This window comes from Monomorium pharaonis, chromosome 4 (assembly GCF_013373865.1).
Source record: "Monomorium pharaonis isolate MP-MQ-018 chromosome 4, ASM1337386v2, whole genome shotgun sequence".
In the NCBI taxonomy this organism is placed as follows: Eukaryota; Metazoa; Arthropoda; class Insecta; order Hymenoptera; family Formicidae; genus Monomorium; species Monomorium pharaonis.
The window spans coordinates 14,488,347-14,558,243 of NC_050470.1; the positions used below are offsets into that span (position 1 = coordinate 14,488,347).

Below are 69,897 nucleotides of genomic sequence, written 5' to 3' on the forward strand. Positions count from 1 at the left end.
AAGTGTCCGTTGTGCGTTTCATAATCTCCATAAATACCTTCTTCTTAAGTTTTCCATTCAGGTAGGCCGTGGCGATATCGAAGTGATTTAAGGTCATTCCGTTCTCTGCGGCGAGGGCAACAATCGTTCTCACTGATTCAAGTTGAGCAACGGGAGCAAATGATTCGTTGAAGTCGATTCCTAGGCGTATCCTTTCGCTACTATGCAAGCTTTTCTTCGATCAATAGATCCGTTGGGCTTGTAATTGTTACGAAGTACAACGCGACTGCCGATAACCTTGTGATTCATCGGTTTGTCCACAATCTCCCATGTTCTGTTTTTGAGGATTGATACCATTTTTGAGGTTAATGCTTGCAACCACTCGTCAGCCTGTGGTCCGCGAAATGGTATTTCGGCCTTGTATGCTAATTTCTTCAACACAGTTTACGGTGTGATACTGTTTCTTGGGTCTTCCCCTATTTCCGGTTCTTGCTATCTTAGGTCTGCCTCAACCTCTTGATTGAATTTCATCGCGCGACCTTTCTCGATCTATGTCTTCTGGATCGTCGTCGTTCCAGCTCCTCGCTTGATAGTTCATCGGGCTGTTGATCGTCGTTTCCCGGTTGATTGTTGTCTGGCGAAAGCTGGGGGCTAGGATAATATTCCTTTGCAAAGAGTCGTCTTCCTCGTGGAGCTGTATGTCATCGTAGTTTTTGATCTGAGATGAGAAGTTCGGTATTCCGATGAACTTCACTTCCCTCGCTGTCTGTTCGTCTTTCGTCATTTAACCATACTCGGTACCCTTTCGTCGGAATAGTCGACAAAAATTCCCTTTTTTGATCGCGAGTCCAGCTTTCCTTGGGAAGGTTCCGTGACGTGCCACGAACAGACACGTGAGACCCAAATTCTTCGAAGTAATTTACGTTGGGGATTTTGCCCGTCCATTTTTCATTCGCGACCGAACAGGCTTCTGGATGGACAACGATTTCGTGATTCGCGGTATTTACCGCTTTGCCTAGGATGAAGGTAACGATGACTGTGTCAATAGGCACCTGGTCATCTCCATCAGCGTACGATTACGCCTTTCCGCAACTCCATTTTGTTCCGGGGTGTAAGTTATCGTGGTTCTTCTGGCTATTCCGTTTTGCTTTAGAAAATCGTTGAATGCTTCGTTCCGGTATTCCTTTCCGTTATCAGATTGCAGATACTTTATTTTTCTTTCGTGGAGGTTTTCGACTCGAGCCTTAAATTTTTTAAAGGCCTATAGAGCCTCGCCTTTGTGCTTGAGTAGGCGTATCTCACACCATCGAGAGTAATCGTCAATGAAGGTAATAAAATATCTCACTCCTCCGTTCGAGTTAACGCGCATCAGACCACAAATGTCGCTATGTATTATTTCTAGTAGCGTCGAATCTCTCCCTGAATTTGTAGGTAATGGTTTTTTTTGTCATTTTGCTACGAAGACAAATTTCGTCACTTTCTTGGCACGACCTTCGTCTCTGATCCCTGCGTTGGCGCTGTACTTATCGTTCGACTCTTGTAGAAAGTATAGTCCATCATGTGGTTTTGCTGTCAAGACCGTGTTTCCGTTCCTGTCGACGATTTAAATCACCATATTGCCTCGATCTGTAATCTTTCCCACAGATAGCAAGTTCGTTCATAGCTTGAGAACGCATAGTACATCATGTATGTTAACGTACCTCGATTGACCTTTAATGTCTGTTGTTGATAGATACGTATCCTCTTCCTTTGATGGCTGTCGCCGTTTCTTCGCTAGCGAGCTTCACGTTTTCGGCGCAGGGTTTCAAAGCATTTGCAAATTTTGTGCTTGTGTATGCCATGTGCGCGGTGCATCCGCTGTCCAAGCACCATTTTTCATCCACCGCCGTCGTTTCCGCCTTGCTCTTCCGTGTTATAAGTGAGTTCTGTGATTGCGAACAAGCTCACATCTTCGGCTGTATTGGCGTCGTTCTCATTTTTTCCTGATTTGGTACAATCTGCTGTTTTATGTCCAGCTTGTCGACATCGACATTTGTATTTGAATGGTTGGTCATTCGGCTCGCTTTCGTTTTTGGTGAGTTTCTTTGGCGTGTTTTCCGTCTTCCGATATTTATCTAGACGTTTGGCCGGTTTCTTCCTTGCGAACATTGCATCCGGTGTGTATCCACGCGTTTCGTTTCTTCGCGCATCGTATTACTCGATTATTTTTATGCGTAGGGTTTCAGGATTTGGCAACTTGTCTCGCGATTCGATGGCACATCTGAAATTCTCAAAACATGGTGGGAGACTATAAAGCAGCATGATGATCAATAGGTCGGTATTTATATCTTCCATCTCGCTTAATTTGTCAATTGTATCGAAAAACTTACGTAGATGATCGCGTACATCCGTGCCCTCTTCCATTTTTTGCAACGTTAATTGTTTCAAAAGCGTCGCCTTTCTTGCCGGCCCGCTCGACTAATAGATGGATTTCAATTTGAGCCATACGTCCCTGGAGGTCTCGCATCCTTTAATTTGCTTCAGTTCGGATGACTTGATCGACAATATAATATCCAATTTTACCTTTTTGTCCTCCATTTCTCACGTTCTCGCCGCTTGTAATGACGCTGCGTTTTCTTCTACGATTTCCGGTTTAATCTTGCTGCCACAGACGTTTTCCCATGCATCGTTTTTTGTGAGAATTGCTTCCATCTGGATGGCCCAGGTATCATAGTTGTCTTTGCTCAAAAGATCAATTCGTGCGACGTTCGACGAAGCCATGGTTGCGTCGTGTACGAAAACTTCTTGTTCGTTTTCGATGTTGACATCACAGTCGATCACTCAATGCTCGTTTCTTGTGTGTTTTGTGCCTGTATTCTTTACGTTCCCTGGGCCTATAACCTATTAGATTGTAGGTACGGCGGGGATAGACACAGTGAGTCGAGAGATTCTAATAAGTTATTTATTTGAATAATGCACAAGGCACACCCTTGCGATACAGCGAGACGTGTGGTGTGTGAACAGACCGCTAACTAAAAGTAATGAGAGCCACACACAGCGTAGAAGGGGGAGGGGGACGCTATGGTATCACTGGAAGAAAGCGCACGTAACAGAGAGAGGAAACCGTAATGGTATCCATGAGTCGCCATAAGGAGCGTGATAGAGAACCTCCAATAAAATGTAAAGTAAAAATAAATAAATTACACAAAAACTAAGTCAAATTTATTATTTTGTCATACCCAATCAGCAGACAATGATTTAAAAATATTTTTTAAATATTTTTCTTCATTAAATATTGATTTCCTAAACTTATTTCGGAAAAAAATGTTTATTCAATATTTGTTTAATATTTCTTTTTTATTAAATATTTATTAAAAATAATAATTTCTAAAAAAACATTTTTTTAATGTTTAAAAATTTTTTTTAATATTTGTTTTTTATTAATTATTAATTTGAAAAAATGATTTCAATAAACATTTTCTAAATGTTTTTTTAATATTTTTTAAATATCTATTTGCCATTATTTATTCATTTGAGAAAATAATTTCACTAGATATTTTTTTAAACATTTCTTTAATATTTCATAAACATTAATTTTTTTTAAGTTATTTATTTGACAATATAATTTCAGTAAACGTTTTTTAAACGTTTATTTAATATTTTGTAAATATTTATTTTCTATTAGTTCTTTATTTGAGAAGATTGTTTCAGTATAAACATTTGTGCAACATTCATACAACGTTTTTTCAATATTTATTTTTTATTAATTATTTATTTAAGAAAATGATTTTTTTTAATATTTTTTTAAATGTTTCTTTAATGTTTTATAAATATTCATTTTTTATTAACTATTTATTTCACAGAATAATTTCAGTAAACATTTTTTTAACGTTTATTTAATATTTTGTAAATATTCTTTTTTATTAGTTCTTTATTTTAAAAGATTGTTTTAGTATAAACATTTGTGTAACGTTTATATAACATTTTTTCAATATTTATTTTTTATTAATTATTCACTTTGAAAAATAATTTTAGTAAACATTTTGAAAACGTTCCTTTAATATTTTTTATTAATTATTTATTTCATATAAGATATTCTATTAATATCTTATGATATCCTGTTACATCCAAATAATATTCCATCATATATTTTACCTCTACAATTAATAGAGCGTAAATCAAGTGTAAAGGGAAAGTAAATTATAATGTAATAAAAGAGGGACAAAAACGTAAATTAAATCTCTAAAAACCGTAGATTAAAACAGAACATAAAGAATTTAAAGTACACTCATCGAAACAATGTGGCATATTAATAATACTAAAAAATTATAAAAAATGACAAAAAACTTTTTTAATTTTATACGATGTGACGTGGTAGCTTAGCTGCCACGGGTTGCAGCGTCCCTCCCCCGTCACAGGCTGCGGATTCGCGCCGTACGGGGAAAATAGGCGAGAGGCGAGAAGGGATCTCCAGGGGGAACCGCGACGGACATGGCGAGCGTATTATTAATTTTGCATATTTTCGGTTTCTCTGCGTGGCGGCCGCCTCACGATGGAATTCGACGAGAGAGCGAGAGGGGAGGAGAGAGCGACGACGATGCGGGGAAGGAGGAAGGACTCCACCGGTGCCCGGGAGAGACGAGCACGCGGCCTGCACGGGGACTCGACGTGACCCGGGAAAGCCACGGCCAGAGGCTAAAGCGGCGGTGCCCATCAGCACCACGACACATCTCGGAGGGCTGCGGAGAAGCCCTGAAGGGACCGAACGCATCGGGGGAGGCGTCGAGTCCTCTCGCGAGGAGCGGAGGTCACCGTGTGCGCTGCCCCGGCTCGGGCGGTGGCCCAGCGGAAGAAGGAAAATTTCGCGGGGCCTGCGAGGCCCCCGGAAGGATTACGGCGCGCACGTCCCTGCGGTCGCAGGACTGCGTGCCTTGCAGCCATTGGGTCGCGGCGCGGAAACAATGCGCATGACCGAACGGGGGGTCGCGGCGTCGATCCGGGATCGACCGCGATCCACCCCGCTTTTGCGTGCGAGCGGTCTAGGCGTTAGGTCGCGAGTCGTGCCTCGAAAGGCAAATTATCGGTGTGGCTGGTGCGAGGCCTCAGCGTAAGCGAGCGGGACGAGCCTGGAGACAAGAGAGGACATCGCCCTGGACTTTATCGGTGAGGTGGCCTGCCAGGATAATTTTGTGTAAGCGGTTGCCGGCTGGCGGGGGTCCCCGGATCCGTTCTGCATCCGTTTTCGTGTTGGTGCGTGATTCGCGTGGGCCGCAGGGCGGTCATACGTTCGCGTGATTAATTGGGGATTTGTCGGATGCGAGTGGGCGGGACGCCAACGCGCCGAGCCACGGGGAAAACGGTAGTAGAGACGCTCGGGTTCCGTCGGAGATTCCCCTCGACCGTGTGCACCGCAAAGCCCTCGCGCGAGCGAGTAGCGGGTGGACGGGACTTCCGGTTTCGCGACGGGGTAGAGTGCGGCGGCGGCCGGCGATTGCTTTGTGACCCTCGTGAGCCACGCGGTCGTGTTCTATCGTTGCCGGGAGTGTCGGCACGCTCGAACGTCCGAAATTCATAGTGTGTGTAAAATTCCATCGTTCGTCCTTGTCGGCCGCGCGCATACCGCGGGAGCTTTCTGCGTGTCGTTCGCGTTTATTTTTGTATGGTTCGCGCCGTAGTGCCGCCTTGTCGGAACGGCGAATGTTGCGTCCCGTGATATCATTGTCTACGCTTCCAATTTATTCTTAATAAAGTACGTACCTTGTTAAGCACGGAGTCGATTTTTCTGGTGTGTCGTCCGCCCCTTCGTGTTTCAGTCGTCGCCTGTTCCCTTACAATTCACCCCGCCCCTCTACCGTTAGGCTGGTCGAGATTGTCGCGCGAGGATCAAGGACACCTTGGCGTAACGATTTTCGCGAATTGACGCGTCGTCGAGCGCGTCTGGCGCTCAACAATTTCTCGCGATAGCGTGTGGCCGAGATTCGAGCGCGACAAACACGGCATCGGGGGTATCGGTTACCCATCGGTCTTGCTGCTTTTTGCCCGCGGCTTTTCCGGTCAGGAATAGTCGTGACAACGAACAGAGCAAAAACAGACTTTATAATAAGTTATTCTACATGCTATTTTGCGCGCATATGTAAAAATGAGTAAAAAAACTGTAAAACTTCATATTTATTTATAAAAATATAAGTTAACTATACATGTTTCATTCTTCTGACAACATCCATTGTTATGATCTATAACAAATATTTATGCATAAAAAAAGTGTTCATGGATCATCACGGGCGTTAAGATGCGTACGGTCTTCGAAGTCAAGCAACGTCGGCGATGGTTGACATTTGGATGGGTGACCGTTTTTTCAGATAAAAAGATTAAACATGCTTTAACAGGTACGACTTTAGCTTGGCTGAAACATGTTGTATAGTCTTCTTCCTTTTACAAAATTACCGTAGAAATAATTAGAATTTTTTATTTTTTGTTCAAGTTTTTTTCAATTCTTAGAAACTCTTAAAAATACTTAGAAATATTCAAAAATTTTTAAAGCAAATTTTAATAAAACATTTCTTTAACGTTTAAAAACATTATTTTAAGTCTTTAAAAAAACGTCTTTAAAAAATATTAATTTTAATGTTAAAATAAATGTTTTTTTTTTTACAAAAAAAGGGAGACTTATCCCATTATTTTTAATGTTTTTGAAAACGTTTTTAAAAATGTTTTTCAAAATATTTTAAAATATTTTAAAAACATTTTATTACTGGTTGGGTAAAGGCAATTCAAAGTTTCAGTCTCTTTTTGTAAGTTAATCGAAGTATTACGCTTTTTAATAAATATCATTTCAGCTATCTCGTGCTTACTTAAATGTTTTTCATTGTGTAAGATTTTTGGTGACGTCCAATTAAAATCATGATCAAAATCTAGACGATGTTGACTTACAACAGATAAATTGCTTTCATGTTTCTTAATATCATAACGATGTTCATTGATTCATGTTATTAAATGACGTTTTGTTTGACCAATATAGCAGGCATTACAATTATTGCAGTTTAGTTTGTACACTACTTCAGTTTTTTTGTGGTGTGTCTAATTTATCTTTGTCTTTTTTTATTATCAAGTTTAGTTTGTTCATAATTGTATAAATGACTTTTAAGCCACACTTATAAAATGCACTTTGAATATTGTAATTTATGTCATTGATATATGGAAGAACTACACAATGTCGTGGGTCAAAAGTATTAAGCGACTCTTCTTTGCGTCCCGTTGAAAATTTTAAATTTTTCAATCTTTTGTTAATGTTTTTTTAATAAAATCCAACGAATAGCAATTATTGATTAAAATATTTTTGACATGTAAATTAGCAGAATGAAAAGAATCATCATCCAAAAGAATGGCTCAATTCACTAAGTTTCTAATGGTGTTAATCTTATGTTGTACCGGATGATTAGAAAGGTAATTTATGTATCGTCCGGAGGTTTTTTATATCAATTTATGATTTATAATCTTCTATTCTTTCTAATAATGTCGATATCCAAAAAACTGAGAGATTTATCATTCTCAAACTCATGCCTAAATTTTAGACGTCAGTGGTAGTTATTGAAAACAGATAGAATTTCATCAATTTTGTTATTCGGGACTATTGCGATAATATCATCAACGTATCTGTAAAATAATGGTATTGTTACGTGCGAGCTCGCGTGTGTGAACGCGAGCTTTATTCAGAAAAATCAATATATCGATTTCCCTCGTCAGCTGACAGATGTCACTTCGTTTTGAAGTTGTTTGTTTTGTTTTGGTTTTTGGTTTTGAGCTGTCAAGCCGAGAGTTACCGTTTTCTTGTACTTTTAATAAACCGCTTTCTTAAACGAAACGAGTTGCCTTATTTCGTGCGCGCGCGAGTGCTCGGGAGTGCGCGAGCGTGTGCGCGGCGCGGAAAAATGCTACATTTTTGGGGGCTCGTCCGGGATCAGACGAGTGAGCGAGCCTCGCGTTAAGAAGGAACGAAATTCTCATGTCGATAACGCACTCTCCGAGAAGGACCCGTTCTCAGCTACTTATGTCGGTTTCCGCGGAGGGGAATGTTGAGACGAGTTCCGCATCGGATGTCACGGGAATAGGATCGGCGGCGGCGGAGACGGGGCGTTCTCTTTAACGCACGCCAGCGAAGAGGAGGCGCGTTGAGATTCAGGGGCTTCCTGCGGGTGCAGCCGCGCCGGAGTTCCAGGCTGTTTCGGAAGTACTTCGGCAAATGCGCGAGGAGCAGACAGAAATTCTGCAGGCGCTGCGTCGTCGAGATGAGGAGGTACAGCGGCTACGCGTGACCGTGCAGCATCTCCAAGGTGTAGGCATAGTGCAGGAGCGGCTACAGGAAACCCAGCTAAGTCCCTCTAATAATTTTCCTTCTCGCGAAGACGGGAGGGCGGAAAGCCTTTCGGGGGGAAAAACACACGCAGGGCTCGGGTACAAACTAAAACCGGATACGTACGATGGAACGATTTCGTTGCGTGAATTCGTGGAGTGACTCGGAGAAGATGTTAGCTTTCGTTTCGAGTCTTAGAGGGAAGGCCCGTTCAGTTTTGGAATTCTTAGAAAATTTCGATGGACTAGAATTCGGGGAGCTCGTTTCGAAATTGGAATTACGTTTCGGAGAAGGGTTGAATTCTTTAAATTCGTATTCCTTTTTTACAAATCGGAAGCAAAAGTTTGGTGAAGGTTTTGCGACTTTCGGGGCAGAGTTAGAAAGACTTGCGCGCTTAGCTTACCCTGAATGTTCGTTTGCATTGCGGGATAAAATCGCGTGTGCGCAATTTGTTTCTGCACTCGCGGATAGGTTTGTAAGAAGAACTCTCCAGTTAGAGGGAGTTAATTCTTTAAAGCTCGCGATTGAAAGGGCGAAAGCAGTTAAAGTTATACAAGAGAATTTTGGTAGGCAAAATGGTTTTAAGGGGGAACGGAGAGGAAATTCTGAAAAACTGAGCGCAAGCGGGGAAGAGAAAAGAGGGGATGAGGGAAAACGAGAAAATTCGTTGGGAAAGAAAAACGGGCGTTTCGGGGAGAACTTCAAGGGAAAAACGAGTGGGAAGGAGTGTTCGTCATGCGGGAAAAAGGGTCATTTTCGTTTTGAGTGTCCGGGAACTCAGGGAAATGCGGAGTAGTCGATCTCGCCGGAGTGAGGTCGACTCGTGTAAATCATACTTCGGAAAATTTAGGAGAAAAAAAATTGTTAATAAAGTTAAAGAAAATTCTCGAGATTTTTGTTTTAAAGAGAAAGTAGATGGTAAGGATTGTTTATTTAGAATTGACACAGGCTCCGACGTTTCCTTTATAAATAGTAAATTTGTAGAAAAGGGAAAGAAGAAAATTCTTGAGGAAAGTAGTTGTTTGTGTTATCCTACTGGGGAGAAGGTTCCGATTCTACTTAAGGTCTCTATGGAAGTTCAGTTAGGAAAAATTTCGGAAAAAATTGTATTGTTTGCGGTCAAAATGAATGACGATTGTTTGTTAGGTGTAGATTTCTTGAAAATGATGAATTTAGGATGAATTCTTGAGGAAATTTTTGGTTTAGAAAAATCCAAAGAAGAGAAAATTTTAAATTGTGGTCGGATAGGAAATTGTTCAGGGGAAATTTCTGAAATTTTGAAAGGTATCCATAATAGTAATTCGGAAAATTTGGACGACGGGCAAAAGAAAATTTTTATTGATTTCTTAAAGGAATTTGAAAATGTTTTTACGGAAAACATTGTAGCTGGACATTGCGATGTTGTTGGTCATGAAATTAATGTAGGTGACTCTCTTCCTATTAAGCAGGTTCCTCGTCGTGTCCCACTCCTTTGAAGGAAAGAAGTAAATGAAATTTTAGAAGAAATGAAAAAGCAAGGAGTTATAGAAGAGTCACATAGTCCGTGGGTTTCTCCAGCAGTTTTGGTTAGAAAGAAAGATGGATCTATAAGGTTCTGCGTTGATTATCGTAAATTGAATTCCATTACAGTATAGGATTGTTTTCCTCTTCCTAGGATTGACGATATTTTAGATCAATTGTCTGGAAATAGTTGGTTTACGACGCTCGATCTTAAAAGTGGATATTGGCAAATTAAAATTCGTGAAGAAGATAAGGAGATGACGGCGTTTTCTATAGAAAGAGGTCTTTGGTAGTTTACTGTGATGCCCTTCGGGTTATGTAACGCTCCTGCAACCTTTGAGCGAATGATGGAGAAGGTTCTTGAGGGAATTTTAAATAAAATCTGTTTAGTTTATTTAAATGATATTATTTTCGGAAAAGATTTTAATGGAATGTTAAAGAATCTACGTTTGGTGTTTCAGAGGCTGAAATTGTCGAATTTTAAGGTTAATCCGAAGAAATGTGTTTTCTTTGGTAGAAAGATAAAATATTTAGGCCACGTTATTTCAGCGGAGGGAATTTCTACTGATCCTGAGAAAATTTCGGCAATCACAGATTGGCCAGTACCCCATAATAAGAAACAATTGCGAAGCTTTTTAGGTTTTTGTTCCTATTATCGGAGATACGAAAAGGATTTTCTTCTTTAGCTAAACCTCTTTTTGTTCTGACGGAAAAGCAAGTCAAATTTACTTGGGATGAAAAATATCAAGCTGCTTTTGAGAAATTAAAACAAGTTTTGTCTTTTTCACCTATTCTCTCTTTTCCTAGAGAGGAGGGGGAATTTATTTTAAACACCGACGCGTCTAAAATTGGTATAGGTTCAATTCTTTCCCAGAGACAGGATGGTAAGGAAAAGGTTATAGCTTATTTCAGCCGTGTTCTGCAAAGAGAAGAATTATTGCATCACCCGTCGGGAACTTTTGGCTATAGTGGACTCTTTAAAATCTTTTCGTCATTATTTGTTAGGTCGGAAATTTATTATCCGAAGGGATCATATTTCCCTTAGATGGTTGATGTCGTTTAAAGATCTTGAGGGATAATTAGCTTGTTGGCTTGAAAAACTTCAAGAGTATGATTTCGAGGTAATGCATCGCAGGGGGATAGTTCATAAAAATGCTGATGGTCTCTCAAGACGAGAGTGTGAGGCCGAGGGCTGTGTTTATTGTGGGAAGGTTGAGGAAAAATTGAAGAAAATACTGTAGCTAGGATTATTTTAACCGAGAAAACTCTTGAGGAATGGCGTAGGGATCAAATGGAGGATTCTAGTATTTCTTTGTTCTTGCAGGGCAAGGAAATGGGAGTACGTCTTTCTCGTACGGAATTAGCCCCAGAGAACGTTTCGACTCAGCTTTACTAGTCTTATTGGGAAGCCTTAGTCCTTAAAGATGGGGTGTTATATTAAAGATGGGATTCTCCTAATTTGAAGTCGAGAATATTTCAATTAATTGTCCCACGTAAACGAATTAAGGAAATTCTTAAGGAGGCTCATGATAGAGCTTCTGGTGGACATTTTGGAGTTAATAGAACTTTGGAGAAAATCCGCAGGCGTTTTTATTGGGCTACTTGCAAGCAAGATGTTGAGAACTGGTGTAAAACTTAAGAGTTTTGCATTTCGAAAAAAGGTTCTTCAGGTAAAGAAAAATCCCCTCTACAAATTTATAATGTGGGTTCACCTTTTCAAAAATTACAGATAGACATTCTGGGTCCACTTCCTAAATCTTCTTTTGGTAATAGATTCCTTTTAGTTGTGGTGGATTGTTTTACGAAATGGGTAGAGGCTTTTCCTCTTAGAAACATGAGAGCTAAAACAGTAGCTAAAGTTTTTGTTAATAAGATAATTTCTCGTCATGGGGTTTCTCAGGAAATCCATACGGATCAAGGAAGAAATTTTGAGTCAAAGTTATTCAGGGAGTTGATGATTCTTCTTGGGATTAGAAAAATAAGGACCACGGCTTTACATCCTCGGTCCGATGGTCAGGTTGAACGTCAACATCGCACGATCATCAATTATCTTGCCAAGTATATTTCGGAAAGTCAAAGGGATTGGGGTCGTTGAATTCCTATGTTCCTTTTGGCGTATAAGTCTTCGAGGCATGAGTCTATCGGAGTAACTCCGGCGGAACTTTATTTGGGGAAAGATCTTAGATTGCCGCTGGATTTATCAATAGGAAATCCTCCGAATACGGAACTTAGGACTGTGGATGAGTACATAGATCATTTAAAAAAAAATTTACAAAAAATTCGTGCAAGAGCTAGGAATCATATGGAGATTAAAGACCTATAATCAAAGATTCGCCAATGGCGAACACAATTTTGATTGGTCACTTGAATCACATGGTTTATCCGCCATTGCATACCCACGCTGGGCGAGGAAGAGGGGAGAGTGCTCTGTGTTAAGCAGTATAGGTTAAAGGAATATGTGTCAGAAATTATAAGGTAATTCAATCTCTGCACTCTCGAGGGTCACTATATTTTGACGGTACACTCAGGAAAAACAAGAAAAATTAAATTTGCATCTGTTATATGGCTGCGTACAACTTGGAGCAGGCTCGCATTGTTTACTATCTGTACTACTCCAGACCCCAGCCCCAGATCCCAGCCCCAGACCCCAGCCCCCGGCCCCAGCCCCCATCCAGTCTCCGTATGGGTACAAGATGGTGGATAGCAGTCATGGTGGGAGGCCATTGGCGCATCTTTGATTATAGGTCTTTAATGGAGATTAGATCTTCTCGGATAAAAACCTGGTATGATCGGAAGGCTAGGGATCTTCTTTTCCAGGAAGGGCAAAAAGTTTGGTTATATAACCTCGAAGAAAGCTCGGAAGAGCTCCTAAGTTTCAAAGTGATTGGGAAGGACCCTATTTGATTGTTAGGAAAATGAGTGATGTTGTTTTCTGTATCCGTAGAACGCCGAAGCGTAGGAAGAAAGTTGTTCAGCCTAAACACTTACACATTCTTACATCCGCACACATTCACACACTTACAAAAAGGAGAACTACTAGTTTAATGTTAATGTTTTTATACTGCTTTTACGTTTTGTTTTTAGAATTAATTAATTTTGTTTGCGAAGTTGAACATCCTTTCGGATGGCGACACAGAACGTTTGATTTCCTGGAAATTTTTAATTGAAGTCCGTCTCGCTCACGGTTTTTGAGCGTAGTTTTTCCGTGAGACAAAGGGCAAATGCCGAGACGAGGACTTGGGAGTCCTTTGGGACTGAAGGGGTCCACGTAGTCTATTCCCCCCTCCTTTGTCCGAAGAGCAAGAGAAAAGGGCGCAAAACTCTTCAAGAGGAAGATACACGCGTTCAATTTCGGCAGCAAGAAGATCTCAGCGACAGACTCTACGAAATGAAAGTCTCCGGTCAGAAAGCTTTCTACTTCCTGAAAGAGGATGACGGGATATTCGGGAGTTGAAAAGAGTTTGGGTTGGATGCAGCTCGGAAACCCTTGGCACCAGCTGGGAAGAGCAGGAAGCATCAAGAAACCTGGAACTACGAGCTGAGTTTTCTTTAGGGGGAACCCCTCAATTGTCGGGACGACAATTTTGAAGAGGGGGGAAGTGTTACGAGCTCGCGTGTGTGAACGCGAGCTTTATTAAATCAATATATTGATTGACGTCGTCAGCTGACGGATGTCGCTTCGTTTTGAAGTTGTTTTGTTTTGTTTGTTTTGGTTTTGGTTTTGAGCTGTCTAGCCAAGAGTTGTCACCTACGTGTGCTTTTAATAAATTGCTAAAGCTAACGAGTTGCTTTATTTCGAGCGCGAGCAAGCGTTCGGAAGTGCGCGAGCGAGTGCTGTGTTAGCGTGTGCGAGTGCGCGGCGTGGAAAACGCTAGGCGTGAAAAACGCTACAATATAATACTGTGAAAGTAATGAATAATATCTAGTATAAAGTCACTATATTCATAAAATTCTTATCATTTAAATTCCATATTGATCCAATAGACTATTACACTCATGTAATATTATTCATTTCTATTTATTATTTATTTATTATGCATCTTTTCCACCATTTATAAAATTTTAGGAAAAATATGTTCTTATTAAAATAATTGAAAATCTGATACGTTTAACCAAATTCTAGTTAAATTTACCAGATTTTACAATTAATTTAACAAAACTTTTTCAGTGAGTTATTAGTAAATGTAGTTGTGTAGGATTGTCTGGATAAATTCTTAGACTTAGATACTGATTGAATCTATCAGATTTCAAATCAATTTAACAAGACTTTTTTTTAATGTACATAATAAAAATTATCCAATCATATTTTTATTAAAAAAAGACACGTAAATTATGATGGGAAAATACATACTCCTACTTTATTATAAATTAATAACATATGTATATACACATATTTATTACTACCTATTTTAAATTGCATTTACTGCAATAAGAATTTAAATTAAATTTATTTTTAAAAAGTCAAAAATATATAGGCTTTTCAAAGAAAAAACTGTTGTCCCAAAAAATTAAAGAGTAGTAATACGAATAATTTTTTAAAAATCAAACTAATAATAAAGTATATTTGGATTTATTGATGTACAAATTTTGAACACTAATTTAACTTTTCATTAATGTGTTGTAATAAAACTTGTTTTACAAATATATAGCTTGCATTAATAATTAGTTATATATGTAATATAATACATATATCGTTATTAGTTACGTCTTCGAGATAAATTGATAGAAATGCATGATTGCATTCAGTGATATCTTCAATTGATTAATATTGATTCGAATCGTTGCTATGTAAATAAATAAAAATTAAACAATGTTTTAAGATTGATTTTAATCAATGTAATAAACGTATAAGAAGAGAGATCATAAATTAAGATAAACAGTCTCGTTTACTTTACTATATACATTATAATAAAAAATTTAAATTTAAATTTAAAAAGTATAAATTGCACATATCAAATTTATAATTAAAAAGGGATTAAAAAAAGACAAAAAAGAAATTATACAAATATAGAAAAAAACAATACGAAGAGGAATCAGATTTTTCAGAACAAGAATATGAAGAAATAAAGAAAATGCAAATTTCTACGTATGTTTAATTTTAATACCATTTTATTCTATTTCTTCTCTCTCCCCCCCCCCCTCTCTCTCTCTCTCTCTCTCTCGTTTTCTCGCTTTGTTTTCTCCTTCTCTCTCTGGCTGTGTTTTAATTTTACTACCGATACTGAAAATCCATAGTTTCCATTACGTATACTACAGATTTTCAGTACATGCAGTAATATCAGAACGTAGCCTCTCTCTCTCTCTCTTTCTTTCTATCTCTCTCTCGTTTTCTCGGTTTTTGTTTTCTTCTTCTCTCTCTGGCTGTGTTCTAATTTTACTGCCCGTACTGAAAATCCATAGTTACCGTTATGTATATTACAGATTTTCAGTACAGGCAGTAATATCGGAACGCATCCTCTCTCTCTCTCTCTCTCTCTCTCTCTCTCTCTCTCTCTCTCTCTCTCTCTCTCGTTTTCTCATTTTTTTGTTCTCGCGTTCTCTTTCTGGCTGTGTTCCGATTTTACTGCTAATAGTAAAAATCCATAATTTCCGTTATGTATACTATAGATTTTTAGTATAGGCGGTAATATCGGAACACAGCTTCTCTCTTTCTCTCTCTCTCATTCTCTCTTCCTCTCTCTCGCGTGCGTACGCGCTCTCTCTCCTATATCTTACAGAGAAAAAGAAATTGCTTCAACAAAAGGTATAGTTTCGGCCTACCAACAAAAGATATACTTAGTACAATAATATACGCTATTGCAATACCAACATTACAAATTAATTGAGAGGGTTGTATTTGCCTTTACAGCAAGTATTCTATTAAGGAGATCCTGAAATGATAAAGTTACCGACATTTTTTGGCTAACTTAGATTTTTGAATTGGAATAACAAATTGCAAAATCCTTTAACACGATTAAAGTACGCACAAAGATAAAGGGGGCAATGTACGATTTGTTCTGATAAATAAATAAAAATTGTTAATTGTTAGTTATTTAATGACAATATTTGCTTTATACGAAAAGTCTACAGTTTATATGTATAAAATGGTCCCTTCGCCCCCTAGAAAAAACTTTCAGGAATAATATCATGCAATTAGAAATAAGATTAGAAGCCTAAAAAAAAATTTAATTAGAATTCAGATGAAATTGTAAAACAAAAATTTATACGTAATATACACATAAAAAGATAAGTAGAGCAGTATAAAAAAAATCGTTATCCAAAAAACGTCCAACCCGAGTAGAAAATGTAATAGGACACTGATAAGGTTTCCTTAAAATTAATCGGGCCCTAGTAAGGATATATAAGTAGAGCCTGAAAAAAAGTGAAACAAATGGTTTAGGAGCACCTTAAAGGAAAAATTATCAGGGGGCCCTATAAGCAAATATTAACAGGGCCTTATAAGAAAATCTTATCCGACTAGAAATTTTACTAGGTGTCACATAACTTTGTTGACTTTTTTAAAAAGTAAGTTATTTTTCTTAGTACTTTATTATAAAAAGTATACAATTAAAAAAGATAATTTAAAAAAGAGATTATCAAATTTTTAATATATTATTAATAACATAAAAAAGTACACATTCACACAGAGTAAATATTCCAAAGGTATGCTGTATTATATTATTCCTTAAAATATTTTTTTTATTCCCCCTATTTCCCCTATTAAAACTTTAGATTGAATTAAATTAAAAGAATTATCAAAAAATAAATCTGCCACGAAATTTTAGAAAAATTATATTATATTATTATATTTTTTAAAATTGTTTTTTCTTTGCTTCAAAGGTTTAAATAAAAATTCTTGTTCTAAGTTTTATATTATTTTTGTTAAATTATTAAACTTGTCTAAAACATTTAAAAAATACTACATTTAAAATATTTAAGTATTATATAATATATTTTAAATACATTATAATAAATCAAATAAAAAATATTTTCTATATATATATATATTAATTTAAATATTCTAAATTACTTTATTATTTTATAATAAAGTAATAGGTTATGTTGATGGCATAGAAGCTCCTCGTTATGTAAAAAACAAACAACAATATAAAGTTTTTAAATTTTTTTTTAATAACGGAAATGGGAAGCGAATTCAAGTTATTACCTGGAACGATAATATCGATCGAGTAGAATCTCACATAAAATCAAATTACATAAGTAATTTTGTTTACGTAACTACACTTCAAGTTTTTATTTATATAAATTAATATCTAATATTTTTAAAAATTTGAAATACAGTAAAATATAAATAATGTATAAAAATTATAAAGTTAGAGGTAAAAGTGCCTATTTCAGCTGTGGATCTTGGTGTCTGAATTATGTGAATTTATTTATAACTACCAACTCATACGCACGAGTGGGTTCCGTTTGCCTACGTTCCCGATTGTCTACTGCTTTGTTTGCACATAAATTATGCAGAAATTTCCGATTGCCTACTGCTTCGTTTGCACACACGAAATAATCAAAATACAAAATACACATTGCACACGTTATATTATTACGCTCATACACATTGCACACGTGACGCTATTGCACACGTGCACATTGCATACGTGATATAATTACGCGCATACACGTTGCACACGTGACATTATTGCGCACATACACATTGCACACATGACAATTATCATATGGATTTGCGACTTTCCAGGCACCCCTACCGACGGGGTGCGTGCGGGAAAAGGCGAAAGCCCCCCTTGCACCCCCCCGTGTGTGTGTGTGTGTGTGTGTGTGTGTGTGTGTGTGTGTGTGTGTGTGTGTGTCCACGCTTCGTACTGTTCCACATGGGTTTGCTACTTTCCATGCAAAGCGAGGCCTACCTACTTTCCTTTTTATTATTAATCTACTTTTATTTTTATTTTTAATATGGTATATCTCGAAAACTAAAGCAGTTAGCTCTATAATAAAATCTATACAACTTTGTCGAACATAAAAACCATTGTCAAATCAAAGCGCCCAAGTTATTGGTATCATGCCTTCAGAGTGTATGAGCGCAATAATATCACGTGCAATGTGCACGTGTGCAATGTGTATGAGCTTAATAATATAACGTGTGCAATGTGCACGTGTGCAATAGCGTCACGTGTGCAATGTGTATGAGCGTAATAATATAACGTGTGCAATGTGCACGTGTGCAATAGCGTCACGTGTGCAATGTGTATTTTGCCCCTTGATTATTTTTATGTGTGCAAATGAAGCAGTAGGCAATCGGGACGTGAACAATTGGGAATGTCGGCAATCGGAAATTTCTACAAAATTATAGATTGTATTTTACGACTTAACTGTGTAAGTGCTTAATTTTATGCATAGTTTCTTTAAATTTAATTTACTTTAAATCTCTCAAAAAATTATTTTTGAGAATTTGTTGTGTTCATATGAAAAGAATAAAGTAAATTCAAAATCTGTAAAAAACATTTATTACATGTATATTAAAGAATATAAAAAATGTTTTGTAATGTTTTTTATTACATTAAAGTGTATAGAAGAGGTTTCGTAATTTCTTTCAAAAAATAATAAATAAATGAATAAATAAAATGAAGTTAACAAACTTGAATTTTAAAAATATATTATTAAATAAATAATCTTTGTTTCAATATAAAAGTTTATACAATATAAATATATAATTTTGAAAAACAAGTATTGTACATGTTAAGTTTTATAAAATTTTATATAAAAGAATTAATAAAATAATCGGAATGTGTATTCTAACTCTATAAAGTATAAAATAATAATTAATATTTTATAATTACGTTATTACTGCGATTAATATTTTATGATTCCGTTACTCACTGTTAGTAATTTATATATTTACATTATGTATACTATAGATTACCAATTCGACAATGAATCACTTTAAATCCTAAACATTATTTTTAAGAATTAATTTTTATGTAAAAAGGCTAAAGTAAATTAAAATTATTATTAAATTAAAATATTATTAAATTAAAATATATAATAAAATAAATAAGTAAACCCAATATTATGAGAGCGTCCCGTTTGCCCACGTCAATATTGGCCACGTCATTATTGACCACAATCCCGATTGACCACGGGGTGGATTGGCCACGTCATTATTGGCCACGCGTCATTATTGGCCACGTCAATATTGACCACGTCAATATTGGCCACGCGTGATATTACCCACGTCAATAATGGCCACGTCAATATTGGTCACGCGTCATTATTGCCCACGCGTCATTATTGGCCACGCGTCATTATTGACCACGTCATTATTGGCCACGCGTGATATTGTCCACGTCAATAATGGCCACGTCAATATTGGCCACGCGTGATATTGACCACGTCATTATTGCCCACGCGTCATTATTGCCCACGTCACTATTGCCCACGCGTCACTATTGCCCACGTCATTACTGTATATGGGTTTGCGACTTGGACAAGGTGGGTGCTGGAAGGGGGCCGAAGACCCCCCTTGCACCCCCCCCCCGTGTGTGTGTGTGTGTGTATGCAAAGCATTTCTCTGCACACATGGGTTTGCAACTTTCCACGCTAAGCAAAAAAATTGATTAATATTGACGTGGGCAATAATGACGCGTGGGCAATAATAACGCGTAATCAATAATGACGCGTAGGCAATAATGACGTGGTCAATATTGACGCGTGGCCAATATTGACGTGGGCAACATCACGCGTGGCCAATATTAACGTGGCCAATAAGGACGTGGGCAATAATGACGCGTGGCCAATAATGACGCGTGGGCAATAATGACGTGGGCAATAATGACGCGTAGCCAATATTGACGTGGCCATTATTGACGTGGGCAATATCACGCGTGGCCAATATTAACGTGGCCAATATTGACGTGGTCAATAATGACGCGTGGCCAATAATGACGTGACCAATCCACCCCGTGGTCAATCGAGATCGTGGTCAATAATGACGTGGCCAATATTGACGTGGTTAATATTGACGTGGCCAAACGGGTGCCACTCAATATTATAATACACTAGCGCAAAAAAAAAACGAAACAAAATTTTTGACCGATTTTTAGGCAATATTCAAAGTGATGCAACTTTGCGAAAAATCATCCAAATTACATGTACTTTTTTTTTAAATTAAAGGGCAAAGACTCTACTTTGAGAATCCTTACGCGAAAGTTTGATTTGTTAAGTGCGAACCTTTTGTATCGCATAAAAACCAAACATGTGTTTTTTAATTGAAAAAAGTAAAAGTTTGTTATCATTTTGCACAAGTTCCTCGTTAAAATCTTGCTAATATTAATTGAGATTCTTAAAGTTCATTCTTTTCTAAGCAATTTCAAGAAAAAAACATCTTGATACGATGTTTTTTGTTGATTGCACACGAGTTTGAAATTTGCACTGCATTTTAGGGTATTTTAGCAAGTAAATACGGTATTTTTTGAATATCATGAATTTTGAGTATCAATATGATATTGCACATTGATTTTATTCGTGTTGAACTCAATCATATCGCTGTCATCAAAGTGACTCGATCTGCACCACGTGGAGAATGATGATCGGATTTTGTACATCATGTGGCTCTGAAATTCATCGGTGGAAATTTGTACTTACTGATAGCTGACGCACCAATTTCACTGAAGTCAACAGAAGATCACATTCATCTATACTCATAAACCCACGCATACACATAAACATACATATACACATACTCATACATAAAAAGTAAAAGTTCAAATTTTATTTTAAAAAATCAGCCTTTTCAGAGCAACATGATGTACAAAATCCGATCGTCATTTTCCACGTGGTGCAGATCGGGTCACTTTGATGACGGCGGTATGATTGAGTTAAACACGAATAAAATTAATGTGCAATATTATATTGATACTCAAAATTCATGATATTAAAAAAATACCGTATTTATTTGCTAAAATGCAGTGCAACTTTCAAACTAGCGTGCAATCAACAAAAAACATCGTATCGACATCTTTTTTTTTAAATTGCTTAGAAAAAAATGAACTTTCAGAATCTGAATTAATATTAGCAAGATTTTAACGAGAAACTTGTGCAAAATGATAACAAACTTTTACTTTTTTCAATTAAAAAACACATGTTTGGTTTTCATGCGATACAAAAGGTTCGCACTTAACAAATCAAACTTTCGCGTAGGGATTCTCAAAAGTAGAGTCTTTGCCCTTAAAGTTAAAAAAAAGTACATGTAATTTGGATGATTTTTCGCAAAGTTGCATCACTTTGAATATTGCCTAAAAATCGGTCAAAAATTTTGTTTCGTTTTTTTTTGCGCCAGTGTATAAGAAAATTATGTAACATAAACATAATCTTTAAAAAAAATGTGCTGTATATTTTAACCAACAAAATTACCTTTTTAAAAAAAGTAAAAAAAGGTGCCACGTGTTTGGTTTTTCCTTTAAGCAAAAAAATTATTGGATGATTCAACTTAAGTAATATAAGGAAAAAATCACAAATTCAAGATAAAACTTTTAATCAAATTCAACCTAAGTGGTATATACTTTTTGATGATTCAACCTAAGTATTATATACTAAGTGTGTCAAATTCAACCTGTGACGATACGTCACTAGTCCCGGGCCGATCATCCGCCCCACCACGGGACTTGGCGTCTACGGACGCCCCTCCCGACAGTCTAGTATCCCCCGTCGGGAACCGATCCCACCACGCTGCTGGGAGCGCGTGGGGATCGCCCCGACGGGTATAAAAGCCGAGCTCGATCGGGATCGAGCACCAGTCCCGTCCTGTCGACTGAGTAGGTCTCCGGACCACTCTGACGCCCGGTTCTCGCCGGCATTCGACTATCCTTGCATCCGCCGACGAAGCAGGCCACCTGGCCGTTTCGCTGCCCGGTTCTCGCCGGCATTCGGCTATCCTCGTCGTGCCAACAGAGCAGGCCACCTGGCCGTTCTGCCGCCTGGTTCTCGCCGGCATTTGGCCATCCTTGTATCCGCCGACGGAGCAGGCCACTAGGCCGTTCTGCCGCCCGGTTCTTGCCGGCATTCGGCTCTCCTTGTATCCGCCGACGGAGCAGGCCACCTGGCCGTTTCGCTGCCCGGTTCTTGCCGGCATTCGGCCATCCCTGGCGTCCTTCACAGGGCCGGTTACTTGGCCGCCCTGCCCGCCCGGTTCTTGCCGGCGAATACGCTTCGCGACCGCGTTGAAGGTGCTGCGCACTAGCGCGCTCCCGCCCGACCGACGACATTAGGTTAAGTTGTATATACCCGCATAGGATAAGTAGCATATAAGGTAGCTTAAGGATCATGTAAGATAGGCTAAGCTTTATAATAAAGATCTATTAATTTAACATCGGTGTGCGCAAGTTGGTTTCCCCCCTTCTCTCGAATCCTGGTACCCGGCGAGCCTGTCCGAGGCGTTCGGGAAAGGCGAACCGTCACATGGCGCCCGAACAGGGACTCGACTAGTGGGAACCCAGCTTGCGCCCATACCGAATGAGTTCGTGGATTCATAACCTCTCCAAAGAGCAGGCTTTACAGCTCGCCCAGCAACACGGGATAGACACCGCCGCTCCGCTAGACGTCCTGCGGAAGAAGCTGCGACAATTCCACGCCGCCAACCCCGGTGCCCTCCAGATAGCTGACATTCCAGAGATCTCTATTGATCTAGCCGACGACGATATGCCGAACCGACCAGACCACGCACCAGTAGCCAACCCGGCAAGACAGGAGGGGGCAGCTCATCTGGAAACCCCAAGGGTGACACCCGGGCCAGTAGAGCGAATCAAAATTATTAACCAGATCCGGAAGTGGGGCCATCACTTTGATGGGAAGGACCCCCTAACATTCCTGGAACGGACCGAAGAATTACGGCTCAGCTATGGACTCGAGACGGAGCACCTCCTACTGGGGCTGCCAGAATTATTGCGAGGTGACGCCCTCCTATGGCATAGAAACAACACCGGGCAATGGGCTACGTGGAACGAATTCTGTGAGAGACTGCGCACGGCCTTTCTGCCACCCGGATACCAGCGCCGAATAAAGGCGGAGATCCGAGACCGCCGTCAACGACCGGGCGAAACCTTCCGCGTCTACTCCACCGCATTAATCACACTGATGCGTCGGGCCGGGGGGTACTCCGAGCGCGAGCAAGTGGAACAACTCTATGAGAATATGGACCCCGAGTGCCAACTATACCTCCAGCTCACCGATCAAACGACTCTACTCGAACTAACCACTCGGGTCTCCCAATACGAGGAGATCAATCAGCGTCGAAAAGCACGCTCCGCCGAATCTAGACCTGCCCAGGGGACCACCTCCACCACAACGGCGTACAGCCGGGAAGAATGTTGCTGGCGCTGCAAGCAACGCGGCCACACGCGGCTCGACTGTAAACGTCCGCCAAAGAAGTTCTGCTCCCGGTGCGGAAAGGACGGAGTCTTGACCAGGGATTGCCACCCACCGGGAAACGAGCGGAGGGCCGGCGACGTAGCGGCCGTCACCGAGCCCGACAACCAGTAACATACACTCCTCGACCGCACCTCACCGTACGCATCGCCGGTCGCGACCTGCAGGCACTCCTGGACTCAGGCTCGGAGATGTCGTACATAAGCGACGAAACAGCCAAACCGCTCTCTCGTTACCGGGTGCGCCCCGGACCGGGAGAAGAACATGTACACTTGGCCGATGGGACGACGGTACCCATCACCGGAGTTTTCCACCTGTCACTCCGCGTCCAGGGGAGGACCTATCGACACCGGTTTGCCGTCTTACCACGCCTGGAAAGCTCGGTCTTGATTGGGGTCGACCTCTGGGGCAAACTACGACTGACCCTTACACCGCCCCCGCCCGGCCCTGGGACGAGACAAACGACTAGGAGATTGACCGCTGGAGCTCTCCGCCAGCAGACCAAGGACGAGTCGGCGCAACTTCGCGACTTCCTGGCCACGGAGCTCCCCCGCTTCGAAACGATACGTGGACCAACCTCTAGGGTAGAGCACCATATCCGGCTCAAGCCGGGAGCCCCCATCAAACAACGGTACCGGCCACGCAATCCGGCCATGCAGAGCGTGATCGACCAGGAGGTAGACAAGATGCTGGCGGAAGGGGTCATTGAGCCCTCACGCAGCCCCTGGAGCTCGCCCGTGGTGCTCGTCAAAAAGAAGGACGGAAACCACCGATTTTGTATCGACTTCCGACGGCTTAATGCCGTATCCGAAAAAGACGCCTATCCGCTCCCTCACATCACCGCCACCCTGGATAAGCTCCGCGGAGCCAAGTACCTCTCGACGCTGGATCTGAAGAGCGGATATTGGCAGATCCCGCTCACCCCGGCAAGCCGCCCGGCCACTGCGTTCACGGTACCCGGGAGGGGATTGTTCCAGTTTAAGGTCATGCCGTTCGGGCTGCATTCCGCGCCCGCCACCTTTCAGCGGCTGCTAGATACCGTGCTAGGGCCAGAGCTGGAGCCTAACGTCCTGGTGTATCTCGACGACATCATCGTCGCCAGTGCAACGTTCGAGGAGCACCTGCAGCACCTGGCCGAGGTCTTCCGCCGGCTTCGGGGGGCCAAGCTGCGGCTAAACCCCGACAAGTGCTGCTTCTGCCGCGATCGCCTACGGTACCTAGGACACATTGTAGACCGAAAGGGGGTGCACACAGACCCCGAGAAGGTAAGCGCCATCACCGGATGGCCGGCACCAACCACCCTCCGCAAGGTGCGGCAATTCCTCGGGATGGCGTCCTGGTACCGGAGGTTTATCCCGGAGTTCTCCACTTTGGCAGCCCCGCTCACGGCGCTCACCAAGAAAAACGCACGCTGGACATGGGGAACAGCGGAGGAACGGGCGTTCAGGCTGCTGAAGGAAGCCCTGACTTCCGCCCCGGTACTAGCGTGCCCGGATTTCGGCCGACCCTTCCTGCTACAGACCGACGCAAGCGTCCAGGGACTGGGGACCGTGCTAACCCAGGATCACGGACAAGGGGAGAAAGTCATTGCCTACGCCAGCCGGACGCTCAACAAGGCCGAGCGCAATTATAGTGCAACGGAACTCGAGTGCCTGGCCGTGGTCTGGGGGATCAAGCGTATGCGCGACTACCTGGAGGGTTACCGATTCACCGTCCTGACCGATCACCAAGCCCTCAAGTGGCTACACCAGCTGGAAGCACCTACGGGGCGACTGGGCCGCTGGCTCTTTGACCTGCAGCAGTATGACTTTGAGATCCGATATCGCCGGGGGAAGCAAAACCAGGTGGCGGACGCCCTCTCCCGAGAACCGCAGGTAGGAGCCGTCACAACTACCGTCGACCGCTGGTACGAGCGCACCAGGACCAACGTTCAAAAACATCCAGACAGGTTCCCGGACTATGACATACGGCATGGCAAGCTATATCGACACCTCCTCCATGATCTGGAATTCACTGAGACGCCGGCCAGTGAACAATGGAAGGAATGTCTACCGCAAAGTCAACGAGCGGAAGTGCTCCAACGACTCCACGACGAGCCATCCGCCGGACACCTGGGCGTAGCAAAAACGATCGCGCGCATAGCACGCCTATACTATTGGCCGGGAATGTCCAGAGAGATCGCGCGATACGTACGCCGCTGCCCTACCTGCCTGGCCTATAAAGTGCTTCAACGAAAACCAGCCGGTCACATGCACGCCACACCCGCGACCACACCATGGCAACAGGTCTCCGTAGACCTAGTCGGCCCCCTCCCTCGCTCCAGTGGGGGTCACACTTGGCTACTAACCGCGCAGGATCGATTCAGCAAGTGGGTTGAGTTGGTACCCCTCCGTCGAGCAACGGCTCCGGCCCTGGCCCGGGAAGTCACCAGGCGTATCATTTACCGCCATGGGTGCTCCCAGCAGCTCGTCTCGGACAACGGGACCCAGTTTACTTCGCGGCAGTTCCGACGGCTTTTGGCGGAGTTCGGCATAGAGCACCGTAAAAGCCCAGTATACGCCCCTCATTGCAACCCGGTAGAACGCGCCAATCGCACCATCAAGACGATGATCGCGCAATATGTGGGGAACCGCCACCGCGAATGGGACCAACACCTGGAAGCCCTACAGTTCGCAATTAACACGGCAAAGCATGCGACAACCGGATACTCCCCCGCCTTCCTGGTTCATGGGAGAGAATTGGCGCGGCCACACCCGGATGATCGGCGACCTACGGAAGGGATGGCCCCGGAAGAACGCAGACAAATATTAGAGGAGGCCTATGAACTTGCCCGAATCCACCTGGCACAGGCATTCCAAAAGCAGGAGCGTCAATACAACCTACGCCGGCGCGAATGGCGTCCCCAAATAGGAGAGCTAGTATGGAAACGCGACCGAACCTTATCGAGTAAAAGCGACGCCATTAGCGCAAAACTAGCCCCGAAATACGACGGGCCGATGGAGGTACGGCGCATCATCTCACCGGTAATCGTGGACCTGAAAGACCACCTGGGGAAATGGCACCGCCGGATTCACGTACAAGATCTAAAACCGGATCCAGGGGACGAGGAAGAGGGAGCCGAGGGGGATACGGACACCGGGGAAGAAGAAACACCGAACGACTAGGCGGAGGGTCGCCCCACCCAAAAGTGCTACCCGCCCTGTTAATTCCGAACAAACCCCCCCGGTTAATACCGAACAAACCCGAGATACACGCAAACCCACCTTAACGCTCACCCCCACGACGCGTCGCTCCCACCCCATGCCGACCACCTATATAAGGCGCGACGCACGCCTGACCAGATGTCTCATTGCAGCATGGCAAGCCGAAGCGAGCTTATGTTTGCAATGTTTGGAGGCGACATCTCCAGCTCGAGCGGCGACGAGGGGGACGAGGGGACGGCGTGGAAGAGGCGGCCGAAAGAGCCTACACCGCCACCACCACCACCCAGAGAGCGGAGGGTGCCTCGTCGGGGGACCTCCATTCAACGGTCCGACGCCGACCAGAGGCGAAAGGCAAGCTTCCTCGCCCAGCTCCCCCCACCACCACCCAGGGGACGCCGGACACGAAGGAAGCCCCCCGAGGGGTACGCCGCCAAGGCTCCCCCCGCGCCCCCTTCCACGCGCCCCGCCCCATTGCCGTCCGCACCGCTACGCGCGCCGCCGCCAAGGCCCGTCGCAGCCATCGCGCCGCAGCATACGCGACCGACCGCGCCGCCACCAGCGCCACCGATCGCACCGCCGCCGGTTGCGCCACCGGCACCCGCGCCGAAACCGGCGCTACCGACCGCGCCGCCGATCGCGACGCCTCCGACGCCACCCACCACGCCTCCACCAGCGCCGGCCCACCACGGCTACCGCACGGTCCGGCCCACGCCGCCCTTCCCGAACGGAACCAGCCCGGCACCGCCGGTGGGGTACACCCCCCCGGTGCGCGTGGTCTTACCGAACGGGCTGGTAGTGGCGGTGCCGTTCCACGCCGCCGTGGTGCGCCGAAAGTATCGGGTGACTGACACCGGCGATCGATGGATAATCCGTTTCGATCGCCGGGGTCAGCCCCGCGCAATCCGGCCGTTGCCACCCGCGCCCTCCCCCCCCTGAAAAAGGGGGGGTGATGTGACGATACGTCACTAGTCCCGGGCCGATCATCCGCCCCACCACGGGACTTGGCGTCTACGGACGCCCCTCCCGACAGTCTAGTATCCCCCGTCGGGAACCGATCCCACCACGCTGCTGGGAGCGCGTGGGGATCGCCCCGACGGGTATAAAAGCCGAGCTCGATCGGGATCGAGCACCAGTCCCGTCCTGTCGACTGAGTAGGTCTCCGGACCACTCTGACGCCCGGTTCTCGCCGGCATTCGACTATCCTTGCATCCGCCGACGAAGCAGGCCACCTGGCCGTTTCGCTGCCCGGTTCTCGCCGGCATTCGGCTATCCTCGTCGTGCCAACAGAGCAGGCCACCTGGCCGTTCTGCCGCCTGGTTCTCGCCGGCATTTGGCCATCCTTGTATCCGCCGACGGAGCAGGCCACTAGGCCGTTCTGCCGCCCGGTTCTTGCCGGCATTCGGCTCTCCTTATATCCGCCGACGGAGCAGGCCACCTGGCCGTTTCGCTGCCCGGTTCTTGCCGGCATTCGGCCATCCCTGGCGTCCTTCACAGGGCCGGTTATTTGGCCGCCCTGCCCGCCCGGTTCTTGCCGGCGAATACGCTTCGCGACCGCGTTGAAGGTGCTGCGCACTAGCGCGCTCCCGCCCGACCGACGACATTAGGTTAAGTTGTATATACCCGCATAGGATAAGTAGCATATAAGGTAGCTTAAGGATCATGTAAGATAGGCTAAGCTTTATAATAAAGATCTATTAATTTAACATCGGTGTGCGCAAGTTGGTTTCCCCCCTTCTCTCGAATCCTGGTACCCGGCGAGCCTGTCCGAGGCGTTCGGGAAAGGCGAACCGTCACAAACCTAAATAATATATACTATGTGTGTCAAATTTAACTTAAGTAATATATATTTTTACAAAAATAATGATATGAAAAATGTAAATATTTTGCGCCAATTAAGAGTGAACACTACAAAATAAGTGTTAAGTTTTTTTTTTGTAGAAAAATAATGATATGAAGAAATATGCGCCAATTTATAAAAATAGATGTTTATTCTTTGGCTGGCATTCATAGTTTGATTTTTCATTAAACTTGTATCAGACTAGAGATTGATATTGGAATTAAATTAAAATGTAATTAATTAGAAACAAAACCAATATTCTTTAACTTTGCTTTTGAATGGTCAAATTCCAATACATATTTTACTATAGAAACTTGGCGCCGAAGAAAGTTTGACACACTTAGTATATATTATTTAGGTTGAATTTGACACACTTAGTATATAATACTTAGGTTGAACCATTAAAAAGTATATACCACTTAGATTGAATTTGATTAAAAGTTTATTTTCTTGAATTTGTGATTTTTTCCTTATATTACTTAGGTTGAATCATCCAATAATTTTTTTGCTTAAAGGAAAAACCAAACACTTGACGCCTTTTTTTACCTTTTTTAAAAAGGTAATTTTGTTGGAATATCACGCATTTTGTAGTGTTTATAGACGACTTAGATTAAATTTGATGTATCTATCACTTAGATTAAATTTAATAAAAAATATCTTATTTGATACATAAGTAGATTATTTTTTTCTATTCCATATATTACTTAGGTTGAATTTGATCAAAAGTTTTATCTTGAATTTTGTAAATTTTTTATATATTACTTAAGTTAAATTTGACACACTTAGTATATATTACTTAGGTTGAATTTGACACACTTAGTATATAATACTTAGATTGAACCATCCAAAAGTATATACTACTTAAGTTGAATTTGATTAAAAGTTTTGTCTTGAATTTGTGATTTTTTCCTTACATTACTTAGGTTGCACTATCCAATAATTTTTTTGCTAAAAAGAAAAACCGAACACTTGGCGCCTTCTTTTACCTTTTTTAAAAAGGTAATTTTGTTGGGATATCACGCATTTTGTAGTGTTTATAGATCACTTAGATTGAATTTGATGTATATATCACTTAGATTGAATTTAATGAAAAATGTTTTATTTGATATATAAGTAAATTTTTTTTCTATTCCATATATCACTTAGGTTGAAGTTGATCAAAAGTTTTATCTTGAATTTTGTAAATTTTTCGTTAAAGGAAAACCACACACTTGGCGCTTTTTTTATCCTTTTTAAAAAGGTAATTTTGTTTAAATATCACGCATTTTGTATTTTTTTATAAACTACTTAGATTTATAGACCACTTAAGGTTACATTCTAAAACTTTCTCTTTGAGAAAAATTTTACTAAGAAGCTAAAGTTATATAACGGACATAATACTATAAATTTTTAAATAAAATTTTTTTTTACAGCATATTTTGGAGCCAGGCCTAAGTTGAATTTGATCAAAACAATTATCTTGAATTTGTGTCTTTCCTTAAAGAAGCCCACACCTTTTTACATTAAAAAAAAAAAATTATGTTTGGTCACTAAAATGTTATTTGATGTAACATAGAGTAGGTGATATTTTATTTTAAGGAAAAAATCACAAATCCAAAATAAAACTTTTGATCAAATTCAATTTAAATAATATATACCTTTGGATGGAAAAAATCACATTTATTTATGTATCAAATAAATTCAAGATAATACTTTTTATGAAATTCAACCTAGGTAATATATGTGTGTGAGCTTCTTTCAAAAAGCAAAAAATCACATTTTTGATTCAACTTAAATACATACATATCACATTTATTTATGTATCATATAAATCCAAGATAAAATATTTTTCATCAAATTTAATCTATAATGTAACATAGATTAATTAAAGCAAATATTTTAATCATTGATTAATACATTGCATTATGCATGAATACAACTATATTGTGTAAAAAGAACATTTACACATAAACAAATAATCAAATGAATTAAACAACTCGCTTCGAAATTTCTCAATTTTTTAAATATTTATAAAAATTTACATTTGTATTAAATTAAGAATATATACTTTGCTGAATCCACAAATATAACTTTAAACATTTACACATAAGAGAAAAATCTATCAATGAATTAAGAAATTCGCTTCAAAATTTCTCATTAAATTTAAAATTTAAATTATATGATTTGACAATTGCAGCAATAATACATCACGCAACATCTCATCTATTTCATCGACACAAATGTAAAATCTTAATGAATAATGATTAAATACATGAGATGTTAACAATTATTAAATAAATGATTTAACCTCCACTACTGTCACTTAACTGTCACTGATTTAACTGTCACTTAACACGAGCTGACCTGTGGCTTGAGCAACTTATGTGACCCATTAATCGTCAACACCAATGTAAAATTAATAAAATAGCTCTCTGATTTTACATTAGTGTCGAGGAGAGATGAGATGTTGTATGATGTAGAAGAATTGTGTATTGGTTAAATGTTGTTGTAATTGTCAATCAATATTAATAACTATTAATTAGATCTAACAAAATTTCGAATGAATGGTTCTAATAATACTATTTTTATTTTTTACTTTATCCTTACAATATTATCATTGACAATTACAGCAATAATACACATTTTATATCATGCAACATCTCATCTACCTCATCGACATCAATGTAAAATCTGAGCTATGTTATTCTCTGATTAATTAATTTTACATTGGTGTTAATGATTAATAATTTACAATTATAGCAATAAACCAATACACAATTTTACAACATCTCATCTATTTTATCGACACAAGTGTAAAATCTTAATGTACTATGTTACTCTCTGATTAATTATTATTAATTTTACAATGGTGTCGATGATTAAATAGATGAGATGTTTAAAAAATCAACATAACCTCACACTATACATGTCACTTCGTATAAGCCGATATGGTGCGAGCGAGCGACTGGCGACCCACGTGATTTATATATATATATATATCACAATGGGTGCGTTCAGCAGACAGAGCGGACACTTCCTTATCATAGAAAGTTAGCGCTGATGTCAAAGCAACGAACTGTACATTTCTTCGTCTTGCCTCTCTCGCTCCTTAGGTGCCTACAAGATTGACGACAAAATTTTTCTTAATAGAAATTTTCGATATTTGGACGTTGCGTCGCAATATCTCCTCTCATAAGATACGTAGAGGAAAAACAAAAACAATTTTCTAATACAAATCGACTGCGAGCTTTCGATTGGGCCTAGTTAGAACTCGATCGGTTTAGCCATTTCTGAGATCCGATAATCTCAAGTGCTCGCAAGTCGCGTACTCGCGTAAAAGAGCACGGTTGGGCTCGCGCTGCGCTTTCACTTGGCGCGAGCCACTACTACCGTATCTCTTGATTTTAAAAAAATTTCTTTTATATAAAAATAAAGATATAATTCCCAGACAGCACATGTAGATTATGAGAACGATAATAGGATATTGCGAAAGTATATTGCAATATTCGTATAATATTAGAGATACGTCTGTGATATGGCGAGTATATACTCATAACATACTATGTCCGCGTTGCCTTATCGCATAGAATTTCGCTGGCAGTTTATGAGAATATACCGAATATATCTTAAGAATGTTATACGTATGTCTAAAGTATATCTTCAGTATATTCACAATATGTCTACAGTATGTTCACATTATATGGGCTCATGCATAATGAGAGGAATAAGGAACAAGGAATTAAACATACAGAATTAGCAAGAAGAAATAAGAAGAGGAATTAATCATTTCGCACATCAGGAAGCTATCGCAAAAAATGAAGCGTAATATCTGTTGAATACGCTGGGGTGCTTTGGGAAATTATGCTCAGATAATTGTAGGTTATAACCTAAATAATATATGTATATATACAATATATATATATATTATTATATTTTACTATATTATATCTTATGTACATACCAGAGTTATCTGGGCGTAATTCCTGAGAAAACCACGTTGTCCGTGAGTTCGTGTTCGCACGTTCACACCCTACACTTCACCACGTGTCTGCATCACACGGCAGACGAAAATGCGTAACGTTACAGATCATAAATAGCGTTGACATGATTCACTTTCGATATTACGCGGATATTTTGGAAATATGTGATAGATATACATGAGATATATCATAGGATATTTTATGGATGTTTTGAGTATATTAGATATAATCTCAGTATATTCAGTAGGAGTTGCGAAGTTCAGTCGCTATATTCTAAGTTTATCTTGAGGATATATCAAAATGACATTCTACTGAGACGTTATATGAATGTTTTACGTATATTCGGTATGATCACAGTACATTACGTATGAGAGTATAATATTCGTACGATATCTGGTGCTGTCTGGGTTACTATATATTCTGTTGGCGAGAGCTATGGCTTGCGACCCGTCATAAGAATTCGCCTTTACAGACGGTGCCTTTTTCTTGGATAATCGCACCGCGTACCGCAAAATTTCCTTTCTAGCTGCTCTCCTCCCCCATGCTCTCTCAGTTTTTCCGTCGCCGGAACGTGTGCGTATACTTCCGCTTTTATCATTCGCCACATAAACTTACAGAGTGTACGTTATACAAAATATAGCAAGCGTTTAATGTATCCAATCGTGCCGAGTTATTTAACATCCCTGATATTCTTTTCCCATTATATTCTAATTTATATAAGTTTTTTAAATTTATATTTATTTTTTTTAATTACAAAATATTTTTATAAACTGTAATGTACACGTAAAAAATATTTTTTTTACAAATTTTTAATTTACTTAAAAATAAAAATCTATAATACAAATACTATAAACATATAGATATCTATTAACAGTGAGTAACAAAATGCAGCAATAAAAGAATTTAATTATTTTAAGAATTTGTTATATAAAAAGGATAAAGTAAATAAAAGATCTAGAAAAACATTTTTACATGTACATTAAAGTATAAAAAATGTTATTTTTTTCGAAAAAATAAAAATAAACATATAACGATGCACCCACTTCAGGGGCATTGTTCCTCGGCGAAAGGAGCCGCCGATCGCCATAAGATTTCAGAGCGAAAAGGCGCGAGTCGTCGGCTCTCAATTTTAAACATTTCCAATAGCCGCGCCGACAAACTTGCCACAGCAAGCGCGCGCTCGACAAACTTGCCGCGTCACCGCACCTTTGAGTATATATACATGGAGGAGGAATGCCAGCACTGAAAGTGTGTCCAAGATCTGTGCGAGAGAGAAAGGTATATCATGATACCTGCTCTCTCTGCGCATGTGTCAAACGCTATATGTACAATGGCTGGCATTGTATGTTTTACACACACATACAATCCGTAAATAAGTACAAAAGTGCACAAGAAGTGCACAAGAAGTGTTGAAACTGCGGTGCAGATAATGATATTAACGCATGCGCAGAGAAAGCGAGTATCATGATATACCTTTCTCTCTCGCACAGATCTTGGACACACTTTCGGTCTACATGAAACCATAGCAATTCCTCCTCCATGTATATATACTCAAAGCACCGCACACGCGCTCCAGCATCCCCAGGAGTAGGGGAACCGCGGAGGACGGAAACACCCGAACTCCGGACGAACAGCTCCGAAGTCGCGCCTCCACGGTATAAAAGCCAGTGGAGACGACGACACAAGTCACTTCTATCACCCGCTCGACAAAACGAATCTCTCGTCCTGAGCCTCCGATAGAAGCCTCTTTTTTTCTAGAGAATTGGCAAGAAAACAGGGTGAAGCGTCTTTCGCCTCGGCCAAGCTTTCTTGGCAGCCATCACGGCCATCCAGACCCATCGCTCATTCCTCGCTTTTCGTTACCAGGCAACCGTGAGATGAAGTGTTTTCGTCCTCACCGAGTGTTCTCAGCAGTCCGTATACGGACCAAGCAGACTTTCTCTCACGCCCCATTAACGGCCCAAGGGGCAAGTGACCCGCCGAGCGTCTCGGCCTGTCAAAACGCTACACTATCCCTACCCCGCCTCCTGCTAGAATTTCACAGAATTCACTACTCGTGGCTCAAGGGGCCCCACCACCGCCGCGATTAGCACCGAAAATTCGTATTCACGCCCGCCCTCGGCATTTCGCGGAAATAACAACTCCCGGTAACTAGCGCCGCGCAAAACTCTCGCTCCGTATAAGCCATTGTAAACGCACCGAGACCGCGAACCAGCAAACATTGTACATAATTCTCCGTTTTTAATATATGTATAACTGTAAACTTGTAAATCTCGTCCACGTGTTAAATTGAACGTCACACCATAGTTTTCACTGTACATATATATATATCGTTCTAAAATAAATGTATTATCTGTTACGTTAAATTTAAACTGTATCCGTAATTATTTCTTTCCTCCTCCCCCCCCCCCTCCCGGATCGAACCGCTCGAGCTAATCCGTAGCAAGAGTCAGGTTATTACAAACAAATAAATAAAAAGAAATTTAAAACATTGAAATATAAAAAATTATTATAAAATTTTATTTTTAAATAAATAAATAATCCTTATATTTTAATATAAAAAAATTACATAAAATATATGGGAAATATTTGGAAAAAAGTTATTATACATTTCAATCTTTATAAAAATTTATTTTATATAAAACTATTAATAAAAGTACTGTATATTCTAACTCTATAAGATACATAATAATTATTAATATTTTATGGCTGCATTTTATTATTTACTGTTAATTACAATCTGTATATTTATATCACATGTACTATAATTTTTTAATACAGCAAAGAATTACTTTGAATCCTAAAAATTATTTTGGAGAATTTGTTGTTATATAAAAAAGATAAAGTAAATTAAAAATTTATAGAAAACACTTATTACATGTGCATTAAAATATAGAAAAAAATGTTTTGTAATTTTTTCAAACGTACTGCAAATATATAGATTTTTATTAACAGTAAATAACAAAATGCAGCGATAAAAAATTATTTTTCAGAATTCGTTATATAAAAAGAATAATGTAAGTAAGAAATCTATTATATAAAAACATCTGTACATGTACATTAAAGTATAAAAAATGTGATATTTTTTTCAATAAAATAAAAAATAAATAAGTAAATAAATGAATAGAAATTTAAAAAAATGAAATATGAAATGTTATTATAAAAATTTATTGCTAAATAAATAAATAATCGGATGATCGAATAATTAAGATATTTATTTAGGAAAGTCAACAAATACCATATTCGAATTCTGGCTGAAATGTCATTTTCTCATAACAAAATCATTTACAATAGTTAGGGAAAACAAGGGAAGTGTGTGATATTAACAGATGCTTGTTAATATCACACAAGTAAATATCAGCATGAAGATTTAGATTCAATCAAATAGACATATTCTACATGAATTGTGCTTTTACATAGTCGGTCTATATTCTCTTATTTTATATTTATGTTGAAATTGGTCTTTAAATTTTTTAAATTAAAATTTAATATGTTTACTTATTATTTTAAGATATTACTGTGTTGTGTTAATTCAAATGAAGTGAAAATTGATCTGTTAAAATTGATAGAAAAAGAATATTGAGTTTGTACTATAATATAAGAGTGACTATTATTTCTTGACATGATCTCTTTCTTTGGTTCTTTGAATATACACGAAAAAAATATTATTTTCAAATTAACAATGTTATTCTCATATAGGCAAGAATGTAGAATATTGTTTAAAGAATTTGATAATCTTAAATGCATAATAACTTACTTACATAAAGAAATTATGTTTCTGTTGAAGATTATCAAATTCTTTAAAGAATATTTTATATTCTTCCTTATATATAAGAATAGCATTGTTGATTTAAAACTAACGTTTTTTTTTATTGGAAGAAAAGAATACGGTTAGTACCCTCCCTATATGGTTCCATATATGGAACCTAAAAGACATATGGAACATTACCAAAGAATCTTCTTAAAACTAATGCTCTTTGGCGAATATTACATACCAATATCATAAAAGTATTAATATTTTGTACATAGTATAATACAAAAGAATAAATATAAATATAAAAACCTTCGACTCTTGCGACTTTTCGTTATAATAATAGAAACGCTAATACAAAAGTATTATAACAAACAATATTAATTAAGTATCAAAGAAATATTGTAAAAAATATTACAAGGGAAGAGATTATGAGACTCAGATTTATAACAATCGCATGATGTTCAAAACTCTGAAAGCAAGCAGTATAATTTTACATGTTAAATACATGCACACATTACATCCAACGTTAAATTTAATTACGTTATTTAAAAGCTATATTCAATCCTTCAAATTATACCCAGCTAGCCAGGCCTATTAAAATCACATATCGTGAAAGCTTTACAGCAAGGATTGTTTCAATTTTGACAACAATTTTATGACAAGTAATTGTCTGTTGCTTTGTTTTCTAAAAGTTTCGAGCAAATTTACGGCAAAAGTTTTCATCACACGATGCTGCAAATAACAGAGAAAGACTTGTACATAAATATTACGTATAGAAATTACAAGATTTGTTCCGACACGATAAAATGCAAAATTTAAGCAAATAACAGAGCAAACCTTGCTACACGACATGACAATAAATTTATGGCAGAAACAGGAAATCTTGTTAAGCACAGAATAACAGCAAATTAGTAGCAAGAATAAAATAAAACTTGCCGAACATGCTTTCGCAACAAAATTGCGACAAGGTGTGTCCATAAACAGCTTAGTTTTTGTTGGCAAGGCTTATCGCAAATAGTATGACGCACATTTTATGCAAATAACAGGGTTGCATTATCGGGTTTTAAACTTTATTTCTGACTTTACTATCTATCTCGAGATGGCGCATTTCTCGTGAAAAAGATTTACCTACTGGATTAATAAAAGGGGCTCGTTGAGAACAGAGAACCAAGTACGATTGCACCATTTACATTTGATATTGGACTAATCAGTCTAATATTTCAGTCTAATAATCATTTTTGTTGATCTAAATTTCGACAATATTTGTCCTGTTCTTGCCACAAATTTGCTATCATACTGTGCATAGCAAGGTTTGCCTTGTTTTTGCCACAAATTTGCTATCATGCTATGTACAGCAAGCTTTACTCTATTCTTGCCACAAATTTGCTATCATATTGTGTACAGCAAGGTTTGCCTTGTTCTTGCTGCAAATTTGTTGTTATGCTTTACTAGTAAATTTTACCCTGTTATTTGCATAAAATATGCGTCATACTATTTACAACAAGCCTTGCCAGCAAAAGTTAAGCTTAATGCGGACACACCTTGTCGTAATTTTGTTGCAAAGGTTTGCTCGAGTTTGCGGCAAACTTCGCGCAAAGTTTGCGTCATTTTGCTAGCTGGGCACCTATAGAACGGCTACTTGCAATAGAAGAGAAAATGATAATATGGCCACTACAGTTAATTTGATCACTGATATTATTTCCGTTATTAGTTAACGTATTCTAGTAATTATTTATTGTATTACTTTAGTAGCCTTCCGTCACACAGTAACGCTAATATAACAAAACATAATAGTCAACATTTGTTATAAGGCATTTTTTCTTTCAAGAATTTCGAAACTTTTTTAAGGTACATTTTAACATTTAATTACATATTCTTTTTAAACTTAAATGCATTATCATCCAAATGTATGCATACTTGAATATTTTCTTGTTATTTAACTCTTTATTTATATTATTCATATTTGTATTATGTTATACAAAATTAAACTATGATATAGAATTTTATTAATATAATCATCTCAGCGTGTTGATAACATGTCATTTTCGAAATCTCCATATTATTTTATATTCATATTATATTATATACATATTATTGTGGTGGCCATATCACCCCCGTTTCTCTTCAACTCATTATGCAGTGAAGGGGAGGTCCCATTTGCCTACGTTTTCGATTGCCTACTGCTTTGTTTGCACACAAATTTTGCAAAAATTTCCGATTGCCGACATTCCCGATTGCCTACATAAGAATTTGGTCAGTTATCCCCAAAATTAAACACAAAGTATCCCAGATAGCAAGGTGACGTCTAATTGACGGCATTTTTTGGTCATTTTATGACGAACCAGATGTCATAATGTCGAGATAAAATGACGTCTAAATGTCGTAAAACTGACGTACATTTGTCTCATCTTAACGACGTCATATATTGACGTCAAAAATACGTCATTATTTTCATATTATTGACGTCATTTTCAAGAAGCTAGTATCGTACATTTGACGGTATTTTATTGTTATTTTTATGACAAAACATAGGTTTTTAGATTACATTTAATAAAGACGACATTTTAACGTCATTTTTATGACAATCCCAGGTAGTAAAAGCCATTATTTTGACGTTTTAGAAAATATTTCGGGTACATGTCCTATATATGCAGTACTTGCATTATAAAAATATCGAAATAACATAATTATAATGTAAAAAAAAAAATCTACGTTATTTCTCAACAAGCATCACGACCCACTACACCATAGTCACATTTGGAATTGCCTAACTTCCGCGGTCACCCATCCAACTCTGAACCGCCGTCGACGTTGCTTGACTTCGAAGATCGTACGCTACCTAGCCCTTTGTGATGATCCATGAACACTTGATGATCATGAATACATATTTGTTATAGATCAGTTCAATAGATGCGAGAAACATGAAACTTGTAGTTAACTAATATTTTTATAAATAAATATAAATTTACAGTTTTTTTCCTGATTTTTACATATGCAAAATAATATGTGGAATAACTTATAGAAATATGTTTTTGCTTTGTTCTTTTGATAAAGCTAAATTATACCTCAGACAAAACGCAATATTTATAAAATATTGATAAAATATTTATAATATTTATTTAAATATTTTATAAATATTTATCCAAATATTTTATAAATATTTTTGTGGTCTTAGATTTGACAAATCATAAAGATTTATCATAAATATTATAAAAATATTTATGAAATATTTATAAATATATTTACAAAATATTACTTATACAAATCTTTATCTTTTATTTACCATAAATATTATATAAAATATTTAATCTATATTTTAATATGTTGAATAAAGATTTTTTTCTTCGTATATATAAAATATGTGTAAAATATTTTTATAATATTTTGAAAAAATAAATATTAATAAATATTAATAAATATTTATCATAAATATTATGTGCTGCCTGGGATGATTCTAAAATATTGATAGTATTAATTATATAAAATATTATATTAATTTTAATAATGTTGTTTATTAACCAATCTTTAAATAATGATTAATAGTTATAGGTAGCAAGGTGTCGTCCACTAGACCTCAATAATTTGTCATTTGAGGTTAAATCGTCAATTATTACAAAGAATTATAGTTAACGTCAGTAATTAGTCACTAATAAAATCTTATTAATACGTCGTAAAATGATCAATTAACTGACGTTATTAATTAGTCAAGAATATGACGTCGGAAATACGTTGTAGGATGGATAAATGACTGACGTAATTAATAGGTCAAAAAATGACGTTACTATTACATCTTAATTTGGTAACATGACGTCTGCGACCTTAAATGACGAATTATTGACGTCGTATTAACGTCACCTTGCTACCTGGGATGTGAGATATCGCGAATTCCATAACCCCACATTTAATTTATAACCGCCTTTTTTTTCTACAATAATTTTATTTTTACTCACACATACACACACACACACACACACGTAACTGTATATAATTTTATATGTAATTTGAATTTAATATAATGTATATAATTTAAAATAAATATTAAAAAAATATATTAAATGCAAATATTTAACGCAAATCTTAGTGTTATAAAATTGAATTATATTTATTAATATACAATTGTATATTATAAAGAAATAGGAGGTTATGTTGATGGAATAGAGTCACCACGCATTGTTGGAAACAACCAACAATACAAAGTATTTAAATTTTTTTAAACAATGGCAGAGGGAGAAGAATACAAATTGTTGCCTGGAACGATGATAAAAAAATTTATTCATCATAACAATTTAAATTATGTAAATATTCTTTATTTAAATATAAAAATATATAGTATAAATAATTTAAATATATATACAAATACAGAGAGGTTGAAATATTTTGATACAACGCTAGCACAGAGATAAAATGACCGAACATCTCTACCATTCCGAAAAATCCTCTACCATTTTGCAATTTTTGCAATAGAAAACAATAGTCCAGGCAATAGAAACATAAAAAAGGCTTTAGCTTGCAAAAGGTCAAGGAAATTTTATACTTGACATAGTTCTTAAGTGTAGCATACTAATTAATACTATGAGTTTTTGACCTTAAAATGTTGCCGCTCGCGCCACCATATTGAAAAAATGGAGCAAAAAATCACTTTTACGAATATCTCGTTTTCGGTGTGAGATACGTGAAAAATAGTTATTATAAAAAATGTAAAGCATAACATTCTCTACATTTTGTTTTAACATTTTTTTCTCAGATCAATAGTTTCCGAGATAGTTTCCAGAGAAAAGTGAAATATTCTGACAAATTAAAAAAAATACTCCACCTTATCGCATTATATCTCGCTTCTCGCTCTGAAAATCAAACCCTTCCCTAAAAATATTTCTATATTCTATTTCTACAGTAGTTTTATTGATTGGTATTGAAAAAAATTAATTTTTCGCACCAGTACCTATTCTAGACATTTACTAATATTATCATCTTCGTCATAAAAAGACGATGAAATTCATATCCATCTGTTTAATATAGATGAAATGGGGTACATTTATAACTCAATATGACATTTGAAATAAGTTTACCATTCTAGAATTAATACATTTTTAAAGATAAACATACGAAATCAAAAATAAATTTTTATTATTAAAATAATGAAGTAACTTTTAAAACCTAATATTAACATACACGCACAAAATTACAAGACCACAGCAAAATATATCACAGAAATGTCTCAAAGATATTCCACAGAGCAAAAAAATATACTGAAGATATCTATGTCAAAATATCTGTTGCATAGCAACAGTCAGTACCAAAATATTTTAAGACCTCATATTTAAAATAGGCTAAAGCTTATTTTAAAATGTATTGTATCTTATTGGTTGTAAATCTCAAAATAAACTTAAAAAACGAATATTCCAGAAATATCCTTTGTAGAAAATACATGATATCAAATATTTTTTCATTATTCGAAAGGAAAAAAAGGATTAATAATACGTTATATCAAATAATGTCCTGCAAAATATTATGAGTACTTGATTTAAAACTGTAAATATAAAGATATCTGATTTTTATATCTCAAATGTATTTTACTATATGGGTAATATTTACAAACTTACAATAGACAAAGAAAATATTTCAATGCAGCAAAATATATCACAGAAGTATTTTAAAGATCTATATGTCAGAATATCTGTTGCGTAGTAATAATCACTGTCAGATATTTTATGTTCAATAAAATATCCCCAAGATAAAGATTACATCTTAGATATAATATTTGATTTTTAGATTTATTTTAATGCTAAATTCTCATATTTAAAATAGACTAAAGATTTTCTTAATATATATTATAAAATTATGCTATTGATTTCGAAAACTTAAAACAAATGTTCCAGTATTATTTTACAGACAATACATATAATATAAAATCATTAAAAATTGTAAATACAAAGATCTGATTTACAAACACAACAAAATAGATCAGAGATATTAGTTACAAATCAATAAGCAAATGCTCCAGAGAGATATCTTTTTTCAATATATGATTTCAAGTAATGATTATAAATATCTTACAATAAGCTAAGGTAGAAGATAAAAGAAATAAAGGAATCAATGTAATGCAAAATAAGGACAAAGCATAAATCTTATGGACTCACTAAACAAGATTTTTATCCAACAATAAGTTACTTACAGCACTATACAAATCAGGACACAACTTAACATAACATCTATTTACGAATCAAATATACCATAAGTCAACAACAATTTAAAATTTATTTAATTATAAGTACAAAGATATTTGATAATATCTCAAATATATTTGTTGTGTAAGTTATATTCCAAATTTATAAAAATTATCCAATCTATTAATATAATTTGTTACTTACGTTTGAATAACTTTTTGAATTGATTTATGACTATCAACTGTATAGACTATCTGTAAAAATATAAATTATATATTATCATAATTATTAATTAAAATGTTATAAATTTATATACTCACGTTATTGCTGCACGACACAAAGAAAAAACACCCAATATATGTTTTTAAAAACAATCCACCTGTACAAATTTAAAATTATTAATCAAACAACAAAAAATTCAAACTATATTAATCTGAATTTTATTAAAATAAACTTATTATATAATCTTTAGTTTTTATAAATTAACTAAAGATTATTATATAATCTTTAGTTTTTATAAATATACACTAACCAACACAAATACCTGGACATGTCATCAAGAAGATATCGAAGATTCATTAAGAGGTTACAACAAATATAAATAAATATAACACTACACATTCTCTCTTCACGTTATCGATTTTGTGAAATAATAAACGTACAAATACATAAGTGCATCCGAATAATCATGTCCTGGATTTCGAGATTGTTGACATATATCCAAACATTTGTACCAGTCAGTGTATTATTAAAAAATTTACTTAAGATTATAAAATAACGTATAAAATTACCTTTTTATCGCTGAAAACCACAACTTCCGTAAAACACAAACAATAACCAGGCCACCATGAATCGTATACAATCACTTTCAGAAAACGCGTAATCAGCGCCGTGATATCAGAAAGTACATGCACCTCATAGAGAGCAGTCGCACAGATTTTTGCATAACGCATAAGAGAATTAACCAATCAAAAGTTTTTATTTCTATTCTGGTAAGAAAAATAGAGGACTCTGGGGCCAGTATTCATAATCGAATTTTATATTTAAGATCATCTTAAGTACCGTCTTAAGATGTCATAAACCAATCACAGGCCAGTATTTATAGGGTAGTATTCATAGTCGAATCTTATTTAAAAATCGTCTCAAGCAATGTTTTAAAATGCTAATATGGCTCTGTGATTGGCTGATGGCATCTTAAGACAGTACTTAAGATGATCTTAAATATAAGATCCGACTGTGAATACCGGCCATAGTCAGGTCTTATGCGGGGTCTACAATGGCAGCAGGAGTAATGGAGTAAGGAGTAAGAGTAAAGCCTGGTCTACAATAGCTGGAGTAAGCATGAAGTAAGAAGTAAGAGTAAGGTAATTTCATTCTGCGCTGTGATTGACCAAGCGTTAAAAAAAGCAGGAGTAGGAGTAAGACGAAATAAAAATAATTTATTTCGTTTACGCCCTTACGCCAGCTTTCTTACACTGGATTAATCCTTTTACGCCCAGTCTTACTTCTTACTCCATGCTTACTTCGTGTATTGTAGACCTCGCTTAACAATTGACCAATTAAAAACCAGGAGTAAACGAAATGGGCAAATCTCATTTCATATTTCTTGCGGGGTCTACAATGGCAGCAGGAGTAATGGAAGACGAAGTAAGAGTAACCATTAACCAATTAAGAACTAGGAGTAAACAAAATGGGCAAATCACATTTCATATTTCTTACTTCTTACTCCTACTCCATTACTCCTGCTGCCATTGTAGACCCCGCATTTTACTTCTTACTCCTACTCCATTACTCCTGTTGCCATTGTAGACCCCGCATCATATTTCTTACTTTTTACTCTTACTCCATTACTCCTGCTGCCATTGTAGACCCCGCATTTTATTTGAGATTGTCTTAAGTACTGTCTTAAGATACCATCAGCCAATCACAGAGCTGTATTAGCATTTTAAGACATTATTTGAGACGATCTTAAAATAAGATTTGACTATGAATATCGGCCAATGAATTATGTTACTAAGATCCGTATTCATAGTCTTATTTTAAGATCGTCTCAAGTAATGTTTTAAAATGCTAATACGGCTCTGTGATTGGTTGATGCCACCTTAAGACTGTACTTAAGATAATTTTAAATATAATGCGGGGTCTACAATAGCAGCAGGAGTAATGGAGTAGGAGTAAGAAGTAAGAAATATGAAATGAGATTTGCCCATTTCGTTTACTCCCGGTTTTTAATTGGTCAATTGTTACTCTTACTCCTTACTCAATTACTTCTGCTGCCATTGGGTGCTTTCCATTTAGTAATACAAGTCGACACAAGCATTGTTCTATCTTTTTTTATGTTCAATGAGTAACAAAGATAGAACGATACTTGTGTTGACTTGTGTCACTAAATGGAAAGCACCCATTGTAGACCCCGCATAAGAATCAACTATGAATACTGGCCTAAATTAATGCTTCTATTGTTTTTTAATCCGTGATCTCACAATATAGAGGGCGTTTCATTTAACGTTCACACACATCGTTTATCCTTGTTTAATATTTGATAAATAACAAGGATGAAATGATTCCGCGTATGGCCATGATTCCGCGGTCGTTGCAGGCTTTAAATGGAATACGCGTTTAAAAAAAAAAAGGATGACGTTGACAACGACAGGTAAGTAGAAAATATACCATTACACATTAAAATATTTAATATTTATTAAAAGTTGTTTCCTTCCTAAACGTTCTGCAAGCAGTCTATCTTAAAAATGAACTGAAATTAATATTGTGCTATATAAAATTCACGTTTGTTTTCTTTTCACAATTTTGTTATATGTAATATACCAGAAAATATTGTAACCAGATGATTATAGTTTTTGTTTAATGTTTTGAAGATTTATGGAGATGATCAAACTCTTCGATGAACTTACTGCTAACTAAAAATTGTTCAAGCAAAAATAAGGCTAAAAAAGTTTAGTATTTTTTATATTTTGCATGAAGTGAAACTTTAACAAAAATTTTTTTTAATAACTTGATAATGTAGTGTGATAATTTAAAAGTTTAGCGATAATTTAAAAAACTAAACTTATATGAAGAATATAGAGAGAAAAAAAAGAAACGTGGTGTAGAAGAAACTGACTATAAATTGGAACGACGTAACACTCTTGAACGTGCCTTCGCAGCTTCCTCTAATAATCCAGTCGTGCCACTAATATATATACATGTATAATGCGGAGTTGCCTCCGAGTTGGTATAAGTTCGAGAATCCAGAAACCTATATTGAATATTTAGATCAGTTTTATCAAAATTTTATTATTTTATATTTTTAAGATATTCTAATAATTCACACAAGTGAGTGCGTGTGCGTGCGTGCGTGCGTGTGTGTGTGTGTGTGTGTGTGTGTGTGTGTGTGTGTGTGTGTGGTGTGTGTGTGTGTGTGTGTGTGTGTGAGTGTACACGAAGAAGATAGTTCACGCGGACGAAAGAAAAAGAAATGTGCGAAAAGAATTTTGTTTTTTAATGAGACGGAAAAATATTATATTTAATAGGATTATTTTTAAATATAAATAATATGCGTTTATTTATTATTGAAAATTAAAATAATATCTATAATAATAATATATTTTTGTTTCCCCGCGTGTTCTGCCACGCCCGCTTCGTCCGCTTCGCCCACGCCATCCATCCTGTTAGCCCCATCTCTTCCCGCTACGGCTATGATCGCTTTTCTGCCATTGTCGGGCTGTAAAAGTTTTTATTCATCAATAATATTGATAATAGGATTATATTAACCCCAGAATTGTATTTTTTAACCTCAAACGTAAATTAGATAAATATGAAAAATTCATATAGCACAATAATTTAAGTCCATTTTTAAGATGGATTGTTTTTAGAATGCTTGGAACAGAAATTGAGGAAAAAAATATTTACCATTCTAGGTTCTAGGTTTAATGTAAATATACTTACGAATGGTTACAGGTACGACTTCTAAAGTTTCTTGCGGCCCTTGTTGCTGATTTTGTTGTGACCTGTTGCACGGCCCTGGCTCACTCGGTCCCGGCTCGCTTGCCCTCGGCTCGCTCGGTCCCGGCTCGCTCGGTCCCGGCTCGCTCGGTCCCAGCTCGCTTGATCCCGGCTCGCTTGGTCTCGGCTTGCTCGCCCCCGGTTTACTCGATCCCGGCTCGCTCGTCCCCCTTGTGGCCCTATTGGCTCGGTTACCTTCATTACAGCTAGTTGTAATAAATTATTGACCTCAGCCTCCAGGGCCGTTATTCTATTATTGTTGGCCTCTTGATCAACGGTTGCCGTAATGCTGGAAAAAATATAATATAATGTTTGTTTAGAATTTAAGTAGCAAGTTATTTTGTTATAGACCTAAAATTTATGTTAAGAATTTCAATCAATTAAATTTTATTTTTCCTTTTCGTTTCACATGATGTGTAGCTTAAGCATATGAATAATATTATTGTCGTTGGAACGGAGCTATCGGAATGTGGTTGACTACACAGACTAAGTCATGAACATCCATATATGTAATACTCCTATATTGCTAACGTCCTAAGATAGCACGGTGCAGATGTATATACTCGTGTCTCTCTCTCGTTGGTTACATTATGCGTTGCGCGCATGCGTTGGCTCTCTCTCAAACGACTAATAGTATACTTTTTACACAGGCGTCGCAAGCAATATATAAATACAATATATAAATTAATTATGATTTTAAAAAACCGGTAGCAGCTGCTTATAACTGTGCTATGTTATTATGTTATTAGTGAAAAGGAAAAAAACCAAGAAAAAAATCCAAGTATGTATATGCGTATTAATATCTACGATTATACGTGCCAATGTATAAACAAAGTCACGTGCGTTATAAAGGTTATGATTAAAGCATACTCTACATATAATTAAATCGGAATATTTATTTTACATGTAATATTAAGATTTAATGAAGATATTACTGAGATTTAAAATTGTTTTCTTTAATTTTAGATGATTTCGATGGGGCCATATACTCGGGTCTGTTGTGTGTGTGTGTGGCAGGAGAAAGACAAAATGGGAGGGAAATTGTATTAGAATGCACAAGTAAATACTTAACTTTTAACGTATATTTATAAAATATATATTTTTTTTAATCTGAATACTTTGGATTAGCATATAGGTCTTGCTTTTTGAAAGTGTCATTATTGAATTTATAATTTTTCAATGTATAAATAAAATAAAAAAATGTTAATTTCCATTATATTTTTCCAAATTAATTATAATTAAAAATTATTTACAGATTTCCAAAAAGAGAGAATATTCGTAAGCAATGGCTCGAAGCTTGTGGACTGGCATTTACGGATAATATTTCTAACACAGTAATATGTTCGAATCATTTTAAACAAATGGATTATAGATGCTACCGTAAGAAGCAATTGAAATATGGATCAGTGCCTTCTATAAATGTTTCAAATCTACCAGCTTTACAGAATAAGAAGAATGAAATTACGACAAACTCCGATGATGAAAGTAAGATTGGGACGTTTAAAAATACTTTTATTAATGTGAAAAGTGTAAAAAATTAAAAATTGTGTTTATTATCAGTATTTATAACTGATTTTTATTTCAAGACCGTCTAAGTAATGTCTTAAGACGTTAATATATATATAATTGATATGTTGTATACAATTTTCAGATTTGTTCGAGTCCGAACCATCTGATATCCCAAATCCCAACTCCAAGAAAACGTATTTTTGCAGAACCACGTTATGTATCTGAAATTACACTTGATGTTGTCTCCACGCCAAAAAAAAACACGAAAAACGATAGCCATGATAAAGGAAACTGATAAGATAAAATCTCACTTGATAAAAGACCTACAGGTCGCAAACTGGAAACTCTCTACTTGCATTACTTCTTTACAACAAATGTTGGAACATTTAAATAAAAAAGGATTAATTTCACAAGAAACAGAAGAGACATTGATGGTATAGTATTGAAACAAAAAACTGATATTAAAGGGATATATACTTAGAAGACTACAACAAAAAATGATAATTTTTTTCTCGAAAAGTATTGGAGTTATATTTTTAACTGCAAAAAAACACTCGATTCTATAACTGTAATACTTTTCGAGAAAAAAATTGAGAGAAAATTACCTTTTTTTGGCCTCTTAAGTGTATATCCTTCTTGTGGCCATATCAGACTATATATATATAATAGTAAAAATGAAAAGCGCTATATATAAATGTGATATGATAAAAAGACCACTGAATGTTTCATGGAACTTTTTATTAAGAGAGTAAGATGCAATGCATCAAAATTGGTGCAACGATGAAGCCTGCAAGATGCAGCAACCGTCAAAATAGTTAACATTTTGTCGGGACTTATATGTGCATATCACAACATTTACATATAAAAACAGCATTTGCAGAAATGTTTGTAATGTAGTATAAATACAACTGAAAAGAGTATGACAAATTTCAGTAAAAATTAAAAAATATTTGGGTTAAAGAAATCAGTTCTTTCTCGATTTTTTAGTCGCCATCGTATTTAATTTCTTTAAATGTCTGCACTAAGTTATTTTGTATGCTATATTAAGGCATACAATATGATAAAAATAGATTGTTAATCCTGGACTGTAATTCATCAACACATCTTTGCCAGTCGAAGGGTAAGGTTCAACAAGAGTAATCTGCATGAGAATGTCAATATGCTACTGATTTATTGTGATTGCATTTTAATATCAGTATTACATTAATTACATTGCAATTGATTTTTAATTTCGATTAATTACATCAAATAATGTAATTACAAATTCGTACTGTCTTAAAAGAAGAGTATTAAAGATTACATTTAATAATTACAAAAGGACACAAATTACATACGTAAATATGATTAAATATTTTTTGCGTTTCTTGTTAGATATAAGTTTCTAAGTCATAAATTGTTAAATATAACAATTTATGACTTAGAAAATGTACAGTTCATTTGTATTTCATCTTTACTTAAAGCTATACATTAAAAAATTTTCACTTTTCTGCATTTGTGTGTTACCTGCTTGCTCGCACTCTTGGATTTGCAGTTTCTCAATACTTAAAATACTAAATCTAGCTGAACCTAACCTAACCTAACTTAATCTAACTTTTCACTTTAATATTACTTAATATTTGTCAGTGTTTTATTACTTAATGTTTGCACGAAAATGTAGGATTGCTTATTATGTATTTATATTTGTAGGACACGATACCGAATAACATGAAAGAGTTGTTGTCGAGAAAAATTAAAAGCATGGAAAAATACTCACCTGAACTCCGAAGTTTTGCACTCACTTTGCATTTTTATTCTCCGAAGGCCTACAATTACGTACGGAAGACGTGAAATAATCTTCTGCCAAACACTTCTACAATACGGAATTGGTATAAAGTAGTCGATGGATCCCCGGGTTTTACGAAAGAGGCATTAGATGCCATAGCTGTACGTGCTAAAAGCTGAACCTATTCTCGTTAATTTAGTTATAGACGAAATGTCAATTCGAGAAAAAAGAATTTATGATAAAACTTGCTTTTATGGTGACGTAGAATTAGGAAATCTCGATGCGCGCGAAAACGATGATGAGGAAACGTCAGCAGCAACAAATGCTTTAATGCTCATGGCTGTGTCATTAAAACAGAATTGGAAAATATCAATTGGGTATTTTTTAATTCGATCTTTAGCTGGTACTCTGCGAGCGAATTTCTTAACACGGCACTGCAAGCTTTGCACGATAGCAATTGCAAAGTGTATTCGATAACATTTGATGGCGCAAAAACCAATTTCTTCATGTGCACTGCTTTAGGAGCAAACTTCAAATACGGGCCTCATTTTAAGCCGTATTTTATAAATCCGGTAACATCCGAAAAATGTTTTGTGTTCTTCGATCTTTGCCACGCAATTAAATTAATCCAAAATACTCTCGGCGATAAAAAAGTTTTAATGACCACGAGTGGCGACAAAATTCGATGGGAGCATATAGTGAAATTGCACACGTTTCAAAAAGAAATGGGATTAAGCGCTGCTAATAAATTAACAAATAAATATATTAAATATAAAAATAATCGCATAAACGTTCGATTGGCGGTGCAGACGCTCAGTAAAAATGTTTATAATTCATTCAAGTTTCTGACCAGTATAGACGATGAGTCTGTAAAACGCGAATTCCGATTGTATGGCGACTGCTACGTATTGCTTACAATTTAATAATATGACCGACGTGTTAAATTGCAAAAATGTATTTTCAAAAGATACGTATAATACGCCTTTAACCGAAGCAAACTATTCACAATTAAAAGCTTTTGCGGACGAATTTGAGACGTATATTAATACTTTGACTTATCAAGACGGCACTCCCATTTTGAAAAGCACCAGGAAAACAGGTTTTCTTGGGATAATTATAAGTCTGAGGAATGTTTCCCTTTTTTGATCAAATAAAGTCATTAGGATTTACACATCTTTAACGTACAAATTATTCCAAGATTACCTTGAAATGTTTTTTAGTGCAATAAGTCGCGGAAGATTTAACAATAATCCTGACGTTTTACAACTTAGATCTGCGTATACGCCACTATTGATACGACATGAGTTGAAGGAATTTGAAAATGGGAACTGCCTTTTTGATGGTATTGATATTTTACATATCACGTCAAGACAAAAAAATATTAAATGTTTAATTAATGAACCACTTGACTTATGCGAGACCATTGACTTCGACCATGATTATATAACAACATTTTGGGCATTATCTCCCTATGTTGATAATGTTGTCCTCTACATCGCGGGCTATGTGGCTAAAAAAGTTGAAAATAGTGTACATTGTTTTACTTGCCAGTCGCAATTAATAGGAACCAAAATGCCTCTTTTGTCGACAATAAAAAATAGGGGACCGTATATTGCGCCGTCTGCAGACGTGTGCCACATTTGTCACACATGCGAAAAAGTTATTCGCAAAAATGACAACAATGTTACAAAAGAAAATTTAAGCAAATGATAATTTTACAGACCTTCAGAAGAATTGGCATTCCTTTTTCTAATAATATTATAAATGATCATATATTATCGCAGGATGTTATAGATAATCATCAAAATCAATTGTGTAAGTATATTATTGAGTTGTACACTAATGTTAGATTATATCACGAAGCAAATAAGATGTCTGAAAAAAAGAGTATTACGAAGCAAATATACAAAACTGGTGTTGTTTCATAATCAATAATAAAAGTCAGTAAAAAAAATATATTCACATCGTCTTTAATCTTTTTTTCATTCCTTTGCATTCAATATATTAATATATATTAATGTTACAATATTAAAAAATCGTGTATTAAAAAATTTTAATATTATTATTTAAAAAAATTTAAATTTGAAAAATATTATATTTAACAGTTATTAATTACTTAATATATTATGTTATTTGTATAAATTAATTAATTTAATTACATATTATTTAATTTATTTACATACATAAGACGTTTGTGGCTATTTTCGGCTTTAGTCATTTTATCATCGCTTGCGACGCCTATGTAAGATAAAAAGTATGCCATTGGTCGTTTGAGAGAGAGCCAACGCATGTGCACAACGCAAAATGTAACCAACGGGAGAGAGACACGAATATATACGTCTGCACCGTGCTATATTACAGCTTTCAAAGGACGTTAGCAATATAGGAGTATTACATATATGTGAACATCACGCATCGCGAACATGATGCCTTTCTCCGTGTTGCCAGGTCCAATGAAAATCTGTGTGCGAAGGAAGTCAATCGTGCGAGCGCCCCGTACGGAAAGAAACTATTAAAAACTATTGAAAAATAACTATTCAAAACTATTGAGAGAACTATTTGAAATTTCAAGTAGTAAATTCGAACATTACTATTGAAATCGTCAATAGTTTACTATTGAAATGAATAGTAACTATAGGCATTTACTATTTATTACTAATGGAATCGTTAATAGTTTACTATTGGTGTAAATAGTAACTGTAGGTGTTTACTACTCATTACTATTGGAATCGTCAATAGTTTATTATTAAAGTTGTAACGAGCCGTTCCTCCGCCACGTTAAGGCATATAGATACGAGGCCGTTACCCTCCTACCTCTTGTGGTCCCCTCCGCTTATCTCGGTTTCCCCGCACATCTCCGCTCCTCTTGTCACCAAACGGGGGCTATAAAAGCCCTCCGCTGGTGATAAGGAATCAGATTTCCCCGGTCTAGCGAAGTGAGCCGACCGATCCTCTCAGCGAATTGAGCTGAGCCTCCAGAGCACGCACTGAGTGCCGAACATAACCGCAAACCCGGTTTCCTTCACTAGCGCGCACTGAGCGCTTTCTCGCGCCACGCAGTGAGTGGCAGAACACCGCCCCGCTCGACACCCGGATCCCGGTACGCGTATTGAGCTACCGATCCCGACCGCACACGGGGACCCCGTACTGAGGGGAAACCGCCGACGCGGAGGACCATCCACGCGGGATGATCCTCGACGATAATAACAGCTGATCGTCGAACAGCTGATCACCGTGGCTGTCGAGCCGAGCTCCGCGCCGCACCGCGCAGTCGCGCACCGCCGCGACCAGTCATAGCGCCGCACCGACCGACTCGGCGAATGAGAACGCCGCACCGCTCCGCGCAGCCGCGACCGTAACGCCGCAGCCAATCTGGCTACCGCCGCGACCAACACGAACGCCGCCATACATTACACCGCCGCGATTATACCGCCACGAGCATCATAGTTTGTAAGACCGGCCGCTACCGCCGATCGACACACCGACCGATACACGGGCCGTAAGCCCGCCGCAGCCAATCCGGCACAAAATACTCAACGCGCACATGCGACCCGCGACACGCGTCGCCACAGTAAACCGCCCACGCCTCGCATAGCGAGATCTTAGTTGTAAGTTGCGTATATTAGAGTAGGGAACCTGTATATATTAGATAGGATATATTAGAATAAATACTAGTTGTTAAATATATACCGTTGCCTCCGTTATTCAATCAACCAGCCCGCCGCCCGAACCCTGAATCACCCGCGGCTATCCGTAGCACATCATAATTTGAAAATTCACGGTTACAAAGTGAATAATAACTATAGGCGTATGTCAATAGTAATGAATAGTAATGTTCGAATTTACTACTTAAAATTTTGTAGTTCTCTTAATAGCTCATTTTTTACTCACTTTATTTAAAAAATCTCGTGTATTTTGTGTTAGGTATTTTTGTTACACCCTGTATATTAAATAATAACAATAATATAATATATTATATATTATACATTAATATATTATATTAGAATGTGTAAATATTATAAACAAGAAAGCGAAGCCATCTCAAAAGATGGCACAGTCTTAGTGGGTTCAAATTTAATACAGCTCGAGGTTAGCTCATAGTGAAGATGGTGATGTAAAAATAATTTGTAAATGTTATTGTGCCGCTTTCGAGTTACACAGCGAACAAACAGACACACCAAACAAATTTATTATAATAGATATGTGTAATATGTGTATATATACGTTTTGCAAAATGTACAATTTTTATAATTAAAATTTTTATATTTGTAAAAATACATAAATCGTAATCCAATATTTATTAATTCTACTATGAATAAGTAAATCTTATAATTTACAGACTATATATATATGTGCGCGTATGTGTGTGTGGGGCATGTGTCGTGTGTGTCGTGTGTTTGAAATATTTTGAAGCCAAATATAGAAAAATATAATGTGTTTGGATTTATAATTATTATCAAATCATTAGTAATATTAATTACAAATAGTTACTATTCATGTAGTTATTTTTCAATTACTGTTTAGTTAGGTGGTTGTAATTAGTTATTATTCGGAACTATGCGCCAATAGTCGTAGTTACTTTTCAATTACTCTTCGGTTACATAGTCACGAATAGTTACTATTCAGAACTATTCACCAACAATTGTAGTTATTATTCAATTACTATGCACGTAGCCACCAATAGTTACTATTCAAGTTACTACAGAAATTAAATAGTAACTATAAAAATTTGAATAGTTCTTAATAGTTCTCAATAGTTCCTTTCCATACGGGGCTGCCGTGAGAAACAAATATATGGAGCGATTTCTGTTACCTCGCGCGATTGAACTCTGTAAATCGGCATAAGATTAGTTCGAATCCTGTGAATCGTCCGTATCGTACAGGATCACTCAACTTTACTGAATGATTCACTCGTCTCGAACCACCGGCATTTAGTAGCTTTGTGAATAAAAAAATCTTAAGACTCAACGTACTCTCACTCTAGTCAAGCATCATTTCTATTCGCACACTCCTTCTGACAACTACTTGACAAGCTTCTCATTCAGCAATCCACCACATTATTCTCGATCGAACCTTCAACCCTCATTCGACAACTCTCTCAAACAATTTTAATAATTAATATTTAAAATATGTAATAATATTCTTCTACTCACACGTCATCGTCGGCGTCGTTAATGGCTGTCATAATGCTGGAAAAAATATAATATAATTTTAATAATTAATATTTTAATATATAGGTAATAATATTTTTCTACTTACACGTCGTCGTCGGCGTCGTCCATGTTTTCTTCTAGTGTGAGATCACAGATCAAAAAATAATAGATGCATTAACCCTTAGTAGCACAATTTATTGGCCCAATTTTTCGTCAACTATTGACCAAGTGTTGACTAATGTGCTGCTCTGATTCACACTGTATAGATAGTGCGTTTGTTAATAAGGATTAGTTATGAATTATTTTAGAAATTTATTCTATCTATATTAATAACAGATTATTTTTTTAAATTAGAATAAGGTAATCGATAAAAAAACAATCATAGAAGTATTCAAGCTGTGTAAGTAGCGCAATTGTTAATGATTTAGTTTATGGTAATGCTTTAATTCTTTTAGACAAGTTTCTATCAACATTGTTTAATTTTGTGATCTTGATTTATCTTACTTTTTATTCTTTTTTAATAAAGTAATATTCTTTTTTAATAAAGTAACAAGTAATAAATAATTGAGATTAATCTCTCTCTCTCTCTCTCTCTCTCTCTCTCTCTCTCTCTCTCTCTCTTCTATATATTGTAAAAATAAACTTTAGTAATCTTTCACAGAATTATCGATTAATTCTGTTGTGACAGAATTAATCAATTAGCCAAATTGTTGGTATTTTACTTTTGTAATAATTTTAAAATTGTTTGGTTGTATCAACAATCCAACTTTGGTTGTATCAACAATGGTTGTTTATGTATATATTGTATATAATAATTTTATTCATAATTTAGTTTGCATTATTGTTATATATATATATTTTTTTTGTTCTTTACTCCTCGCGCGAATGTTGATCGAAAGCGGGCTTAATAATCGATTATATCGACTCACCAAGCGATGCTGCCATTGCATCGATCAACAGTCGCCACTTGTCTGTTGAATTCTCGCTGCTCCTGTAACTTTGTTACAGCGAAGAGGGGCCAGACTCAGTTCACAAGAACGGTCGTTCAACGATCACCGCATGTTTCACTGACCTCGGCACCTTCCCGCTCGAGTGCCTGTGTTTGGATTCGCTGCTTACGCATGTGCTTACTTTTTCCTGTTTGCGCTTCTACTCGCTCTGCTTTACGCCTGCATCCGGGGCGAAGCCGGCCAATTTCCAGCTACGCACCCACGTGCCGGACACGGACTCTTCCTGCAGCGACGGAAGAACGAATGCGGATCGGCAACCTGCAGTGAGTCGAATGCCTTTGCATGGCTTTCTCTTCTTTTTTCGCTTGCATGATTGAACGCTTTCCCGTTTTCCATCATCTTTTCTCGCCACTCACATTCTTATTCACACGTGCTAATCGCAGACAGCTCAACTCGTTTCTCTTCCCTTCACCAATCAATTACAGTCCACCAAATTGACGAAATCGCCTTTTCATCACCCGGGAGACGATACGGAATCGTGCCCCCCTCCCGAAGAAACAACTTTAATAGAAACTGGCTTAAAAGAATTAAAATACCATTACCATAAACTAAATCGTTAACAATCGCACTGCTTATACAGCGTGAATACTTTTATAATGTTTTCTTTCCATTACCTTATTTTAATTTATCTATAAAAATCATGACTAATCCTTATTAACAATGACGCTACTCATACAGCATGAATCCGAGCAGCACATTGGTTAGCCAACAGTTGACCAATAGTTGACGAATATTGGGCCAATAAATTCTGTTACTAGGGTTAATGCATCTACAGTGGAACCTCGCGTTAGCGGACTGTTCGGGGCTCTGGTCCGCTAACGCGGGGTTATCTCCTATTGCTTGGTTTCACTCCCACTCCGTGAAATTCAGGGACGTAACGGTATTGCCATCTAACCAGTTAATGTTTACGCTTAAGACTAAATGTATTCGATCATAAAATTGCAAGCAGAGCGTCTCAGATTAAGTCAATCGTATCTATAACCATCCGAAAAACTCACATCTCGTACCTCTAAATTATATTCCCGAATATTTTATATTCCCTACACTTCTAATTTATTATTATTTTCTAACATATAATTTATAAATAAAATATTATCAAATTAGAAATCCAGCTTTGATTGCAATCGGTGTTCCTTTTTTTATGTGATTGCATTTAAACAATTTATTTTAAATTAGTGTTGGCTATTTTATTTACATGTGCGTGAATTTTTCAAATAAAAATTTATATAAAAATATTTTTTTATTTATATTACACGAATAATATTTTGAAACAATTTTTTGAGACAATTTTTAATGACCATGTAGACAAAATAATATAAATTCTTAAATTAAAAAAAATATTAGCCATTTCTTAGTCTTAAATGAATTAATTACACATTAAAATCTTGCACAAATCTTTAAGAATACATCGTAACTGCTTACATACTATGTGACTGCATTGCTATCCCCACACACGCTACTCATGTGGGCCGAGTGCATATGGAGGGGATAGTTTCCGCTAACGCGGAGTACGCTAACGCGGGGTTCCACTGTATTGTCTTTTGATCCGTGATCTCACACTAGAAGAAAACATGGACGATGCTGACGACGACGTGTAAGTAGAAGAATATTATTACCTACATAATATTTTAAAATATTAATTATTAAAATTATATTATACTTTTTCCAGCATTATGGCAGCCATTAATCAAGAAGAGGTCAACAATAAAAGATTAACGACCCTAGAAGAACAAATCAAAAACTTGATACAGTATATAAAGTCAACAAGGCCACAAAATCATCAGGAAAAACTGAGGCCGAGCGAACCAGGGATGAGCGAGCCGGGACCGAATGAATCCGGGGCGAGCGAGCCGGGGGCGAGCGGGCCGGGACCGAGCGAGTCGGGACCGAACGAGCCGGGGCCGAGTAAGCCGGGACCGAGCAACAGGCCACAACAAAATCAGCCGGAAGAAAGTTTAGAAATCGTACCTGTGACTACGACCATTCGTAAGTATATTTTACATTAAACCTAGAACCTAGAACGGTGAATTTTTTTTTCCTCAATTTCTTTTCCAAACATTTTAAAAGCAATCCATCTTAAAGATGGACTAAAATTATTGTGCTATATGAATTTATCATATCTAATTTACGTTTGAGGTTAAAAAAAACCGTTCTAGGGTTAAAACGACATATCAATGTTATTATTGAAACTTTTACAGCCGGACGATAAATGAAAAGCCGACACAGTCGGCGCGGAAAATAACAGGCCGGCCAACATGATTGGATTGTGTGGCGGACGAGGTTGGCAAGGCGGCGCGGCGGGCGAGGCGGTACAAACTACTATCGATACTACTTTAATTTCCAAAAATGAAAGTAAATAGATGTGCACATATATATTTACATTGCAGAAATAACAACATACGTTGTAACCGTAGCAAAAATGAAAAAAATAAATATATATACTTAGTTCTGATTCTCTTCATTTTCAAATTTTACATTTATTTTGAATATTTTGTTGTACAATTATTTTAAATTTTACACTTCAGTTTTTTGTATACAATCTAATCTAAAAACATTATTACTAAAAAAATAAATAAATGACTGAGAAGTTTTCTATATTAACAAAAAATCTAGATTATGGCGTTAAATCATTTTTTATAGAGAAATATCACATTGTGATTAATTTTTGTTCTAATATTAGTGGATTAAATTATTAAAGGAAGCTACGAAAGCACGTTCAAGAATATTGCGTCGTTCTTTTACCAGTTTCTTCTACATCTCATCCCTTTTTTTCTTGCTTTTCTCTCCATAATTTAGTAATGTTAAAAAAATACAACGCTCTCTCTCTGCAACCTGTAGCAAAGAAATAAATAAACCATTTTTATTATTTTACAACTGTGTAATTAGAAAACGCATCATGCTTTTCTGAAAAATCATTAAATAAATGATTTAACCTCCACTACACATGTCACTTGACATGAGCTGACCCGTGGCCCGAGCAATTCCCATGTGACCCATTAATCATCAACACCAATGTAAAATTAAATAAAATAGCTCTCTGATATTAGTGTCGATGAGAGATGAGATGTTGTATGATGTAGAAGAATTGTGTATTGGTTAAATGTTGTTGTAATTGTCAATCCATATTAATAACTATTAATTAGATTTAACAAAATTTCAAATCAAATGAATGGTTTTAATAATACTATTTTTATTCTTTACTTTACTAGTAACATATAATTCTATCTTGCTGACAAAAGTAATACTTTGGTGATAGTGATAATTCTTATCCTTACAACATTATTGACAATTACAACAATAATACACATTTTACATCGCGCAACATCTCATCTACCTCATCGACACCAGTGTAAAATCTGAGTTATGTTATTCTCTGATCATTTAATTTTACATTTGTGTCAATGATTAATTGACAATTACAGCAATAAACCAATACACAATTTTACATCACACAACATCTCATCTATTTCATCGACACAAGTGTAAAATCTTAATGAACGATGATTAAATAGATGAGATGTTAAAAATCATTAAATAAATGATTTAACCTTCACTATACATGTCACTTGACACGAGCTGACCCGTGGCCCGAGCAACCTATGTGACCCATTAATCATCAACACCAATGTAAAATTAAAATAAAAAATATATATACGTATATATATAATGTTGCTATTTGTTATTATATGTTATATGTTGTTATGTGTTATTATATATATTAGCGATAACATACATAATTTAATCTTGATTGTTGTGTTTAGATACTTGCGTTTTTATTGCAATTAACTTTGTAGCTCTATTTTGTTCTGTTAACAAACAATCTTGGACTGCGCTGTGACGACAGTTGTGAACTCGTAGTATTGTAGACAAGAGCAGACGTAACCGTAGTTGAAGACATTAGAAAGTTATATTAATTAAAACATGATATTGCAATTTAATTTTTAGTTGTTTTGTAAGAAAGTATGTACAAGAAAAAATAATAATAGGAAGTAAATATCATAATAAGTGCACAACACGCAATTGAAAAGAATACAATATTATCAAATTATTTATAAAAGTAAAATTTAAAAACGAATAAAAAGGGACATCTCGTGTTTATTCGCTGTGAATTATAGCAGCAATAATGTGTGTTCTTATTTCTATATTCTCCGTGTCACTATCGTCTGAAAAAAGCATTTTGTAACATTTTGCATGGACTTCCTTCAAATTGATGTACAACTTATCGGCATTCAAAATATCACACTTATAAATTTGGGAAGCTCTAGATTCCATTCCAACATCATAAAAATTGTCAACGTTTAAAAATCTTTTTACACCTAAACGATAAATGTCATTATCAGCGATAATATTACAGACAATACAAATTGATCCGTCGCGTAAGATACATCCAATAAACATTGATATCTTGTAGAAATCGAAAAGATATCTTATTCAAGATGTCTTCAAGACATTTCTAAAATATATCTAAAAGATATCTAAAAAGATTTTGTCGAAGATATCTTTATAGAATTTCTAAAAGATATCTAAAAGACTTCTTTAAGACATCTTAAAAGATGTTTTTAAAATTTTCGAATTAGACATGTCAAAGATATCTAAATAAAAGATATATACAAGATATCTTAACCTCTTCCTGGCCAGAAGTCTTATAAGACTTATAATTAAATTTACCGAAAATACAACATATTCATTTAGCTAAAATTATTTCTTTTAACATAATACATGCATTTATTTCGAAATAATTTGATATATATGTTACTTTAATGACACTTTATATACTGTCTCATGCTTCATAAAGTGCAACATAATTATATTTTTATATACATATTTTTCAACACTTTTATTGCAAATGACGCTAAACAATCGTTTTAACAATAAATAGTAATATAAAGTTTAAATACAACAAAAAATAATCACTTTTTTTCGAACTAAAAGCCTAATAAAATATTAGGCGTTAGAGTGATGTTATCTTCTTCGTAGTTTATTTCACTGACAAAGACAAAAATGTTTTAGTATTAAAATTTAAAAAGTCGGCCAAAAAAGAATTGATCTTCTAGAGGTTAAAAATGTCTTTTATATATATATCTTGAAGAGCAATTCTAGAATTGCTTTAAGATATCTATAAACGTCATTATATATTTAATTATTACTCAACATTTAAAAAAAGACATTTTAAATTATAATTCCGTAGTTCATGTAGCGGTGAAACATCCGCCACAATACAATGTGCACACGCGTGCAGCATCCGCAGTCGTGATGTAGTTTGCGGAATCGCCGCTATAAACGACGCGATGCTGCCTTTCTCGTGATATAATTTACATTCTGAGAGCTATATAAGAAGATCACTTACGGTGATGGATTAACTTATTACGATAGCAATCGTAGTAAGCTCTCAACCCTCTTAGAACCTACGTAATAAATTTTTTGTATCCTGATGGAGAATTCCACGGGTCTTCTCGGAGAAAGCTCTCTGAGCCTCCGCATAAATGTATAAACCTTTATAAATGTCTAAAAAGAATTCTAAAAAAGGTCTTCAAAACGTACAAAAGACATCTTTATGATGTCTCATATAGATTTTTTGGATTTTTAAAAGACATCTTTTAGATATCTTTAAGATATCTTTTAGATTTCTTCAAGATATCTTTTAGATTTTTTCAAGATGTCTTTTAGACATCGCCAGATATCTAAAAGATATCTCAAACTGTTGCATAAGACATCTTTTAGATCGCGAAAAGATATCTTTTCGTAAAAAATGCGAGATATCGCAAGAAATCGCAAGATGTCTTTTAGAAATCTAAAAGACATCTTTTTGTCTATATGGGCAACAATCATCACGTAAATTTGTACCGAGTGATGTTCCGTTAAAGTGTATCATGCGATATTGGAAACGGTTAGCATCGTGTGGCATAAATACACGAATAAAAGAAGTACCCAGTAAACATTGATATCTTGTAAAAATCAAAAAGACATCTGATTCAAGATATCTTCAAGACATTTCTAAAAGATATCTAAAAAGATTTTGTCGAAGATATCTTCATAGAATTTCTAAAAGATATCTAAAAGATATCTAAAAGACATTTTAAAAGATGTCTTAAAAATTTTCGAATTTAGACATGTCAAAGATATCTAAATAAAAGATCTATACAAGATATCTTAACCTCTTCCTGGCCAGAAGCCTTATATTAGGCTTATAATTAAATTTACCGAAAACACTATATATTCATTTAGCTAAAATTACTTCTTTTAACATAATATATGCATTTATTTTTAAATAATTTTATATGTTACTTTAATGACACTTTATAGTATACTGTCTCATACTTCATAAAATGCATCATAATCATATTTTTATATACATATTTTTCAACATTTTTATTGAAAATGACACTAAACAATCATTTTAACAATAAATAGTAATATAAAGTTCAAATACAACAAAAAAATAATCACTTTTTTTGAACTAAAAGCCTAATAATATTAGGCGTTAGAGTAATGTTATCTTCTTCGTAGTTCATTTCACTGACAAGGACAAAAATGTTTTAGTATTAAAAATAAAAAAGTCGACCATAAAAGGGTTGATCTTTTAGAGGTTAAAGATGTACGTCTTTTATACATATACCTTGAAGACCAATTCTAGAATTGTTTTAAGATATCTATAAACGTCTTTATATATTTATTACTCAACATTAAAAAAAAAAACATTTTAAATCATAATTTAGTAGTTCATGTAGCAGTAAAACATCCGCCACAATACAATGTGCACACGCGTGCGGCATCCGCAGTCGTGATGTAGTTCGCGGAATCGCCGCTATAGGCCTTTCTCGTGATGAAATTTACATTCTGAGAGCTATATAAGAAGATCACTTACGGTGATGGATTAACTTATGATAGCAATCGTAGTAAGCTCTCAACCCTCTTAGAGCCTACGTAATAAATTTTTTGTATCCTGATGGACAGAATTCCACGAGTCTTCGCACCTCTTCTCGGAGAAAGCTCTCTGAGCCTCCGCATAAATGTATAAACCTTTATAAATGTCTAGAAAGAATTCTAGAAAAGGTCTTCAAGACGTATAAAAAACATCTTTAAGATGTCTCATGTAGATTTTTTGGATTTCTAAAAGACATCTCTTAGATATCTTTAAGATATCTTTTAGATTTCTTCAAGATGTCTTTTAGACATCGTCAGATATCTAAAAGATATCTCAAACTGTTGCATAAGACATTTTTTAGATCGCGAAAAGATATCTTTTTGTAAAAAATGCGAGATATCGCAAGAAATCGCAAGATGTCTTTTAGAAATCTAAAAGACTTTTTTTTGTCTATATGGGTAATGTTACGATCACTGTGTGTTCCGTGAATTTGCATTTCTGCCATCCTATCTGCGAATTGCTGGAGAATTAAATCTGGCTTTCTGCAATATTTAGAAAAAATGGACATATTGCTTTTGTATAGAAAGGCTGAAAATGAATCCAAATTATCAAAATGTCTAATATCGTTAGTAAGATAGAGGAAACCACATTATAACTATTAAAACTTGGACCGTACAGATCGCTACAACGAAGAACAAATTTTTGTATGGCTAGTTCAGCGAAATTTAAACCTTGTTTTAATGGGCATTTTGAGACTAGAATCCTAAAAGCATTATGTAACAATAAAAAGTGCTTGTGTTCATTATTCAATAAACCATATATAACGACTGGACCTGTATAAAGGAGGATTTGACGAAATTCTGTCGCTTTATACTTTGAGAATAAGTCAATAGATCTAGGGCGTCTTACAAATTCCGAGGAACAATATTCTTGAAGAGTATTTAATCTTACATCGATAAAAGAAATACATCTTCCTGATAATTTTGAGGCACGCGAGTGTTTATCACTTATCCACGCGGATAGAAGCTTTTTCACCACCCCTAAGCATACTCAAAAGGAGTTTGAGATACCATATTTATTGGGAGTGATGATAATGGACTTGTACCATTCTTGTGGTAAACCTCATCTACACGTAAGACATATTCATAATCTGTCCGAAGAACGTGGTTGATACCAAGAAAGCATAACGACCTTCAATTAGTGTGCTAGAAACTTTACATTTTGAACACGGTCGAAAAGACATATGACGACAATGATCAAGAATTAATGTTCGAGCTGGATCTGCTATAAAGCATCTTAATTTTATTGGAATCTTATTGCCATGAAAATCTACGCCTCCATTGGACATAATTCGGGTGTACTTCCAAAAAGGTGAAACCTCCGATCGCGCTGAAATTTTAACCAAAACTTACCCTTGATTAGAGAAGAAAGCCCCTAAAAGGATTTTCGCCGACAAAGCTTTGTTTGCCCTTTATCACTTCCTAAAGTTGCAAACATTTTTACTGTATATCTCTGAAAATATTGATTTTATAGCAAAAAGTTTCAAACAAAAAATGAAGCTTATAAAAAGCTCTACAAAAAAAGTTATATACATTTTTTACGTAATTTTTTACGATGAGACTGATTAAAATATTACCAAAAAAACTTACAAATAGAAGTCAATGTTCATGTACTTTTTGAATTTTTGTCCGTTATATTTAATCTGCCATTTTGTTTTTTAAAATTTTGATACTAAATTCAAAATTAGCAACCCCAAAAACCTTTATGTATCAAATTGTATGCGTATCAGTAGAGTCTTTGAGATTTTTCCAACCATGTCCAAGAATTTAGACGTTTGGAATCACTGTGCGTCGCGGTCGCCCGCCGGATCCGGAGGGCGGGGACCGCGATCGGGTGCTGATGCCCCCGTCCCCCGGCCCCGCCGCGGCCGCGTCTGGGCCGCGTGTGCCGGGGAAAGACGGGGACGCCCCCGGATAAGGGGGGACAAGGAGAAAGGTGCGCGTCGAGGACGCGCCCGGGTGGCTCGGAGGAATGAGCGATGAGGCGGGTCCGGAAGGACGACCAGGGTCACACGCATAAAGCGACCCTCCCTCCGGGTCCCATAAGTATCAGCCCGCTGGGGAGGTTTGGCCAAGGCCCCCCTCTGCGGGCCGTCGGGGGGGGGGGCGGGGTAGCCAGAGGCGTCGCTAGCTTCTGCCCCTCGCCCCCTCGACGAGTGTGAAATCACGGGGGGGGCCGAGTCAACACCGGCCCCCCGTCCCTCCCCCTCCCTACGTTGCGGAGAGAGAAGGGGGAGAGTGGTGGTGGTGGCGGGGGAGATAAGCAGCGACTTGTCTCTCCCCCGCCCTCGATCAAGGATCGGTCCCAGCCAAAGGACTGACCGGAGAGGCAAGGAACCCCTATATCGGGAGACACCCGTCCCGTCTCCCCGGAAAGACGCGCGTTGCCCAATGGCGCGCCGGCGTGGCCCTGGGGGCCCTCCACATCACGCAGACAAGACCATCCGAAATGGGTTTAGTGGGTAGTACGGGTATTGCACGTGAGCGGAAAGGACTAGCCTCCCGTTCACAAACCCGTGAGTCCCACATAACCCCCGCCCGTGAGTCATCGGCGGCGGGAGTATGCGTAAATGCATTCCCACCTTCCCCCCCCCAAAAAAAAGGTTGTGACCGATCAGCCGGCGTCGCGGTCGCCCGTCAGAGCCGGTGGGCGGGGACCGCGACCGGCGCTGATGCCCCCGCCTCCCCGGCCGCCGCCACGACGGCCCTGCTCGGGCCTCCGGCGGACCGCTGGGGACAACAGAGGACGCCCCCCGGACGATGACGGGGGGAGGAGTAGCGAGCGCGCGACGGCCTCGAGTTGAGTGCGAGGTCGGCGCGCGCGAACGGGGAGAATGGTCTGGTCCCGGGGGGGACTGGAGGGGGCGGGCCGATAGTCACGGCCCTCCTTCCGCCTCTGGACCAATAAAACAATACCCGCTCGCTGCATAAGCATGTTGCGGGTCGCCGGGGGGTCGGGGTTGCCCGGGGCGACGTCCGCCCCTGCCCCCAACTCCCCCGGCGCGCGAGATACCCGGGGGACGGAACGTCGGTCTACCGTCTCTCCCTCCTCCACGCGCTGTGGACAACAAGGGAGAGAGGCGAAGTGGTGGCCGGGGGAGACTAGAAACGACGGTCTCTCCCTGCCCCTTCCAGACGACAGCCAGTTTGGTCCAAAGCAAAGGACCAGTCGGGCGAGCGGAGCTCTCCAGTACTCGGATATGTCCGCGCCGCTCGCTCGACGCGACGCGCGTGCCTAAGGCGCGTCGACGTGGGAGGGCCCACCGGCAGTTATGCTGGATAGCGATCCCCGGTGGGTCCTCCATATCGCGCCGTCAAGGCCATCCGAGGTGGGTTTAGTGGGTAGTACGGGTATTGCACGCGGTCGGGAAGGGCTGAGCCTCCCCGATCGCAAACCCGTGAGTCCCACATAACCCTTGCCCGTGAGCTATCGGCGACGGGGGTATGCGTAAATGCATTCCCACCTCGTAAAACAAAAAAAAAAAGGTTGTGACCGATCTTAACACTGTTGCAAATGAATTCGTTTCGAAAATAATAAAAATCACAAACCTTTTGATGAACGTTCTGATTGTCCTTTTGGTCGCCAGCTTCTTTATCCACCAAGAAGCAAGGATTTACGAACGCCAACAGCCTTCCTTCCTTCCCGTCGGCTGCCGTCGGAACGCTGTACTTCATGTCTCGTTGAAGTTACACGTAAGTATGCTTTAAATTTTACTATTTTATTACTATTTTTAAATTTTACACTCACTCGAGCGGATCACTAATATCTTTTATTAATGAAATATTTTATCTTCTCTTTGTTTCAGGTGCTGCTACTGCTGTCGTCAAACCACTTCGGACTGTCCGGATCGCCTCGTCCCTCTAGGAATACGCTCAGGTAAGATTTTATGTATTAGATACGCTCGACCCTTTGCTCCCAGATTGTTTAATAATAGGACTTTCTCTTTTCAGGATCCCCAGGACTCGCCGTCGGATCTCGTGCAGGTACGTTGCAGGTGAATATGATTCAACACACAGTATATGTTTTTTTACATAACAGTAAATAAATGGTTTATTCAAAATGTAACACTTATTCTATTAACAAACTCCCGTACGCGTCGCTTCTTCACATACGATTCGATTTTCATGTAATGCTTATGCACTAATTACACCTTCTTGAACGCGTCGCTTTTTCACATTCGTTTACAAACAGCACGTTGTAATCGCACAAATTAAGGTTAAATGTCGTTTCGTAACCTCGCCTACTCGCATTCGGCAAGATTTCTCACTTTGGTATCGCGGTTGACCTTCCGCGGAACTTGTCTTTCTTTGTTCTCTAAACGCGTGTTAAAGTAACGCGGAGATGATGCCACGAACGTTCTCGAGCTTCAAAAAGCTAGTGGGACGTCGCTGCGTCCCGTTTTATACCGCGTGGCGCCGCCGCACTCACGCTACGCCGCTCGACCAATCAGCGTTTGGTCTGTTGTCCCCTCGGAATCTCGGCCAATCACGCGCTGTGGAATGTCTCGGCTTGTCTGTTATCCTTTCCTTTGCGTTTTCACCAATCCCTGCGTCAGTGGTAGCGTTGCTGAAGCTAGGCCTCGATCACGTAAGTTTTTCCCTAGACCGAATCAATGAAAAGTGACCAATCTCATGCGGATTTCGTCATTTTGTGATCACGTAATATAAATTCCGACGAATACGTAAGATATTTAGTGTAAAACTTTTCACCATCAACCAACATGGTTAAAAGGTGAGAATCTAGTGAGAACGGGAATTTGGGTGAAATAGAGACGACGGAGATAACCTAAACCTAAGCCTAAACAGCATCTTCCAGCAAAATGGCTGCGGTTTTTTTTATTTTGAATCTTGCAATTGAAGAAAGGAGAAAATTAAAATTAATCCGCAGGCATTTAAGAGACATTTCAGATCCATTTAGCGTACCTGAATTGCAGTTTCGTGAGTTATATAGGTATGTAAAATTTGAAACTTAAAGATATATGTTCATTAATGTTGTGATGTAAATATTGTTTACATTAAAATTAAAATATAATATGTTAAAAGTGTAAATTATAATTAATACATGTCTTTAGAAATATTTTCTTAGAATATACATTAAATCGAAATTTATTTAAAAGCAAATTTTTTATTTTTTGATTTTTTATTTTTGCAGATTAAGTAAAGAATATATAACATATTTATGTAATACTCTACGACCATACATGCCACAGGAACAACGCTCAACTGCAATTGAGCTCTAGAATTAAAAGTAAGCCAATATATTAGTATGAATGAAGGAATTAAAATTGCTCATCTGTAATTTTTATATCATTTTTTTTTTTTCAGATTTTAACCACTTTAAATTTTATAGCATCAGGCTCATATCAAAGGAAAGTAGCACAAGACTTTTTGTCATGTATGTCTCAAGCTTCTGTAAGTGGAACTATTCACTTAGTAGTGGAAGCCTTAAATCAAATAATGGACCAGTGGATTAAGTTCCCAATAGTAGAGCAAGAGATTAAAGCCGTCAAACAACAATTTTGGGACAACTGTCAATTTCCTGGAGTAATTGGTGCTATTGATGGGACACACATTGCGATTTGGCCATCAGAAGTGGAGCGAGAGTATTTATATATTAACAAGAAATTATACCATTCTTTGAATGTAATGCTTGTATGTACATGATATTTTGCAGAAACTTTATAAATATTGATTTAATTTAATTTGTCCGAATATGAGTACAGAAATTGTAAATTTCAGATCTGTGATTATAATGAAAAAATTATAGCTATTAATGCAGGTCATGGCGGACGAACTCATGATTCACGCGTGTGGAATGCATCAGTAATTTGTCAACATTTAGAGCAAGAGCATATGAATGGCAGAACAGGAGCATGGTTGATTGGTATTTTATTAGAATTTGTATTGATATAAAATGATATATTTTATATTTATAACTACACTTCCCTGGCAAAAATAAGTAGTTTTGTAAAGTATTTTGTAAGAAATCGTTAAAAGTTTAGAAGCAGTTAACAGAGTTCCTGGAAAGGAAATTGCAACTCTGCAGAGTTTAAAAGATGTTTGTATAGCATTTTTGACAGTTTGTACAGCGTTTAATAGACATATGACATTAAGCGTTTGCTGAGAGTTCTTTAAAACGTTTATAAATCCTTTGTTAAACTGTTTCATAGACGTTTGCTAAGCAAATGCCGTGTAAATTGTTAATAATGCTATACAAACGCCTTTTTAAACTCTGTAGCGTTGCAATTTTCTCTCTAGGAACTCTTTACTGACCACTTCTAAACTCTCAACAAACTCCCGCAAACACTTAATATGCATTAAACAAACACTTATGAGACTTCTTATTTTCGCCAGGGTTGTTTACCAATAATTAACTTTTTGCATAAGAAACATTTATGTATGTACCTATGACAAAATGAGTTTATTATAACTTATTTTGCAGAAAAATATAGAAATTATTAGGTTCGTAAACATCCTTAGAATAAGAAAAATGCATTACCATTTAATTTATATAAATAACAGGTGATTCTGGATATCCATTACTCCCGTATCTGTTAACTCCAATGTTAAATCAGACCGTTGGTACACCATCTGCTGAGTATACTAAAGCGCATGTAAAAGCTCGTTGCGTTATTGAGCGTTGCATCGGAGTACTCAAAGGTCGGTGGAGGTATTTAAGAAAAGAACGAGCACTACATTACAAACCAGAATTTGCAGGTATTAATAATTACTTCTTACATATATAAATTTAAAAATATAAATTGAAGTATAATTCATTAGTTGTTATTATCATAACATTTTTTTTCAGCATTGATAATGAATGCTGCTTGCGTCTTGCATAATATTGCAAAGCAATATAATATCCCAGAACCTGATTTATATGTCGACGAAATAGACCAAGAAGATGACGATTTTCCAAACAGAATTAATAACGATCGAGGTCGAGCAGGACAGCAAGTTCGAGAAGCAGTAATACGTCGATACTTTACATAGTTTTACTATACAAATACTCTCGCTTCACTTCTAGTGGCCAAATCGCAATGTGCATCCCATCAATAGCACCAAATACTCTGAGAAATTGGTAGTTGTCCCAAAATTCTTGTTTGACGACTGATTCCTTACTGTACTATTGGAAACTTAATCCACTAGTCTATTACTTAATTTAAGGCTTCCACTACTAAGTGAACAGTTTCACTTACAAAGGCTTAAGACATACATGACTAAGTCTTGTCCTACTCTTCTTTTTTAAAACTATTTTTAATTTTGATTTTATACTAAGATTTTATCAATATACATCACATTAAATACAACAGAAAAAAATAGGGCGAATAATAAAAACAAATTATGTAAACAAATGTTTTATTTATTAAATTTCCATAATTGATTTTCCAACCTTTATCAACCTGTGTAATATATAGATAAAGTAAATATTAATAAGTAATAT

The 69,897-nt window shown here is 37.2% G+C and overlaps 3 protein-coding genes and 1 long non-coding RNA gene across 4 annotated transcripts; 2 read left to right on the forward strand and 2 right to left on the reverse strand.

Annotated features, from left to right (window-relative positions):
• The first annotated feature begins 26,520 nt into the window (after window positions 1-26,520).
• On the forward strand, window positions 26,521-27,318 carry LOC118645335 (vegetative cell wall protein gp1-like). The gene has a single exon (XM_036286208.1). It carries the CDS (start codon window positions 26,521-26,523, stop codon window positions 27,316-27,318), a length of 798 nt encoding a protein of 265 aa, XP_036142101.1.
• A 14,468-nt stretch (window positions 27,319-41,786) lies between these two features.
• LOC114255094 lies at window positions 41,787-43,006 on the reverse strand. Its single transcript, XR_003626392.2, has 3 exons — window positions 42,888-43,006; window positions 42,417-42,475; window positions 41,787-42,350 (listed from the first exon to the last, which is right to left on the reverse strand). It is a non-coding gene; the product is annotated as an uncharacterized LOC114255094 (long non-coding RNA).
• Window positions 43,007-45,625: 2,619 nt separating this feature from the next.
• Window positions 45,626-52,669, reverse strand: LOC105828253. The gene is made up of 3 exons (XM_012666501.3): window positions 52,181-52,669; window positions 46,039-46,384; window positions 45,626-45,814 (listed from the first exon to the last, which is right to left on the reverse strand). The coding sequence occupies exons 1-2, from the start codon at window positions 52,219-52,221 to the stop codon at window positions 46,060-46,062; spliced, it is 366 nt and encodes a 121-aa protein (XP_012521955.1). The 5' UTR covers window positions 52,222-52,669; the 3' UTR covers window positions 45,626-45,814; window positions 46,039-46,059.
• Window positions 46,392-51,270, forward strand: LOC114255095. The gene is made up of 4 exons (XM_028192904.2): window positions 46,392-46,876; window positions 47,062-47,154; window positions 47,351-47,580; window positions 47,747-51,270. The coding sequence occupies exons 2-4, from the start codon at window positions 47,147-47,149 to the stop codon at window positions 47,827-47,829; spliced, it is 321 nt and encodes a 106-aa protein (XP_028048705.1). The 5' UTR covers window positions 46,392-46,876; window positions 47,062-47,146; the 3' UTR covers window positions 47,830-51,270.
• Window positions 52,670-69,897: the final 17,228 nt, after the last annotated feature.

What these genes read in the sequence shown, in the direction of transcription:
- LOC118645335 (XM_036286208.1), top strand. Translation starts at nt 26,521, where the DNA reads ATGTCTCATTGCAGCATGGCAAGCCGAAGCGAGCTTATGTTTGCAATG.
- LOC114255095 (XM_028192904.2), top strand. An exon ending in GACAAACTCCGATGATGAAA is followed by an intron (nt 47,581 to 47,746) that starts GTAAGATTGGGA and finishes TACAATTTTCAG; the next exon opens with ATTTGTTCGAGTCCGAACCA.
- LOC105828253 (XM_012666501.3), bottom strand. Translation starts at nt 52,221, where the DNA reads ATGTGCGGGGAAACCGAGATAAGCGGAGGGGACCACAAGAG. An exon ending in AGCGGAGGGGACCACAAGAG is followed by an intron (nt 46,385 to 52,180) that starts GTAGGAGGGTAA and finishes TATTTTTTCCAG; the next exon opens with CATTACGGCAACCGTTGATC.